Below are 72,089 nucleotides of genomic sequence, written 5' to 3' on the forward strand. Positions count from 1 at the left end.
CTGGTTGGATCTTCCCCAATGGTAGAGCTGGAAGTCTCCTAAGCATTAGAGTTGATATGCAGAGGGAGAAGAATGCTTTTAATTAAGAAAGCTATTAGTCATGGTTCCAAGGGGACAGAGAGAGATGGAGAAAACAGCAAGATGCCTGTTAGTCACATTGGCCCTGGAGGAGAAGACCAAGGTGAGCTGTAGGCCAAAGCTGGAGGAGTTGTTTTCTTTATCCATGAGGCACAGGTAGACTTGCTTCTGAGCTTAAGTGTGATTCAGCATGGGGAAAAAAAGCATCCTTGTTTCTTCATAAGGCAAGCTTGGCTTCTGGAGGGACTGTAGTCTATAAAGGCTGGGATGGACTGGGATGGGTCGCAGAAATGCATTAAGTAATGTGAACATTGACTCTAGGCCAGTGCAATATGTGTATTATATTGCTTCATTTATATCCACAGGCTGATGGGCCTGAGGCTGTTTGTGGTACACTTAATTTATCCCATTTGACTCTATCATAATCCTACCATGAAGTAGGTATTATTATCCAAGGTTTATGGATAAGACAAGTCAGACATAGAGAGGCTAAGTGACTTGCTTAAGTGGCTCCATTAATAAGTGGTTGGACCAGGATTAACCTCAAAGGTCATCTTTTTTATTTTTTTTAATGTTTATTTACTTTGAGAGAGAGAGTATATGCATGTGCATGTACATGGGAACATGGGAACAGCAGAAAGAGGGAGAGAGAGAATCCCAAACAGGTTCCATGGTGCCAGTGCAGAGCCTGACACAGGGCTCAAACTTACAAACCAGGAGATCATGAGCTGAGCCAAAATCAAGAGTTAGACATTTAACCAGTTGAGCCACCCAGGTGCTCAAAGGCATCTTCTTAGCCACTTCTCCAACACTGCCTACTGGGGACACTTATTAACATTTCATATGACACATCTGGGTTTTTGTGGAGGCTGAGTTACCCTCTTTAGGCAAAAGTCATGAAGGACAACCATATCCTCACAAGGCCTTTTGTCTTTTATGGAGGAATTTTAGGCTATAATGACAATGCCCTTACCCAGGGGGAAGTTTCTTGCATTTTCTAGGGAGAATACAAAGGACAAGATAGGGATGTCTCTGGAAATAGAAAGATTGTCTAGTTCCAAGGAAGGAGGACATCACTGAGTAACAGCAATGATGCTTCCCTGTGGAACTCCAGAGAACTTTACACTTTCCAGAGCATTTCCTCTCATATCCATTCATTTGAAAGTTCACAGAAGACTCTGAAGCAAAAGCTTATATGCCCATTTTGCATATGGGGAATGAGACCCAGAGAGCTTCAAAGATTTGAAGTGAAATAATCATGCTAAACATCTGGTTTCCTGACACCCATGTCATGATTCTTTTCTCTCTACTAGGTGGTCCCTTGTGCACTGGTTGAATAGTTGTCTTTATCTAATGGGGCTGACATTATGATTGAGCCAGCCAGAAGACTAGACATTAGTGTGTTGCCTGAAGAGAGGCAGACATTCAAGTGAAGGACATGATCCAGGGCTCATTACCAGCCACAGGGTGGCACCCACCAGACTTGAATCTATGCATTTCATAGACCATGTAGGCTGATCCTGTATTAAAGTTTCCCAAAGACTGTTACATGGAAAACTAGTTTCACCAGATGTTCCATGAGAAATAGAGTTCTTTGGTCAAGTAATACATATTGTAGTCGTCTTTTAATTAGAGTAGAAATGTGTATTAAAAGTTCTATAATGTCTTTAAGCAAAGAAATCCATTGAACTCTACTCAAGATCTCCAAATTCATTTGAACACAAAACCTTTTTTTAAGGTCATAGTTATTAGCAGCCCATGAAACTGCCAAGAACAACTAGTTTGCATTAATTACTGAATTCATGGTTTGATTTGATATCATGTAGACAAAGATTTAGGAGGTTTTTATGGTTTTTATTCCAGCCTTAAAACTAACATATATATCAGGTGTAAAAGGCAATGTCTTTATAACTAGGCCTTGGTGCTAGTCATTTCATAACTCAGTGACCCAGGGTTAGATTGTGCCCATGCAAGCATGCTAAAGTTCATAAATTAAAAATGAAATCTCATTATAATATTAATACACCTTTTTAATATTCGGTATTTTCACTGGTAATTCATGATGAATAAATGTCAGGGAAAGCTCTGAGTCTGTCTGCTGTTGCATAATGGCATACATGGTTTGAGAGACTTTCTACCCATTGTAGGTCTTTGATAGGAGCAACGCTGACTTTTTATGCAAGTTGTTTATCATCTTCCTACCTATGGATTGCCCCAGACATTTGACATTCATGATGGATGTTTCCTGAGACCTTTATGACACCCCTAATTGGCAAATACCACTAAATAATTTCCCTCATAAAGCCTTTTTATTTTGCTCCAAACTGTCATGTGTGTGGAGTGCTTCACTTTTTGTTCTCATTCCTCACCAGGGCTGTTTCATACTTGGTAGGTGACAACAAGAGGTCGTGGCCAGACTTCTGGACTAGCTACTGATCTACCCTCAGTGACAGTTTTGCTAAGAGGTTTAGATTTGTGTTTCAGATAAATGGTGAATACTTGCATTTTGTGGGCCACTGGAATTGCTTATGAATAGCCAAAACTGTCAATGTAGAGTCGGCCGATGCCAAACATCCCTTGTTCTTTGCCTCCACCCTGTGCTCCTTCCCTGTGTCTGGAGGCAGCCAGACACACTGACCTGGGGGAGGGAGGAAATGCTTGGGGTTCTGGAAATTCGAGCTCATCTTTACCACTGCTAAAGAGTCACCATAGCAGGGTTTGTGTGAACTCCAAGGCCATGGATATCTCAGCAGCTGCTGGAATGGATTGCTGTGCTCTGATGAAAAGCCTCAGTGAGCTCTTGGGGTTGGCAAAAAAATGAGCTTTTCTGAGCTAAGAAAAGAGGGTTGTACTTGAAGCTGCAGCTCTCTCCTTCTCTTTTCGTAGCCCTGTGATTTCAAATGGTAATCAAAGGTCACCTTTCCCATGATTTGTGTAGTTTAACTTTGGGATCAGAGTCTTTGAAAAAGCTATTTTTATTTTTTTATTATTAAAAGTAAAAAGACAAGAAGATTTTTTTCAAACTTAGAAGCTCTCACTAGCTAAATTCCACAGATATATGTGACTCATTGAAGGATGGTTCACTCCACACAAATTAAGAGAATCAAGCAAGAGGAGAAGTGCCCAGAGGTCAGTTTGGGGGCATTGAAACTACCCCTAGTATTGACCGTGTGAAATAGTTGGGGGAAAAAATGAAACCCCTGAAGGTTGGTCCCCCATTTTGCTTACATGAGAAGCACGATGGTATTTAAACACATGGATCTTGGGAGCTCTGCTCTGCAGTTTTCATCGGGGTGGATGACATCATCTAACATAAGAGCAGAGTCTCAAAAATGTGGAGTACATCTAGAATGGAAGCATCATTGAGTTTTGCTTAGGACTTCAGTCTGACCACCCACTGTGGGTCTGAGGGCTACAGGGTGCCTGTGACCATCAAAGACACCTTGAGGTTGACTGAGGAGGTGGGACAAGTGTTACTCCTGTCAAAGTCTACTTGAGCTTCCTACTATGTACTGTCATAAGCTTTGGAGTGAAATTCCTCTGAGGCTGCCAGAACCACGGATCCCATGAAGCCTCCACAGTCAAACGTTTTCAACAAGTCCCCAGGCCCACAGAGAAAGCTCAACCAATGCTATTGATAGACTGGAGTAATATGTTTCTCATGAAAACTTGGGAGTTGGCCTACTTGCTGATGTGATGTCACATTGTCCCTGCCAGTAGTTTGGAGGCTGAAAATCTCTTTTGTTTTCCATGCTCAAAGCCTGTTCATGGAATTACAGGCATGCTAGCTATCTCTCTCGGGGAGTGAAGGAATGGGGTGTTGAGAGGGGCTCTGATCAGTCCTGCAAGGCAGGAAGTTCTCTGTCTAGAAAGAAGTTGGGTGATGGGTGTTTTCACGGTCACCTTGTGGGAACGTAAAATATGGATCGGCCCACCGCCCTGCAAGGCAGGAAGGCCTGGAGAGGTGGGGAAGCTTACCTTCTTGACTTCGTATTTAATGGCGAGTTTGATCCGGCTCAGACTTGGACGGTGGTGGTCGGACCAGACTTGGAAGTTCACATCACCATTTAAAATCGCTTCCACCTCTTCTGTGTCTCGGCATAGGTCCAGCACGCCCACCACAAAATCCTTGCATTGCATAGATAACTTCCTGTAATCATTCTAACAGAATAAAGAGAAATCAGGGGTGTGTCACACTGAGCCCCGCAGATCGGCTTGCCCAGCACAGCAGTGTCCACCCAGTGTTAGCTTACAGAGAGCACTGGGGCCAGGGTGTGCTGTGTCCAGAAGGCACAGCAACCCAGAGGGCATCTCTACACTGGGATTTGTCAGGGTGTGCTGCATGGGCCGCCTACGTCTGAGTCACCTTTGGTGCATGCTGAAACTGCAGATTTCCGGGTCCTGTCACCGACTGACTGGCTGGTCAGAATTCCTGCAGAGGCCCAGGAATCTGTCTTTTAACCTCGCGCTCTCAAGTGATTCTGATGGCTGCTGAAGCCCATCCTGGGCTCTTTCCAAGCAGCAGTTCTTTGTCCTCAGTTCTGGGAGAGGGGTGATAAATGAACTTAATTTTAAGGCTGGAAATAACACTTTGCTCATTTAGCTCCAATGTATAATGGTAACTGTTCTACACAGGAAGTATATGGGAAAGATATGGCTGATAGGCTAAAATTGGAAAAAAATGTACACAGGTGAGCTTTCTTTTTATGGCCTGGAAAACCTGCTAGTGAACTGTAAATTTAAATATCAAATGTAATTTAAATCTAACAGGATCCTTTCTTACTACAAATCCTTTTATGTGGCAAACACGGCTCCTTAAATTACTTGCCTGTTGAATAAACATTTTTAGAGCTTCATCTTTGTTTTGTTCAGTCTTTTTTTTTTTTTTTTTTAATGAGCTGCCTCTGGAGTTCCTTGTACTCTTCCCTAGGTGTACCTTTTAGAATTCTCTTCGAGAGGCTGCAATTCCTTTCCTAGTGATATGCCAACCTCGCTCTCCCCAAAACAGATTGCTTCAATTCCACATAATGATCCAAAATGTCGGACAAAAAAATGTTTCTTGTCACCCTCATGTCACTACTCCCCCAAATATTTTTCTCTAGAGGTTTCCTTGTTCGTTTGTTAGTTGAAACAAGTCTATTCAGAGGGGACACAAGAGCCAGATGTCACTTTTAGTGTTGATCAATGTCAGCAGTCCAGACTGGTAAATAGTAGTTGGCCAACAGGAATTCAGGTTTGCTTTTCCAGAATTTGGATTCCTGAGTAAATAGGTAGGAGTCTGGCAAGCTGTAGAAGCTTAGCCGTTTTTCTGAATTAATGATTCTTGTCTCCTTCCAGCACTGCTGCGTCAAAATGTCACTGAGCATTAGAGAAAGAAGGCAGTAAATGTTTGTTTGCTGGGAGAAGGATCAAGAAAATGTTTTCTGATAGGAGGTGCCACCCTTCATTTTTATATATAATTTAAAGAGAAGAAGGGAATTCTGGGTAGGAAAATGACTGCTCGGCTCAGGGAGATTGTCATGGAGATAAATGCAGGGAAGATGCTAGGAGTATTCTAGGTTTCGGTATCTGGCACAGAGCTGGGTAGTGTTATGAAGAGCTGTGTTCTGTGTGCCTCATCCTTAGCACCCCTCCCTCCCTCACTCCCTTCCTTCCCTCTCTCACTACTGAGGGCCTACCACGTACCAGGCAATGAAAACTTGGCAATGAACAAGGCATATGTGGTCTCTGAGTAGTGTGTGGGTAGAGGAGCCTAGGTATCCACTCTCTGGATTGCATAACAGTAATGCTAAGTAAAACTTGCTCAGAGCTTATTCCAGCTAGGATATTCTGAGAGCCCTGATGAGCCAGAGGTGGGAAACTCCAGGGACTGGGCTCAGCAAAAGGGACCTATTCAACTCTGGTGGTCCTGCTACCACAACTCAGGTTCCCTAAGTCTCTGGCTCCCACTCCATCACCGTTATTGTCTCTTTCTTGAAAAGAAGCAGTATCTGACTACTGTTGCCTGTTCCTGGTAAGACAGACACTTCCCTATTAGTTGGACATGACCTCATATTCTTGGTAGAAACTCCTGCCTAGAACTGAGTGCATGGAGAGACACAGAAAAGAAGTGGAAAGGGCTTGACCCAGCCCATGGCCCAAGCTCCCAATGCTAGGAATACCAGGCTGTATTGCCCCAGAGCCTCTGTACGTTTCTGGGCTCCGTGCAGTTCAGAATACCAGGTACCGTTTTATTTGAGACTTTTACTTCCCTGGGTTCTTTCAGCTAGCCTGGCCATAAAAAGGGGAGACACACCAGACACAGCAGCCAAAGCGCGTGGTTTGCTTTTTGCCTCCTGCATTAGACACTGAGGCTGGAAGGCAACAAACCCGGTGTGTGCAGATGGCTGGAAGAGTCAGGGAGAACCTGGGCCTGCTAGGAGGACAGAGATGACATGGGTACGCACAGCTGCAGATGGTGGGGGGTGGTTATGGCCAGGCCCAGGCTTATCAGAGAGAACTGTAGGTGAACATCTCTGGGGAATTATGATGAATGTAATTATTGGGCCAACACAGAGCTCAGTGAGCCTTCCAAGTCACACTTTCCAACTTTAGTTGGGGGTAGATGAGACACTCACCCAGGACCTCACAGGTGCCCTTTTAAAAATGTTTTCATTTCTACACATTAAAGTCTGTCAGTCCCACTGGGTGACAGATGTTCTTCTTACATCATCTCACTCAATCCTTATAAAAATGTCATGATGGAAGGACTATCAGCATTTCCAGCTTAAAAAGAGGAAACTGAGACCCGGAGGGAGAAACTAACAGGTTGAATCCACTTTCCCTTCTGTTAGTAACTCACTCATCTCTGGATCACTCTTACCTCCCTTGAAGATTTTAGCTTCTGTCTCACTGCCCTCTTCCAACATTACTGGTCTTGTTATTCTTGGTGGTTCTAATATCCAGAAAGATGGCCCTCCCGTTACTCTGCTCTCTCATTTCCTTGATAGTATCTTTCCCAATGACCCCAGCATCTTTCCTTAACTCTTAACCCAGCCGTTCATTCTCTTATTAATTATTCCCCACAACTTCAGCTCCTTCATGACTCCACCTTCAAGTTTCCCCGTTTCTGACCACCCCCTCCTATGGGTCAAGCTCACTCCCTCTGGTACCCCAACCCCAGCAATCCTTTGATTCCACCATACCTACAAGCCATTGAGTATACCTCCCTCTCACCGATTTTCATTCTCTTTAGATGTCTGTCTCCCTCCTTGCAGTGCTTATATTTCACGGGCATTTGTTAAGATCATCCCTGTACATATATCATCAGCTCTCTTGCCCTCCTCTTATTTCATCCTTCCCATTGAACAAAACCCGGTCTTGAGTCTAACTCTCCACTGCCCTGTTCCTACCTCTGAATAGTAAACGTGGCTGGAGAACACACAACTGCACTGATCACACATGCTATAGAGTACCTCCAACCTCAAGTAGTACTTGATGCCTCTGGGCTGTTTATCCTCTCTCTCTCCTAACAAGAATTTCATACCTTCTCTTTCCTCAGTCTTCTGACACCTCACCACTTCCTCCTAACTCTTAAATGAGGACGTTGTTTCCTGTTTTGCTTGGGAAATAGAAGTTATCAGAAGAGAAGCACCACATGCTGACACCATCACATATTCTGCCTTCATGCATCTATACTCATAGACTGTTTTTCCTCCTCTTTCTGTGGATGAAGTGTTCTTGTTCCTAAATAAGGCCAACTCGTCCACTTTGGTGCTGGATGTCAGCCCCTTACACCTACTCCTGCAATCTTCTTTTCTTTCTCCTGTGTTGTCAATTTCTCCCTCTCCCTACTGGCTCAGTGTACAAACATGGAACTATTCTCTTCTCTTAAAAAAGAATTTCTTTTGACCCCACTTTCCTGTCCAATTACCACTACAATTTTCTGTTCCCTTTTATAGCAAAACTCTCAGTAGAGTTGTCTACACTCATTGTTTCCAAATGTCCTCCAGGCATTTTTTCTTATTTCATTCAATGAGACTTTCACACTCACATCCACTTTCTCCACTGAGATGGTTTTTATCAAGGTCACAAGTGACTTTTAGGTTGCCAAATCCATTGGTTGATTCTCAATCCTCACATTATATAACCTATCAAGAGCTTTGACATAGATGATTACTTCCTCCTCTCTGATACACATTTTTCACTTGGCTTCCAGCCTAACATTGTCTTCTGCGTTTTTTCTTCCTGAATGACTATGTTTGTATTCTTTCTAGAATTATTCTCATCTCCCTGATGTCTTAGTTTTGAAATGCCCAAAGATGTGCCCCGTCCTTTGAATTCTCCTTTTATTTATTTAAACTCATTGCCTTAGTGATCTTATATAAGAGCATTAGATACCATCATTTGCTGATGATTCCAAAAGTTATATCCTTAGCACATCCTTCTCCTGAACTTGACTCATACATCCAATTGCTAAGTTGATATTTCCACTTAGATGCCAAATCGCCTTTTCAAACGTAACAAAACTAACTCTGAATCTAGTCTTCTCCACCTCAGTTTCTCCCATTCTTTCACTTGTTCAGGTCAAAAAAAAAAAAAAAAAAGAATCTGTCCTGGTCGGCTATAGTGTGTTCTCCATACATCAGTTGGAGGGAAACTTAGAAAAAATAGTCAGATCATGGTACTACCCTGTTCAAACCCTCCAACAGCTTCTCATCCCCTCAAAGTAAAAGTGGAGTCATTATGTTGTCCTATAAGGACATACATTTCTAGCCTCTCCATTCTCCTCCTGATTTTATTTCTTGTGTTCTCTCCTTCCCTTAGTGTACTTCAGCCACTCTGATCTCCTTGCTGTTCTCTCAGCACATTTGGCCTGGACCAGACCTTTATACTGGCTTTTTTTTTTTTTTTTTTTTTTGGCTTGGAATGCTCTTTCCCTAGGTATCTAAATGAATAACTTTTGCAACCTATTCAAGTCTTTGCTCAAATGTCACTTTCCCAGAAGCCTTCCTTGACTATCTTTTAAAAAATTGTAGCCCTTCTCCATTTGCTATCACCCTTTCCTGCTTATGACCATATGACCTATTATATATTTTATCTATTTATTTATTTATTGTCTATGTCCTCCCCTAGATTGTAAGCTTCTTGAGGTTAGGAAACATTGCCGCTTTATTCACTAATATATAATTAGCGTCTAGAACATTTTTTGGAACATAATAGGTGTTCAATAAATTTTGAGTCAATCAGCGCAGTTTACTTGTCTAACATAGCTACTATGTGATTGAGCCAAGATTCAAAACAAGTAGGTCTGACCCAGATCCTGTTGTCTTCCCTCTCACCTTGTTGCCTCTTGGTGAATAGGATATTCTCTCTTTAGCACACTTTAAAAACCAGAAGCTTAATTGGGGCTCTCAACTAACTTGGGGCAATAAAGGGTGGGCTGGGATATGGAAATTTGAACACCCAACAGATTCTGTCATATAGTAAGTGGATGCACAGGTTTTAAAGTCAGGAGAATCTGGAGTTTGAAGTCCTATTTTACTACTTGTTAGTTGTGGGAAATGGAACAAGCCATTCCACTTTTCTGCATGTCAGTTTTTAATCTGTAACGGTATACACACCATGTAATCATTGGGAGAATCAATACCAAAACAACGTAAAATGCTTAGTATAGTTAACAATAAATAACACAAATTACAAAATATATAAAAACCGAAATAAATAAAAATTTATATTAAAAATAAAGCCTGTAATGGCAATTTAAAACTTTTTATAGTTGACACACAATGTTATGTTATTTTCAAGTCTATAACATAGTGATTCAACATGTCTATGTTTAGGCAGTTTTTATTATTGTTACCACTTTGTTTTGGCCATTGATTTTACAGTCTTGACCTCTTGGTGTTTGTGATTTTTAAATGCTGGAGGAGAGCAAGACTGGCTCATAGGGAGGAAAATGTAAAACACTGGAGAAATCCTTGATTCCTCCCTCCCTCTCCTTCCAGTTCTAATCTGTATATCAAAAATATACTCTGAATATGTTCACTTTTCTTTATCTCTGGTGATCACATCAATCCTGTCCTGGTTAGCACCTCCAGTCACCATACCTAGGTTACCAGTGTTGAACTTGATTAAATCTGTAGTGTTGTCAGTCTCCAAATTAATCTGAATGAATTTGTTCCACTTGATGAAATCAGGGTAGTGGGTAGTGTCAGCATCATGCATCACCAGATAATAGATTTCTCGTGTGCCCGCATAGATCTTTCTTATTTTCCACAACTTACATCAGGACTAATCTGATGAACATTAATGTGATTCTTGGTGTCATAGTCAGATGGAAGTTCACTGTAGTCTTGTCATTGCTGATGACTTCCATTAAACCAGCATTGTGGTTTATATCAATGTGGACCTTGCCATCCATGTCAATGAACTGCTATATGCAAATCTTCTTTACTTACTATTAGGGCATACTCAAATCTGTGTTTAAAGAAAGTAACAAGGGGGAGCCATTCTTAGCTTGTGGGCACTGGTGAATGGACAAAGAATAAGCGTCCCAGTTTGTCCAGATACAATGCTCTTTGGGACCATGAGCTGTGGCTGTGCTAAGCCTGGAATCAAGAGGCCATAGAGTTTTGCATTTTCCAGAATGTCATATAAATGGAATCATTTATAGCCTTTTGAGACTGGCTTCTTTTACTCAGCTTAATGCCTTTGAGATCCATCCACATTGTTGCATGTATCAGTAATTCATTTCTTTTTATTTGACATTTGCTGTGTGCTTGTGTCAGTTTATTTATACTTTCACTCAATGAAGGACATGTGGTTGCTCCCAGTTTTTGGCAACTATGAATAACTCTTCTATAAACATTTATGTACAAATTCTTGTGTGAAGGTAACTTTTTAGTTTTTTAGGGTAAATATCTAGGGGTAGGATTGCTGGCTATATGGCAAGAATATGTTTAACTTTGTAAGAGACTGCCAGTTAGTTTTTGGAATGGATATTATTTTATATTACCACCAACAAATTATGAAAGTTCCAGTTCATCCATAGTCTCGCCAGCATTTGTTATGGCCAACTTATTTTCTGTGTAGTGGTATCTCATTTTAGTTTTGATTCACATCCCCTAATGGCTCATGATGTCAAGCATCTTTTTATGTGCTCATTTGTCATTTTTGTATCTTTTTGATGAAGTGTCTGTTCACATCCTTTGTCCATTTTTTTTAAATTGAGTTTATTTTCTTCTTGGGTTTTGAGAATTCTTATGTGTATTCTGGATATAATTCTTTTATAAGAGATAAGGTTTGTAAATATTTTCTCACTGTCTGTGGCTTGTAGTTTCATTCTCTTACTATCATCTTTCAAAGAACAGAAGTTTTAAATTTATCATTTTTTTCTTTTATGATTATGCTTCTGGTGTTACAGCTAAACAATCTTTTCTTAACACAAAGTCACAAATGTGTTCTCTTCTGTCTTGCTCTTACAGTTTTATAGTTTAGATTTTATATTTAGGTCTATGAACCATTTTGTTTTAACTTTTATATAAAGTGTAAGGTTTAGGTCAAGGTTCCTTTTATTGCACATACGTATTTATTTGTTCCAGGTGCATTTGTTAAAATATTCTTTCTCCGCTGAGTTGCTTTTACTCAGTTGTCAAGATTGTTGACCGTATTTGTGTGGGTTTATTTCTGTGCTCTCTGTTCTGTTTCCTTGATCGAATATCTATTATTTCACTAGTATTTGGTGTTTTTATTTTTGTAGCTTTAAATCTTAAGATGAGGTACTTTGAGTCTTTCAAGTTTGTTATTCTTTTTCAAGTTGTTTTGTTTTTTCCTCATTCCTTTCCTTTTCATATGCATTTTTGAATAAGCTTGTTCACATCTACGACAAATTCTGCTGTGCTTTTTACTGGAATTGTGTTAACTCTATAGATCAGTTTGAGGAACACTCACATCTTAACTACATTGAGTCCTTTAAACTATGAACATGTTCTACCTCTACAGTATTTAGACTTTCCTTGATTTCTTTCCTTAGTGTTTTATGCCTTTTAACATACAGATCCTACATTTGTTTTGTAAAATTTGTATCTAAGTATTTCCTTTTTTTAGCTATATGAAATATATTTTTTTAAATGCTGAGTTTCTGAGGTGCCTGGGTGGCTCAATTGGTTGAGCATCCAACTTTGGCTCAGGTTATCATCTCATGGTTTGTGGGTTCATGCCCTGCATTGGGCTCTGTGCTGACACCTCAGAGCCTGGAGCCTGTTTCAGATTCTGTGTCTCCCTCTTTCTCTGCCTATCCCCTGCTCGTGCTCTGCCTCTCTCCCCCTCTCTCCCTCCCTCCCTCCCTCCCTCTCTCTCTCTCTCTCTCTCTCTCAAATAAACATTTAAAAAATAATAAAAAATTAAAAGGCTTAGTTTCTAATTGTTCATTACCATGTATAGAAGTATGATTGATTTTTTTCTGTGTTGAGCTTATATTTTGTGACTTGGATAAACTTACTGGTGGTTTGTAGATTGCCTATAATGTTTACATAGATCAGCATGTTATCTGTGAATATGGATTGTTTACTCTTGAATGAACACTTAGATGCATTTATTATTATAAATACTAAAATAGTCACATGCTTTTATATTGGTTTAACGATTTATAAAGTATTATGTCTCAACAAAATATTGCCAACAGATTTTTGCTGGCTTTCAACCTCAAATTACTGGCTCAAAAGTTTTTCCTTGGTTAATGTATTGAACAGTTTTTAGAGTATTCATCATGTATTTCTTGTGCTCTCTTTAACACGGATATTACTAGAGATTCTTTGATTTTCAACTGTCCAGAATTTCTTCTCTTTTATTATGGTTCATAAATGTCACGAGCTCACTTATTATTGGGATGAATCTCAGTCTCTAACACAGAGGACGAACCAAAGCCATCTAACATGGTATGTTGATGCTTGAATTTTTAGTGCTAAAGCTATTGTTTTGACAACACCACAATTTATACTACACAACAACACAAATTACTACTTTTCTTAACTTTGGTTAAAAAGCCCAACTCTAAAACTTTTTCAAAGCTACTGACAAATGAAAAGAGAAAAAGAGAAGCTCATTATGCTGATCGGTCAAAAGTTAAGTGAATTTCTCAGACTGATGTTGTGGAGACACCCACATAGTACAGGATAATTAACACTTATTCCTCAGAGGAGACCTTAGAAATTAGATTAAACAACGGTGTGGGCCTCAAATCTACTCCCCCTTCTCCTCTGTTCAGGGACACAGTTATGGGAGAGGAATGTTCATTGAAAGCTTCAACTGAAATACAGTTGGACGTAAATCAACATTTGTGTGCATGCTGGGAGGTTTTCTGCGTTTGATATTTAGGCAGAGTTTGTTTAAAAAAGTATTATATTAGCAGTTTACAATAAAAGAGTTCTAAACGTTTTAGTATTTCATTAAGTGGTAATAATTACTCTTTAAAGATGGTGAAAATATTATTCCACTAAGAGAAAGACTGAGAATTGACCATCACATTTAACAACTTGGAGGTCATTGGTCACATTGATGGGAGCAGTTTTGGGAGAGTAGAGGGTGTAACTGGTGAGGATTAAAGATTGGGAAGAGAGAGAATTTAGGCCAGTAATATAGACAGCTCTTCTGAGGAATTTTATTGCAAAGGAAGGCAGAGAACTGGCAAACTAGCTGATGTGAGAAGTAGGGTCAAGAGAAGCTTTCTTTTTGCCCACCTCTTGCTTCCCTTCCTCCCGATTTCCCTCCCTCCCTCCTTCCCTCCCCACTTCCTTCCTTCCTTCTCCTGATGGGAGAAACCATAATATTTTGCATATTGTTAGGAACTTTTCAGTGGATAATTATACTGAGCATTGTATATCATATTAGTAGATCATTGTATTAATCCAGTAGCTCAAAAGCATATATGACAGAAGATTAGATATTCATATATAAGTGAAGAAATAGATTTAGATAGAATCACATATGGTTTATCTATAGTAGGAGGGAAGGTCAAGCATGTGGGTGAGCATGCCATTAGGTAGATGAATTGGTGGTGGGAATCTGTAGACATTTTCTTTCTATTGTATCACTTTTTTTTTTCAGTGAAATGGGAACTAAAAATTAACAGCTGAGAGTAAGAATTGGGGAAGAGGTGATAGAAGTTTGAGAAGAGGTCTAAATAGGTTTTAGGAAAATTTAAGAGTGAATAAATTCAGGAAACAGGATATAATTACGGGAGGACCAAAAAGAGTTTATTTGAGGTTCATGGTCAGAAATTTAAAATGAAGCCAGCTATTGTGGTTGGTTTTTTCTAACCACATTAACCTCCCTGGGTACTGGCATGGAATAGGTAGAATACAGCAGATCAGGAGAGGGGCAGAGGAGTGGAGGGGTGTGTGTGTGTGTGTGTGTGTGTGTGTGTGTGTGTGTGTGTGAGAGAGAGAGAGAGAGAGAGAGAGAGAGAGAGAGAGAGAGGGAGAGAGAGAGACTGTAATTATAGTCCATGGAATTGAGGCTATTATGAAGGGAGACAGGACTTTCAGGGGAGAGGAAAGTGGAAAGGTTAGGAAATTAGATGCAACTACACGTTGTCTACAAGATACCGCTTTAAATATAAAGTTGACAGTTTCTTATAAAACTAAACATAATCTTACCATATGATCCATCAGTTGTACTCCCTGGTATTTACCCAAGGGGGTTGAAAACTGTGTTTACACAAAAAGTTGTACATAGATGCTTATGTTTATAGATGCTTTATTCATAGTTGCCAAAATTGAGAAGTAACCAGGATGCCCTTCAGTGGGTGAATGGATAAATAAATGGTGGTACATCCAGGCAATGGAATATTACTGAACACTTAAAGGAACTGAGTTACCAAGCCATGAAAATACATGTTGGAAGCTTGAATGCATGTTGTTAAGTGAAAAAACCAATCTGAAAAAGATGCAGATTGTATGATTTCAACTATATGACAGCCTGGAAAAGGCAAAACTATGGAAATAGTAATAAGATCAGTGGTTGTCAGGGGATGGGGACAGGAGAGTGGAGAGGGTTAAATAGGTATAGCACAGAGGATTTTTAGGACAGTGAAGCTACTTTGTATGATACTGTAATGGCAATGTGTGTCATTCTACATTTGCCCAAACACTTAAGATGCACAACAGCCAGCATGAACCATAATATAAAATACGGACTTTGGGTGATAATGATGTGTCAGTGTAGGCTCATCAGTTGTAACAAATATACCAGTGGGGGATATTGCTAATGGGGGAAGCTACACACTTAGAGGGGCAGGGGATATACAGTAACTCTCTGTATTGTCTCCTCAATATTGCTGGGAACCTAAAACTGCTATAAAAGTAGTTATTAAAAAAAGATTAGTGGGTTGGAGGCCATGGGGCAGGCAAAAGATTGATAGAGTTGGGATTTTAGAGGCAGAAGGAGAAGTTTGAGTGAGTGGTCAGAGAATGTGAGTACGATGCTGAGATTATGGATAGTTTGCGTTTATTCATCAGGACAGATTCAGGCTCAGATGGGCTCATGGTGACGACATTCAGACTGCTGGAGGACAGAGTGATCCACTGTTGTAGGCAGCAGTGATGAGGGGTAATGGGTAATATAATCTGATGAAATATGGTTCAAAGCTGAATATTCTTGGGGAGGAGAGAAGGAAGAAGGTCTGGAAGTAGTAAGGAGCGGCAAGAGAGATATGCCCACTCCACTTCTCCAGGCCCAGGGGTGTGGGGACCATGGGAGCAAAACCTCGCTAGGGTTACAGGGGAAATATGTCCCTAAGGAGCACACCCTTTCAAAGAGGGAGATGTGATGCATCTCTGAGTAGAGGGGGCAGTGTGATGGGGGATGTTGCTAAGGAGAAACTATGACTTCCAGAGGGTGAAGTGGGGGCTGTCTGGAGATGAAGGGTATGTGGGATCTGAGGACAGAGTAAGGGATAGAAGGAGCCTTGTGGAGAATCGAGTACAGGTTCTGAGGGGGTGACCTCAGAGATGGCAGTAACAAAAGGAAGGATTACAACACTTACACTGTGAGGATTCAGTGAGGCAAGGTTAAACATTTGGCACGGTGCTGGCCACACAGGTTTCACTCAGTACCTTTTAGCTGAGAAGGATTCAAAGCCACCTCCTGCCCCTAGCACTCCCTTCTGCACATCCCCTCACTCATTTGATGGATGAGAAAACTGAATGTTAAGATTTAACACACATGGCTGAATTCTCATTAATTGTAGCTGGAATCACTGAAATAATTAATGGATGTGAGATGCGGGGTAAGAACCTGAGCCTGGTGCTCATTATTGCAGATGAACATTGAAAAGCTTCAACCCATGTTGTAGCTTTCATGCATACACTTAATTGTTTCATTAACCTTCACCATATCAATAAGCTCATGCTCCAAAGGATCATAAAAGACAAATATTCTTCAGCATTTAATCTCCATTTAGGAATGCAGATCCAAGGAAGGTGGTTTAAGTCTAGTACATGACTCAGATAGCAGCATTTCTCACCTTGACTGTCCCAGGGGGATTTAGACAGCCCCCAGGTCCTCAAATCCAGGGTTGTGCCCTGAGGGTGGAGTGGGGCGGGGCTGGCCTCCTGCTCCAGTGACCCACTCAAAGGCCCGACTCTAACTCTGCCACTGGTCACCCACTGCCTCCTTGAATTTATTATTTGCTTCTGTGAGGAGGCCTTCCTTTATCCATCCCATACTTACTCCCTGCATTTCCAGGTGGGTTTTCCGTGTCCTTCACGATTTGGGGAAGTTGTTTGTGTGGGAGCCATTGGTGATCTCAGAACTTTTCAGCACAGGCCTGGCAGTGTTTGCATGAAAAGACTGACTGGGAGGTCACTGTTTGCATTCCAGAATCAGAGTGTCTGGGTTCTGATCCCAGCTTTGCCGCATGCTGCCTGTGTGATTTTGAGTGTATTCTTAATCTCTCTATGTGTAACGGGGGTTGGTATTTGGTGTAATGGGGATAATAATGCTATTTGCTTTGTAGGGTTGCTGCAAGGTGTAAATTAAATAAGATAATTTTTATAGGTTGCTTAGCACAATGTGTGACAGGTATTAACCAGTATGATGATACTTGTGCCTTGTAGGTTAGTGGAGAGCATGGAAAAGTGCCTTTTCTAGTAAAGTTGACACATTTTATGATTGGATTCAATCCCACAGCTTCACGCTGTGTCGGTCCTCAGGTGGAACAGGCAGCCAGCAGGACCAAGGTGCAGACATGAAGTAGAGTCCCTGATCATTCACAGTGGGTACTAAGCCTGATTCCTCAGGTGACCGCACTGCCTTTCTTAGGCAGTGTTGACAGTGCCTCTGGTGGTACTTTGGTTTCCAACCCGATTTTTGGTTTACTTAATTGGCAGGTACTGACATCATTAGGGGCTCCTCAACCCATCACCATGACATTGTGAGGTCCCAAAAGTAACGGATAGTTCTGCTTGTTGATTTTATAATAAGTCCCCTCTGATGGAGTCGGAGGCCTGCCTAAGAAGAGTGGCTGATGAGCAATTCAAGTATTTTATTCACTAATTCAGCAAGTATATTTGAGCACCCACTGTGTGCCAGGCACTGGGGATACAGACCTAAACAAAACAACAGTCCTTACTCTTGAGGAATGACATGTAACCATGTATGAACCACAAGGTGACTAAAAGTGCTACCCTTCAGGAGAGGCAGAGTATAAACTGAGACCTGGGGATGTGTAAAGTGAGGCATGACCAGGCGGGAGTGGGGAGGAGAGGTAACAGGGAAAGGACACTCCAGGAAGAGCGACTGGCAAGTACAGAGGCCAGAGGGGAGAGAACATGTGGACTGTGTGTGGACTGGGATGGGTATTAGCTACTCTTGCCATAGCATAGGTATGTGCATACATTATGCACATTATCCACTGTTTTCTCTAACTTCTCATCATTAAATAAGCATGAACATGGTTGGGTATCCAAAGAATTCCTGCACACTCTCTGCACATCCTTATTCAGATTAAAGATGCTACTTGGTTCTCTCTCATGGAACCCCTAGCAGTGCCTCTGCTCAGCTTTCTGCTTTTTATACTGGAACCACAGGGAACTGAGACTGGAAGACAGGTGTGCCCATGTGAGACTTGTTCCATCCCCACACCTCCCAGCCACCTCTGCACCCCTCCCTCCCTTTCTCCTCTCCCAGGCCTTCACCTGCACACACACACCACTCTATCAACCGTCCATCAGTCAGCGATTCCAGTGATTTGTGTTTGGTGTGATTGCTCCAAACTGTGAGTCAGGACAATGCTCAGGATGTGTGGGTTGAAAGAGAAAGAGGGACCCTGGTGGTTCCACTTACACAGAAACAGCCCTCTGTCCCTTGCCTTCCTGTCCTGCTCACATGGGGCTGGCCTAAGCATGACTGGTTGGTCTTTGTACCCAGTAGAGTAGGACTTGGGACCTCACAATGTCATGGTGATGGGTTGAGGAGCCCCTAATGATGTTTCCCCCATGATATTTCTGGTCTTATGACTCCCAGCAGGATGTCACCCACCCCTGTTCTGTAACGGGTTCTCCTGTCTTCATGGTGAGAAGTTCTGGGAATGGATGGGAAGCAGAGGGTTTGCAGTTTCCCCCTGCATTGGCCGGAAGACCTCGTAGCTCCTTCCTCAGATATGCAGAGAAACAGCATGGTAGGGTGAGGACCCATTGCTTGTGTCAGGTGAATTCCAAAGGGGGCAGCAAGGTGACCGCTCTTCATGGGGCACTGGCTTTTAGCAATTGTGTTTTTGGGGTCTGTTTGCCCCAAACTGTACTATACTATCTATTGTCATACAGTATAGCTGTGGAGTGGTGCTGAATGGACAACTCCCTGTTCTTGGATCTTTACTAAGCCTTAGTCCACAAGCACACTTGAGTCACTTTGGTCTATGGATTGGCTCAGGGAAGAATGCGCATACTCATTAATTTATTCAAAAAAATGAACAGAAGTCTATGCATGCTGACCTCTGTGCTAGGGCCCTGGGGATACAATGAAGAGCAAGGCAGGCATGGCTGCTGCCTTCATGGAGCCAACAGACCAGAGGAAAAGGTAGACAGTGGAGGTCCTGCAGTGAAGTGTGATGAGGATCTCACCTTTTTGTGCAAACTAGACCTGAGTTTCTGTACATTGAGTCTCATTGTAATTCCTGGGAAAATATTTCCTTACAAATAAACCCAGCTGGTAAGCAGTAAAAACAATATGAGTCTGTTATCTCAAAAACTTGTGCACTTTCCAGTGATTCATCCTCACAGAGATGTTCCATCCAGTTCAGCACGTGCTTCCTGAGCCCTCCGTATTCTAGAAGCTGTACCCAGCACTAGAGATGCAAGGAGGAGTGAGATGCAGTCACTGCCCACCCATGGGAGGGACAACACATAACCCAGTCATTTCAGTATTAGGCTGCAATGCTGGTCATTTCATTCCACAGATATTGAGTACCCACCCTGTGCCAGGCAATGGTCTAGATTGTTGAGATTCAGCATAAGCAAAACAGAACCTGTGCCCTTGAGGAGCTTGTATTTTTTTCTGGGGGCATGGGGACTGTAGATTGCTGTTTTACACAGATGGTGTGGCAGGAACTCCCTGAGGAGGTGCTTTTGGATAGACAATTGAAGTTGGTGAAGGAGGCAGCTATGAAGATGTACAAGGAAAGTGTTCCAGACAGATGGTTACCAGTGCAAAAAAGGAGAAGTGTGCAAAGTCAGAAGAGGAGGGGATCTGGTATTTTTGAGGTACAGCAAAGAAGCCCATTCCTGGGGCAAAGTGGGTGAGCAGGACGAAAGGAAGAGATGGGTCTGGAGGAACAGCTAGGGGACATATGGCCAAAGGCCTAATAGCACTTGTCAGGACTGTGGCTTTTACTCTATTAAGGTGGAGAGTCCTTGGAGGGTTTCAAGAAGCAGAGTTAACATGATCTGATAAATGCTTGAAGAGTATCACTCTGGCTGCTAGGATGGGATAAACTTAAGGGGCAAGAGCAGAAGCATGAAGACCAACGAAGAGGCTGTTGTGGTTACCTGGGAGAGAGATGAGGGTGGCCTGGACCACCTCATTTACCAGAAAGGTAAATGGTCAAACTGGTGATAAATATAGATAGAATTCTGGATATCTTTACAATATAGAGCCAAGAGGATTTACTGATGAGTTGGGTATGAAAAGACACAAACAGAGGAGAGATAGGGCGAATGAGGTTTTTGGTCCAAGCAAATAGAAAGATAGTTACCATCTTTGAGATGAATACTGTGTTAGATAAGCTCATTGTTTCACAGATATTTCTCCCTCCTTCCCCACCTCCGTAAGACCAGTATACTACCATCAGCACTGATGTCTGCTTAGTATGGGACTTGCTTTAGCCCATGAAACTGATGGTGTGTGACTTCTAAACCTGGGTTGTAAGAGGCATCATGTATATTCCCTTGGCCCTGTGGGAAGTGTGACTTCCACCAAGGGAAGAATGTGTCACTACCTGTCTGTCCTGGACCCCAGAATGAGATGTGCTGAGGAGCCTTCTCCCCTTACCCTTAGACTTGTGAATGTTACAATAAACACTGACATGTAGACAACTGATGGTTTGGGGTAGTTTGTTACACAACGATATTGTGGCAATAATGGACCGATAAAGGGATAGATGTAGGCTTACTGCTTTGGGACATCAACATCAAAGACAGGTTTTTTAGCGCTGTCTGGGTATTCAGGGAAGTTGTCTCGGAGGAAATAAGTCATAGCTGAATCTTGAAGGATAAATCAGAATTACTCAGTTCAATAGGTAGAGAAAGGGCATTCCATGTTGGGACAGAACATAAACAAAGCCATGCTATACAAGAGAAACAAAGCCATGCTATACAAATATATAGGGAACTATTCAAGTAGAGGTAGAGGGTGGCAGAAGATGATGAGTCTGGTGAAGTAAAGAGGAGCTGGGACATGGAGTGTTTTGTATTTCCTGATAAGGAGCTTGGACTTTATTCCATAGGCAGTGGGCAGCCATCAACCCTTTTTAGGAGGGAGAATGGCATGGTCTGGTTTGCACGTCAGTGGGATCCTTCTGGCCCTGTGTGAAGGATAGCCTCGGTGTTGGGGAGTATTGTGGCCTGGAGATAGGATCGTGGTTGGAGCTGCTTCAGTGTACAGTGGTAAGGATGTAGGGATGGAAATGGATTGGGGAAACATTTAAGTATTAATACTAACAGGACCTAAAGGACGGAGAGAAAACGAGAGTTCCATGTGAAGCATGCTTGGGACGTAAAACACTGGAAAGGGATTCTCTTTACATGTTAACATCTGGTGGGATAAAGGATGATTTTTCTTTTCTTTTTATGCACACATTCGTCTTCTACATTAATTGTGTATTACCAGTATAATCAGAAAAAAATTTTTGAGTGTGTTCTGGTGTTTAAATTTGTCTAATATTCTTTGGATGACGTTTGCTGAGCCCTTAAGCCTGAGTGTTGGCAAGGTGGTATCCAGCCTTGGTGCTATCTTGGCCATGGCGGTAGTCTTCTCTACTTGATAGCGAATGACTTTGTTTCTTTTTTTAATATGAAAGTAAAATAAGATCCAAAAAGAAGTTCAGAGCAAATGTGACCTGCGCATGTTATTGGCATCAACTGTATATTGTGGAAACATTTCAGAGAAGCACGAATGTTGAATTGGCATCACCAGATAACATACCCTTCCAGAGGATTATGTCATGACTCACCTGATTATAGATTCAGAATAGTACATGTTCATGGGACTCATTTTCAAGAGTAATTATAGCACAGTGTGTGTATAGAAGTAATTTTTAAAAATTTGCTTGTGATTGCTGAACTGCTATTGATTAAGAGGGGCTAATAACTACATGGCAAAGTAGCAATTAAAAAAACTGCAGAACTACACTATATGTTAACTAGCTTGGATTTAAATTAAAAAAATAAAATAAATAAAGGGGCACCTCGGTGCCTCAGTGGGTTAAGCGTCCGACTCTTGGTTTTGGCTCAGGCCACAATCTCACGGTTTCATGGGTTTGAGCCCTGTATCGGGCTGTGTGCTCACAGTGCCGAGCCTGCTGGGGCTTCTCTCTCTTTCCCTCTCTCTACCCCTCCCCCACTCGTGCTGTCTCTGGCTCTCTCAAAATAAATAAACTTAAAAAAATAAAAATACATATGTCCATACATACATACTGTAGAGTTCTGCTCATAAAATGAAAAGTAAAACCAAGTTAGGCAAATTAGTACTTATAACTTCTCCAATTGGAGGAGCACACCCCGTTCTTTTCACTGTGGTGCCTCTTTGCCGTGTGTTCCTAAGCCTGGACTGTGCTCTCTTTGCTTCCTCTAAGATCCCTTCCCACCCTGTCAAGACCAGCTTGAACGTAACCCCAGGATGACTCTTCTGATATCCTTGGGGAGATCCACTATCTCATGCTCGGGCCCCCACTGCATTTTCTTCCTGGAGCCCAGCAGCCCTGACAAAGTGTTCTTTGTATTTTTGACATTTTCATACTTAGCAAATCAATTTTTTTCATTTGTGTATTCCAGCTCAGGGCATGCCACATTATAAGAATTAATAAATGCTGTATAAAATGACCTATACCTATAGTCTGATTTGAGAGTTTTATTTATAGAAGAAACCTGAGGAGCAAGAAAGGGCTAGTGTGTTGCTACCAAGGAATTGACCTAGGAGCAGCGACGGAGGGCATACTGGGCCCTTTAGGTGGTCTTGGAGCCAAAGCTGACTGTTATAGGCTCATTATCTTGTGCACAGACATCTGCAGTGACTTTCTAAAAGTCCCAGAAGACATAGGAAAAAGATGAGTAAGTGATTGCATTTAAATAAGTTCAAATCTAATCAGGAAAATCATATTCTAGTTTTTTTTTTTTTCTTTAAACTGATTTATCCAATGAATGACTGAATAACTCTCGGAAGTAGGACCTATATCCACTTAGTAAATATGAAAAAAGAAGACCGAGGTTTCGATGTGATTCCATTTATCTGCACAGATGCCACTGTCACCTCTGATGATTCCCAGGTTTTTATCTCCAACCCCAACCTATATTCTAAGGAGCTGATTTACATGTTCAGCTCCCAGGTGTCATCTCCTCTGGTTTTCTCAGACACTTCAAACTGCATGTCCCAAACTGAACATATGGGTTTTCCATGTAACAACCAAAACTGATCTTCTGCTTTCTCTTTCAGGAAGTAGAATCCCTATCCACTCGGCCTCCTGAGCTAAAAACCCTGGGAACATCTTTGTCTTTGCCAATCCGTTACCAAGATCTATGGATTATGATACAGAGTATCTCTTATGTCTGCCACCCATATTCATCATGATCCTCATTCAAGTCCTTGTAATTTAGCGTCTGGACTTTTGAACTAGCTTCCTGATTAGTCTCTTTACCAATAGTTCTTTCTTCTACCCAAATGCCAGTCCATCATCCCCTTGGCTGAAAAGCTGCAGGATAAAGTCCCGGCATCTTTATTATCCTACCTCATATACTTCACTAACATTAGCCCCATTTTAGAAGCCTGCTCTCCCCTGGTGACACCTGTCCACCAAGTAGTACACTAAGCCTTCCATGCTCCTGTACACACTCGTTCCTCTGCCTTTATGCTTCTCTTTCTCTCCTCCATTTGCCAAACTCCTACTCACCCTCCAAGAACCACTTCAAAATACCATCTCTTCTGGAAAGCCTTGTCTCACAGTCCATTTGTTGCACTCTGTGTTGTGTGTGTGTTTTCACAGCATTTTGCTCCCGTTCTACTACCTTGTGATTATCCTTTAACTAATCCTGTCTCTCCTGTTGCTTTAGGACAGAGTCTGGATCTCATCCACATTTTTAGTCCTACTTCTTAGTACAGTGTCTGGCATGCAGAAGGAAGACCCCTCTTTGTGGATAAATCATTCAGCCACTCTCAGTTGTTTACTCATCTGTAAAATGGGAACACCAATCTCTTGTTAAATCTCCACTTCGTTGTTGTTTATGAAAATGCTCTGTAGAAATGAGAAACAGAAAGGGCTAGAGAACTGGGGACTCATTAAGGGGTTATAAGCACCTGGCTTTGTAAATGGGGAAGATGGGCTGCCAAACAGTGAAATGACTGAGCCTGAGCTGTTTATATAAACAGCAGTTTATAGCCCTAGGTCTCCTCACTCAATGCCCTTCCCTTCTACCTTTCTGCTCTGGAGCCTTACTGGTCAAGGCTCCATCCTAGCATCGCGCTGAAGGAGCTTCTTTTATGATGCCATATCGCCTGTTGACATTTCCCATGTTCTGGGGAGAATGTTACCACAAGTCTCAAGGTGTTTGGTTCCCCTGAGTAATATCCAAAACTATGACCGTCATGAGAACATACCTCAAATACTTGCTTTAGGTGAAGAAAAGACCCAACTCTATGTTTGAAAGCTGGTTTCCAAATTTGTAACCTTAGAGGAGATTATCGCTTAGGGAAATAAACTCTTGCTCCTAATTTTGTCAGCCAAATTAAAACATTTTTCTTCTTCCTCCACATTTCCTGGAGGTCATCTCCGTGTTTGTGTTAAAATATCCATTTTAAGCACATAAAACATCAAGTTTCTGATGTGTTATGGAGGGTTTGGGGTGAATCCTTTGGAGTATAAACTTTTAGCAAAATTAATCATCACCAGAGAAGAGAAATTGTCATCAGATAGATCCTTGGGCTACTGTTTTCACAGACTACGTAGGAGAAACTGGAGGGAGCTGTCAACTCAACAGGCAAAGCCCTGGTCTTCCTCATGCAAAAGGCCAGTTGCTTCATGTTTCTGTTGCCAAGAATGCAAGCATGAGCTCTGAACCCCCAGTTTCAAGCAGCTGTATTATTAGCAAATGTGGAGTGTGTTGTATTTCCAGTATATGTATGTGTGTGTGTGTGTGTATGTGTGTGTATGTGAGAAAGAGAGAGAGAGGAAAACAGTGCTTAACATTTCACTATGGCCCTTATTAATTTTCAAAGCATTTATCCGTCAGTAATTAGCAAGCCTGCTCTGGAGCCCAGAAAACCAGGGCATTAGTATTAATTTCACACTGAAGGTAGGAGAGACAAAGTGATCATAATAATATGAAAGATAGTTTTGCCAGCAAGCATTTGGGGAGCCCTTTTCTGTGTGAGAATTGATAGTATTTAGAAAGTTTCTAGCTTCAGTCATCCTCACATTGCTGTAATTTTAGGACCAGGTATACAACTTTCGTTTTCTTAGTTTTCCTGGGTCTTCTGCTGTACTGCTTCTCCTGTGACCAGAGCCAGTACTTACCAGCTCCTCCAGTCCCCTCGGGGTCAGCAAAAGAGTGCAGGTGGTGCCATACCACCCGATCTGTCTCATTGACAACTGATGGAAAAGTGTGTTTGCTCAGGCAATACATGTTTTGGAAGGAAGCCTGTGCTAGGATTTATTTATTGCAGAATCTCCTATCCCTGCACCGTGTTTGGGTACATAACACTTACAGTAGGTGCTGATCACATAATTTATAAATGGGAAAGGAGGAGAGATACTTAGTTTATCAATGCCCAATGAAATTTCTGAATGATAGAGACTTTTTTTCCTTTTTGTAATCAAATGCAGTTCTGCCAGTTTTCTTGATTGGTATTAGGTGGAAGTCTGCCTTGGATCCAGAAGCCACAGTGGCATTTGCCAGCTTCTTATAATTCATGGACTTGGCATGCAGCAGAATGTGCTACCTCAAAATAGGCAACTTTGGCTTAAAGATTATTTTGAGCTGAAGACAATGAAGAAGAAGCAGATACAAGAAAAGCCCTCCGCCCTTCCCCTATTTGACTAGAAGCAGGACATAAATTTGTAAAGGGCTTCCCCTTTCCTCTCTGTAGCAAGAAGGACAGAAGATAATCATAGGAGACAATTCTAGACCCCCATCAGCCCAGAGACAGCGGCCAGAGGAATCTACATAACAAACCTTGCCGAAACTAGCCCTCATCTACCATTAGTCTCTCCGTTAGTCTTCCTGAGATTTAATGCCCCAGAAGCTCAAAGTCCTTTTCCTTTGCCTTGTCACGTCTCTAAAAATGTATTCTTCTTTTGTGGAGGTGCCATCTAAGCCCAGCTCCTACTCGCACCCCCTGAGTTACTCATCTCTGACTTCTCTCATCTGTTTATGGGGTTCACCTGTCAATAAATTCCTATTTGTTTTTCTCTTGTCAATCTGACTTTTGTCTGTGTCATTTACAGGACTCCAGGGGGGCAGTATCCAAGGGGAGAATCAGCTTAATGGAAAAAGAAAAGAACCATGACTTTTACCACTGTACAACCTAAAAACAAAACACTAAAATCATCCATATCCTGAAAAAAAAAAGCAGCCTTTTAAGAAAATTTAAAATGAGCTGACTGTAACTTCTGGCTGTTTATTTTAAAAACATTATGGCTTAGGGGTGCCTGGGTGGTTCAGTTGGTTGAGTGTCCCACTTTGGCTAAAGTCACGATCTTGTGGCTCAGGTCAGGATCTCCTGGCTCAGGTCACCATCTCACGGTTTGTGAGTTTGAGCCCTGTATCCGGCTCACTGCTGTCAGTGCAGAGCCCGCTTCAGATCCTCCGTCCCCTTCCCTCTCTGACCTTCTCCTGCTTGTGCTCTTTCTTTCTCAAAAATAAATAAACATTGAAAGAAAAGAAACTTATGGTGTAAATCTGTGTATCTGGGGTTTGACGAGCAAAGGGGTAGTCATGTGGACCGGCAGCCACCTTCTTGCTGCTTCATTTGACATTAAGTTTCTCTGGTTGATATTTGCAGATAGGTGTCTTGGAGTCTGCCAAATGGAATCAAATCTTGGTGACTGACTGGAATGAGGTGAGGAATGTTGCCGTCAGGAAGGTGAGAGCATTTCTTCCTTACACCAAAATGAATTCCCGATGGAATGAATAGTGGAATACACAAAAGTGAAACTGTAGCAACACTGGAGAAAACACGGGTGCATTTTCCTGATGATCTGTGAGTAAGGAGACCTTTGCGAGCATGACGTGAACCTGAGAAATCCCAACCAAAAGAATGACAGAGAGGAGCCTATAGAATTTGAACAACATTGCCGTTCAGAAAGAATACCCTCAGAGATCTGAAAAGACAACCAGCTGAAAAAACTTGCAACATGCAGCCTAGAGAAAGGTCTGATTTCTTTCTTTCTTTTCTTTTTTTTTTTTTAATTTTTAATGTTTGTTTATTTTTGAGAGAGACAGAGAGCAATGCGGGGAGGGGCAGAGAGAAAGAGGGAGACACAGAATCCGAAGCAGGCTCCAGGCTCTAAGCTGTCAGTACAGAGCCTGACGCAGGGCTCGAACCCACAAACTGCCAGATCGTGACGTGAGCTGAAGTTGGGCACTCAACTGACTGAGCCATCCAGGTGCCCCTGATTTCTTTTTCATACAAATAATTTTATTTGTATGAAACTAAATATTAAATGAGGAATGAACCAAGAAACCAACAATGAACAGGAACCAACAATTCATGGTAAAAGAAACACAGATGAACAATAAAGAAAATGTTTAATTTTAGTCAAAAAATTCAAAGTAAAAGAGCATTGAGTGGCCATTTCTTACCTGTAAAACCCACAGGAAGTGTGATAATGCTCACTGTGGGCAAGAGAAGTACAAAAGATACTCTCATAGCCCATCGGTGACATGTATAATTTGGGACCGCCCTTTGGGAGACCAGTCGTCGGTCTGAAGCATGATTTTAAATGTCTGTGTTCTTGGACCCGGCAATTCCATGTGAAGGAGTTTAGCTTGCAGTTATGCACACAGAAGTACACAAAGCTGCAAGGATGCTCATTGCAGCATTGTGTACTGAAATAAAAGCTGGAAATAACCTAAAGGACCACCCAGAAGGGAGTGTTAGAGAAATTACACTGTGTCTATTTCTTAGAGCACTTCTATTATAGCTCTTGGGGAGGAAGGGGTAGACTTGTAGATGCCAATATGGAGCGACATCTCTGCAGATTTTATTATTAAGTGAAAAAAAGCAAGCCGGGAACTGAATGTGGAGAATGTCGCAATATATTTAAGGCAAAACTCAAATGAATACATATATATTTATACCTACATATGAATACATGCCTGTGTACGAATAAAATGTTTATGCCCAGATATAAAAGACATTTTTCATAAGGCTGAGTCTGGGAGTCGAGATTGGGGCGAGGGAGAGTGTTAAGGAAGGGGGGGGGGCTCACTTCTCCTTGTATACTGTTGGGTGCTATCTGAATTACTATTATTATTTTTTACATCATACATTCCTTTGATAAAAACTTGAGAAGTAGATGGGTGATTTCTTCATTTGTCCCTTATTCCTGTATACCTCTCACCATATAGGGAACCTCAAGGGGAAACCAAATTCTGGACTGCTCCAGGCTAAGCTGTTGCATCTGACAAGGAACTTTTCAACCAGTTTTGGATGCAGCAGCAGCAGCAGCAGCAGCAGCAAGGCAGGACCAACACACGTTATTCTCATCGTTCGGTGCTGGTCCTCACTGTGGCTTAATTTAGCGGAAACACATTAAGCCTATCTGGGTCATGTTGCCGAAGCCATTTGGAAAACCAATCTGTGATCTTTGTCCTCTTAGTATTGATTTTTAATTCCAGCTCTTGTTGATCATTAGAAAATACAGACAATGGCCTTCTCCTTTCTTCCTAATAGCCCTTCAGGTCACTCATTCACATTTTCTAGGCTTCTCCCATCTCTGTTCTACCACTTAATCCTTTAACCCTAATGTGCAATTTCTAGGGGTCTCTTAAGCGTCTTTCATAGAACTTCAACAAAAATGGTGAAAACTCCACTGGCAGCTGACTGTGAGGCTGCCCTGGTCCTGCCTGGCCCACCCGCTGGCTGGGCTGGGCTGGTTAGTGGATGGATGTGAACTCACAAACCTTCTCACCAAGCCAGTCCTGCAGAACCATCTGGAGTATCAAGGATTTCAGGATTTGTCTTCTGATTCTGCTCAGGGCTGCCAGCTGGTGGGTGTTTACAAGAAGGAGCCTCTCACAAAACGAGGGTGCCCCATTCTCCCTCATGAATGGACTGTCACAGCCCCTGGGAGCAGTGGGTTCTGTTTTAGAGAAAATGACTGAAGGTGACATTGTGGAAACTGAGTCTTGGTGCAGACATTACCAGGTAGCCAGTGAAGAAGAGCAGAATGTGCCACCCCAAAAATGACTTGTAGAAGTTCAGGACATGCCACCCCAAAATATGCCCTTTTGGTATATTGATTATTTTGAGCTGTAGGTTCCTGAAAAACAGCAAATGAGGGGGAGGGTCTCTGCAAGTGCCCCCTTATCTGCCTGAAATAGATCCTCCAAAAGGAACTCAATTGTTATGAATCCCCTCCATGGGAGCCTCATCAACCAGGGAAGGTGGAGTCATCATAGGAGAAGAGGCCCCCCACACCCAGACAGACTCAGTCACAAATTCTCACATCTCCCATCTCTTCTTCTGAGGGCCCATTCATCTTACCTAAAAATCATTTACCCTCTTCTGAGAGGTGCACATCCGCCTCCCCTTTCCTGATCAAGACTGTATTTAATTCTGAATTCTAAGCCACCTCAGAGGGTTACTCATTTTTCCCTGGGTGTTTCCCTTGTATACATCAGATATACTTGCTGCTGAACTTCCATTTTCCTCTTGTTAATCTTTCTTTTCCTACAAGGGTCTCAACTGTGCACTCAGAAGGGTGGAGGGAAAATTATTTTCCTCCTCTACACAGGTCTGTCTGTCTCCTTGGCCAGGACTGGATATCCTTCATCATGTGGCCTTTCCTCAGTCCCTGAGGCCCACCCTTCCCTTATACTGGACCACAGAAGTTGTTCCATGGTGGGGACTCAGTGAATTAATTGTCAGAGATTGACTTTTATTGATCAGAATGTCATGAAGATTATTTTAAGTGAAAAAAAATCTGAACAGACCAGCAGCTAGACTTCTTTTACTTTAAAAAAACAAACAAACAAACAAACTTCGTAGCAGCACGTTCCCAAAATGTAACTGCCACAAATCCTGTGGGTCAGGGTGGGGGGTGGGTAACAGCTAAAAAGGAGACTGTCTGCTTGCACCCAGATGAGAACATCACAAACACTCACGCTTTCCATTTTTTTCCCTCAAAAGCTCATGTGTATCCTAAACGTCCTCTTTTTCCTTAGAAACTCTTTCCCCTCACTTTTTTTTTTCTGCTAAGGTGGTATATAAACCCCCATCTTAACTGTTCAAGGAGCCATTTCTTGTCTGCACTTCTATATGTCTATGAATAAACTCTGTCTTTTCTTTTAATCTGCCTTTTCTTAGTTAATTTACAGGCTCCATGCAGTACAACCTAAGGAGAAGTTTTACTCCCAACACAGGACACCAAAATTTTCCAGGAACTGTTATTTATCAAGTGTTGACATTACGTGGGGGGCAAGGCCAAAGTTACAATATTCCGTAAGAAAGCCAGGATTCCAAATTGTTTATGGCAAGACTTTGTCACCATCGCACACAACAAATCTATGCACAGAAAACAAAAAAAGGATCTCCATATGTGGTAATAGGTCATAAAGCAAAGTCTTAGTAATGAAACTCTGGAGGAGTGGGTAGAGGAAGAGTTAGACAGGACGCTGGGATGGAACAGAAGGTCCAGAACCTGACACACATGTATGTGGGAATTGATGTGTGCTGGTGGCACACAGTGGGTGGAAAGTTGGGTTCCTGAATAGATGATGAGGGGGAACCAGCTCCCTAGAAGGACAAAGGCAAAAATGCAATGCTCCACACAAAAGCAACCTCCAGTTGGACTGAAGACTTAAAAGTGAACGGTGGATCCGTGAAGGTAATAGAAGAAAAAAGAGATGTAATGTCAGAGAATATCTTTGTGACCTTGCGTGGGGAAAAGTTTTTTTTACTCAGAGTAAACACACAAATTATTTCAAAAATAAGGGTTCCTCTTCAAAACAGGGTGCCATAGACAGATTTAATAGACGAGTGATAGACAGGGAGGAGATATTTGCAGTGTCTGAAATAGACACTGGGCTAGTATTTAGAACAGATGAGGAACTCTGGAAAGAAGATTTAAAAATACTCCAAACAGAAATCCTGTTAAAAAGCGGATGAGGGAACGAGAGGGAGAGGCAGTTCACCGAGAGGAGAAATGCACATGGCTCATCAATTATGTGAAGGAAGGTTCAACCTCATTAACTACTGAAGAGATGCAAATTACAATAACTGCATTTCTCACACCGGCAAACGTGAGAAAGCGGGATAATACCTAGAGCTGGCAGCACGTGGCAGGCCACAGCCCCCAAGGGCAGGCCTTCTGGGGAGCAGTCGGCTGTGCTGAGTGGCGTTAACCCTGGGTATTCCTTCCTGGGTGTGTCATAGGAACACTTAAATAGGACCGCATGCAGCCATGGGGGTGTGTTTTGCAGCATCATTTGTGGTGACAGAGCGGTTTAGGTGTCCATCACTGTGACAATGAGGAAGTGGAAGGCTGCAGATAGTCAGCGGACAGAGGCAGGGCGCTAGCTTGACACGGATAGGCCGTAAAAACCATGGTGTTAAGGGAAACAGAAGACGGGTCATAATTTTGTACTGTAATCCCTTTTATGTAACTAACAATCACCCAACAATATATTTTTCCATACCCCCACTGGAATGTAAGCTCCAGGAGGGCAGAGAAATTAGGGTTTCGATGGTCTCTAAGTGTTCCCAATCTCTAGGACTCTGCACATGGTAGGTGCAAAAGAGATAGTTCTTGAGTGAACAACACATAAATACATATGTATGTTCATAATTAATATAAATACATTCAAGTGGGTGATTTTTGGGGGTGGGGGAGAATGGGAATGAGGATAAAGTGTATGTGAGAAACAAAAAATGATGATAATGTTTTATCATCTGACTCATAGTTCTATTCATGTTTTTTTTTTTTTTTTTTTGTGCCTGGGTGTCGGGGGAGCACTAGGAGAAAAAATACCAAAATATGAATTATTCTTAGATGGTGGGAATTAACACTGACCTTTTTGTTCCCACTGTTTTTCTAGATTTTCTAAAAATCTGTAATCAATGTATTTTATGTTCATCATTCCCAAACCCAACACTTGAAAATGTCTTTGAGAGGGGCAGTGCCCCAATACCAAGGTTCCCCCTTTGCTTCTGCCAGCAACCTCCCACTTCCCTCCAATACAAGACATAACACACTTTTACAGAATTCTAGTATCTCTGCCTCTGCTTTTACCTTGACCAGTAGAAAGCATTAGCAATCTCTCCCTTTTCTTCAAGACTAACCTCCTAGTTTTAGGACTGTGTTTGGCTTCCTAAAATAACTGACCTCTGGCCTTCTATCCTGCCCTGTTCTGAGGGTTTGTTTTGGTTCCTTTCTCACTCTTCCCCAGTTTATCCCAACTTGGTAGTCTACCCCACTATATTGGGTTGAATAGCGTCTCCCCCAAATTAACATCCTCCCTGAAACTTCAGAATGGGACCTTATTTGGAGATAAGGTGTTGCAGGTGTAATTAGATAAGATGAAGTCCTACTGGAGTACAGTGGGCCCTTAATCCCAAATGACTGGTCCGTATAAGCCTGTTCTCATAAGAACAGGATAAAAGACAGAAACAAACAGAAGATCACTATGTGACAACAGAGCAGAGATTCAAGTGATTTGTCAACAAGACAAGGATCTCCAAGGAAACAAGAAAGAGGCAAGGAAGGATCTTACCCTAGATCCTTCAGAGTAAACATGGCCCTGGTAACAACTTGATTTTCGACTTCTGGCCTCTAGCATTGTGAGGGAATCACTTCTGTGTTTTATTTTTTTTTTAATTTTTTTAAAAGTTTATTTATTTTTGAGACAGCATGAACAGGGGAGGGGCAGAGAGAGAGGGAGACACAGAATCTGAAACAGGTTCCAGGCTCTGAGCTGTCAGCACAGAGCCCGACGCGGGGCTTGAACTCATGGACCGTGAGATCATGACCTGAACCGAAGTTGGACGCTTAACCGACTGAGCCACCCAGGCGCCCCATCACTTCTGTGTTTTAAGTGCTAACATTCATGGTACTTTGTCACAGCAGTGCTAAGCCTAATATATCCCCCTATACTCAACTGGGTGTTCATAGGGAGGATTTTCAGTGCCAAGAAAAGCCTTGCCTGCCCCTAGTATCCTCCTTCTCTGGTTTTCTCAGCATCCAAAAACTTGGAGGAAGAAGAGAGAGAGAGATCTACTTCCTACTTTTATTTATGCTAATACTAGTTCCAGCTGAAAAAACTGTAAGATAAGATTTAGCTATTTTCCTCTAATGAAATGTTTATGTGGTCATTGCAGCCAACAGAAAAAGATATCTTCAGAATCTGGAAGATGCACTGGAAAGATTAAAATCCAGTACAATTCTCTTTTTTTTCTTTAAAAAATTTTTTTAATGTTTATTTATTTTTGAGACATAGAGAGCATGGGTGGGGAGGGACAGAGAGAGAGGGAGACACAGAATCTGAAGGAGGCTCCAGGCTCTGAGCTGTTAGCTCAGAGCCTGATGCGGGGCTCACACTCACAGACGGTGAGATCATGACCTGAGCCGAAGTCAGATGCTTAACTAACTGAGCGACCCAGGCTCCCCTCAGTAGAATTCTTTTTCTTCTGGGGATATCACTTCTGAACGCACTTTCCAATACCTCTGCTCTAGCAATGAGCAGTTTGGCCTGGGCCACACCCTTCTCTACCTCCAGATACACGGATAGAAAATGGGAATCCTTATTGCTCTCCTGCCCTGCTGCTACTCCATGGGACTTCTGTCTTGGAGGAGAAGATGAGGAGCCTGCACTTCTCTGCCTCCTCTCTCTGTGTCTCTGCACTGTGAGAGCTCCTTGCTGGGAAGCACGGAGAGTCCCCAGGGACAGAAGAAGCAGGGTCCTTGCACCTCACGGACAAACAAGCTGTCCTGGAGATGGTCACCTTTTCTGACTGTGCCATTGCTCCAACTGTGCTGAGTCCCCGGCAGATTGAGATGTGTTCGTTCGTTCTTTTTTTTTTTTTTTTAATATTTTTATTTATTTCTGAGAGAGAGCACGAGTGGGGGAGGGGCATAGAGAGAGGGAGACAGAGAATCCAAAGCAGGTTCCAGGCTCTGAGCTGTCAGCACAGAGCCCGATGCGGGGCTTGAACTTGTGAACTGCAAGATCGTGACCTGAGCTGAAGTCCGATGTTTAACTGAGTGAACCATCCAGCTGCCCTGAGATGTGTTGGTTCTTTTGCTCTCATGTGCCATTCACCCCCTTTCTGGGAGGCCCCCCTTTCCAACAGCACTTGTCCAACTCCTCCAAGCCTTGTCCCCTCCAGTCCATTTTCTACAGCAGGCACAGTGGGTGTTTCCAAAGTGCACATATGAGTCACTCACTCATTTCCTGAAACCTTTTGGTGGCTCTTCATTTACCCGAAAATGAAGCCCAACTTATTAGGTGGTAAGGCCATGGGTGAGGTGGTGTTCTTCAGTGCCTCTGTCACCTGCCAACTCTCCCTTTTCCTCCCTATAATGTGGAGCGACTTAACAGTTCTCTACATAGGGCCTCTTTCCCCTATCTGTACCGAACTATTTCATGTGCAGTTTTTATGCCTAGCGTCATCTTTCCCATTCCCTGCTGGCCGTGTAGGTCTCCCATAGCCTCAGGTTCCATTTAAACATGTCTCCTTAGAGAAATCTTTAAACACACATGGTCAGCTGTCCCACTAAGTCAAGTTTTAAAACCTCCCTTAAAAAAAATAAAATAAAACCTCCCTTTTACTGCTTAGCACTCAGCATGATTTGTAAAGCCCCGTTTATCTGTATGATTGTATGAAGAATGCCTATCCCCTCCCCTGGATTATCAGGTCCTGAGAGCAGGAACTGTGTTTATCTTATTCATCATCATCCCAGCACCCAGCCTAGAGCCTGGTTCATACTACAGGCTTAATAAATGTGTGTTGCAGGAATGCTGGATTTTCAGATAGCTCTGTAACGAGGTCCACCCAGTCGCGATATTCTCTGGGCCTACAGACCATACTCGCATCCTGTCCTCCTGACATGTTTTCCACACTTAATCCATGAAACTGCTCCTAGTAAAATACATGCCTGCGTGTTGATGGGGTGTGCAGCATACTTGATTAATGATGTCCTATGATGATTAATTTATATAGCATTATAACTTTTTTTCAGAGAAAAATCCTTCATTTCTATTTGATTTAATTTGTGCTGCTACTCATCGACTAATATTCTCTAGAACTGTCTCCATTTTGTCCATATCTCTGATACTTTACGCTGATAGTTGCACTTGCAGAGGAAATGATATTTTCCCCATTTTTTTTTTTGTATGTGTAGTGATGAATCTTTTCTACGGAGATATTTTTCAAAAAATAATCTCTGTCTGTATTTGGCAGGAGCTCTGCCTACCCATTTCCTTCCTCCCCCTCCCCTGCTGCTCTATCTTTCCTGCCCATGCCATTTCTTTCCACAGCAATATTTTAGCAGCGCTTGAGGCTTATGCACTTTCAGTGGTCTGCATTTTTCCAACTGGAAATATTCTCTTGGCCTGTTTTTAACCAGGGAGTTCACAGGTAGTAGTTTTTCTCATTCCAGAAAGATCTTCAGGGGTTGGGGGAAGGAAGCTTAGCAGAGATCAGGAAGACCCTCTGAATAGATGAGGTGCTGAAACTTAAGTTACGTTTATTGGGAGCAAAGTTGTGCCGGGAATCCAGTGGGCTCATCTCCACTGAGCTCTGGGTGGTAGGAATTATGTATGTATTCTGGGTCGGTTGGGTTCCCTGCAGAGTTTTATATTGTTCATCTAATTTAATCCTCATCGGCACCCTGGGAGGCCATTGTCATTAATTCACTCACCACTCATTTATTTATTTACAGAGATTAGGGTAAGAGCCAGTGTTTGGGTGGGGGAAAACAGGCATTCCATTTCAGACATGTTACAGCTCTAATACCCCAGTTTTCAAAGTAAGAAAAGGAATTTGTAATAGAGGCCTAAGATTGCACAGTTACCAGGAGATGGCACTGGGATTAGAAGCTGGGTCAGTCTGATTAGACAGCCAAGTTCTTGGATCTCCATTCCACAGGCTTGAGGAAATGAAGCATGGCTGCACTGGGTGCTCAGCAGAGCCTGTTCCCTGCTCTTGTCCTCATCAAGCAAAGTGGCCTCCTTAACCCGCCTGAATTTTTGTCACCCAACGTACACTATCCCTATAATTTAGAGGCTGATACTCTTGGCATAAACCCTAGGAGAGGACAATCACATAACTTCAGGCAATCGCTGTGACCCAATGAAAAATTGTCATGAAAGGATACATTAATTAGCTCACTTCCTATGATGACTCATTAACAAATGCCCTGGTGAAAGTGTTCCTCCAAATGCTTAGGTAGGAAAATAGAAAAAGAGCTAGTGTGGGCAGAAGTCATGTCTGTCCCTTCTCCTGAGATCAGCCAGTCCCCCGGATCTTGCTCTCAGACATGGAAGCTGATGATTCTGGCCCCAGTGTGGACCTGTGGACTGGCATGTATGCCCTATTCTCACCATACCTGCATATGCTCAGGTGGGGCGGTGGTCCCATGACAGTTCATCGTGTGACATTTGTGATCCTTTTCTTCTTACATTCTCTATCACTAGATGCTCAAGCAGAGGGCTTGGGTGACACAGGCTGATCCCTGAGGGTACTGGGGATTTATATATAAGTGAGTGCTTTAAGGAGTTTTCTGCCAGATTCTCTTTAAAAAAAAACACCACAAAAAACAAAAAACCAACAACTTGCTTTTAAGATGTGCAGCCTTGACGGCTTAAAAAATATTTTCCTGAAGGAAAAGGAAACAATTTTCAAGTCATTTGCTGCATGTTAAATAGGCATTTGTTTATACTACCAGCCTGGCTTTCAAACTTCAAGGAAATCTATTTTCCCAGAGTGTTGGCCTATAAAATTTAAAAATCCTAAAAATATTCAAAGCATGACAAACAGGTGCAAAATGCAGATTCCACTGGATGCTGGGGCAACCCACGTATTCAACTTTTCAGTACTGCCTCAGGCCCTGGGTGGGCCTTCACTCAAGCTTTCTGGCTTCTTGGCTCCCTGGCTCCATATGGCCTGAATTCAGGTGTACTTTGAGCTCTCCCTACCACAATAAAAAGACACTACTCCTCCTCTCCCCTCCTCTTTTCTCTTCCATTTTGATAAGTTTGCAAGCAGATTACAAACTGTCATCTCAACACCTTTACCTTACACAATGGGACCTCACTACAGATCATAGCAGGTGGCAAATTGGTCTGATTTATCATTATTTGCATTTTTAATTTGTGGTATTTTAGGCCCAGAGAGTTTTTTTATGGGTCTTAAAATGGCAACACAAACATCGATACATAATTCATCATCTACTTTTCATAATACCTGTGGTTAACAACCCATTGACATCAACACTTGAAGCAAGATGAAGCTACAAGCTTTAGCTGTCTTGCCCCCCCTACTTTTCTCATCTCTGGTCTATAAGAATAAATTGCTGATGGAAGCACAATCAGCAGCCTCCATACTGATGTGTCAACATGAAAAGCCTGCTTAGTTGTAGCTTTGTTATTATTCAGAATGACCAAGTCTTAAGTAATGAAGGTAAAGTGTTTGGGCCTCCACAGTCCCTTGACTTGGGAACATGGGGTACTTTTAAATTTAAGCAAAAGGTCAAAGAGCAGGAGGGATACCCCAATCCTCACCCTGTTTTCTCTTTCCTTCCAAATCCCTAAATCTCTTTCCACAGTTTTCCCCACCCCTTCCTGCTCCCACTGGGCACTGCTGTTGGCCTAACTCTGGGATGGAAGAGAGATTAGCACCTCTAATCCTTTTGAAACATCAGCTTTATAGATAAGCCATATGCATATACAGGATGCCCTGGAATTTGGGAAGATACCAGTGAAATAAAGAGGATCTTCAGCAGATTTACCAGAAGGATGATCAGTGAATATAGCCAAACAGACTAATTCAAGAGAAATGTGAAGACCTTGTTGTGTTCTTGGTGGCAGAGACTGTAACTCAATGGGGATAGAGAAATTCCTAATTTTTTCCATGCTATTCCAGGTGCCTCTACATAGAGCCTGTTCCATCAGGATAAAACATCACACGCCAGTCTTCCCATGCCAGTCTTCCCTTTCCTTGTCTCCTACTATATAGATAAACCAGTTAATCAGAATGTCATTGGTGCCCTCCAGGAGTTTAGTGGTTCCTGGCACCATATAATGCAGCATATGATTGGTCTTATGTTATTTAATGTGTGTTGGTTTGATCCGCTTACCCACCCTGTACCCTTCTGTAGAGCTTTCCCATTTACTCTGTCTATCAAATTGCTCTATTAGATTCATACATGTAGGAAGAGTTTAAATCACAGATAAAAGTAATCACATGCTTCATCAGTTGAAATGATTATCCTTTGAGGATTTCCTTCATTCCCTTCATCAAGTATTTCTGGAATGGTTACGAGATTACTGAGCACCATACATGGCATTAGGAAGGTCTCATTGAATTTTCGCATCTTTTTAGACCCCAGAAGATTAGAGATGCATGAGAAAAATCTTTGAGGAGATATGTAATTTCCACAACAAAAATAATGGTTTGCTAGCAGGCATCTGACTCTAGCCACAATTTACTGGAGACCTTGACATTGGCTGTACTTCTTGCTAATGACTAGACTCTATTCTGGTGATAAATTACAATGACTTCAAAAATAATAGACTGGGCAACTGATTGAGGTATCCATGCATGAGTCTGGTCAGGAGGAGCCATTCCCAGAGTGAGTGTCTTAGAGGATCTGGAGGATGACATATGACACCTCCTGTCGGAACCCGGTATCTTTTTGTTCAGCTGATGATACTGGGTCATCAGCATAACACGTGGCTACAGTCAGCTGTGTGTCGTCCCTTTAAAGTAGGACAGACTCCTAAAGAGTGTATTTTAGAACCACACTTGCTCTTTATTCTTTTATTACAAATTGACTTGTCTTTTGCTAAGCTGCTCTCTTCTCTGAGAAGATTTATAATGTCAGGAATGCACATACAAGGATAGTTGAATAAGTAATAAAGTTCTAAAGGAACGCTTATGTTAATTTATAATGCGCCATTTGTCGACAATGTGAAAGACATTATTTCAAACAAAGGTAACTAGAGGGATGTTAATAGCCAGCAAATGTATTTATGCTAACTCTTATTCTGAGTAAGTCACTGCATTGTGGAATGGATTTGTCATCATGTTAGTAGTGTTCTTAATTGTCTCTAATTTTCCTAATTTACTTTTTAAATCAAAATATGCTTTCCACAAACTTCCACTTTTAGATATTATATATACTAAAATATGCTAGACTTTTAGTCTTTGTAAAGGAAACAAATGGCTCGGATGGAATTCCAAATGTTAGTCTAGCATCGTCTTATTTAGTAAGGCTGGCATGTTCCCAAATTCCAGAGAAGTAGAGGATTGTGCAATTAGCCACATAACCTGATCCAAAATTTTTTCCTTGAATTGTTTTTTTTTTTCTTGGCCAGAAATATCTAAATTAATTGGGTTGGCCATTTCTTTTACAAGGCCTGTGAAGATTCACTCTAGCTGAGGGAATAAGCTGAGGGAATAAGCAAAATCCCACCAAGCTTCCTTGGGATATCATTGGTCTTATTACTGGTGGGTGGAGTTTATGGTACAGAAACAAGGAAAGAACAGGCAAGACCTACGTTCTTGGGAGCTTCTTTGGGTAATTTCTCCATCTCCATCCACCAATTTTTTTAGCTGAGGCTATGGACAATGCAGGAATCGGGAAGTTGCTCTGCTTCAGTAGATCAGTCCAAGATAGGGGGAACAGATGGGGTAAAATTAATTATAGGACTCTTCATCTATTCACAGTCTGTGGTACCCTGCAGCTTTTTGTGAGCCTGGCTCTTCTGTCTGTGGCTGTGGGTGATCTATTCCTTCAGAGAGGCCTCTGTGGTCTCACGCATACACAACTAAATTGTCCCTATCTTTAGTCCCAGGGCCTCACACTCCAGGTCCTCTAATTCATCTACCAGTGAACTAAATTTCCAGAACTTAGCTTCATCATTTTAGCCCCCTTATTGCAAGTTTCAGTGGCTCTCCCATGTCCTACAGGATAGCATCTGACACACAGAACCCTCTGAGATCTGCCCCCAGCTCATCTCTTCAGCACGCCTCCTGTGTGCCCCTCCAGGAAGTCTTTATTCTGGTCACATGCAGCTTCTCAGAAGCCCCCTGACTGTTCTCGGCCATTCTGGATATCACCTTCACTTGCCTCCTCCAAATTTCCACCTCTCTCTTCCCACTGATCTAATTCCTCCTGCTCTGCAAGGCCCAGCCCCATTCTGTTGCCTCCTTTGAGATCTCCCTGAACACTGTGTGGTCCATGGGGCTTCCCTTGCTGTGAATTGGTACCCATCCTCGGCCACCTATTTGTGTCCCTCCAGGGACAGCTCTTACAGCGACACCTTATTTGGACAATGCACTTTTCTCCTGCAGGTTAACCTCTTTTCCCAGCTCCATGGTCAGCCATGCATGTGACACCTTTTTGTATGTTCCATGGCATCATAGGCTCTGATAAGATGGCTCAGGATGAGAAATTATGAACCTAGTTGTAGCTCCTACCCTTCCAGGCATACCTTCTGCAGCCAAGAATTTCTTCATCATTCAAAGACAAATGAACCCTGAGAATCCCAATGCATGAACAATTCCCAGAAAGGCTAAGAGCTAGCTCTGGAATGCCTAGATGAGAACAGCGGCTTTGCTACTTACTAGCTGTATGATATCTCTCTACCTGTGTACCCTCACATAAAATGGGGATTATAATGGTATCCAAATTAATGGTTGTTGAGGGGACTAAACAGCATCATATAGGTAAGGCAGTTAATGCTTGGCACACAATAAGTGCCCACGAAATATTCTAAGTATTATTAAATAGTGTCCAAAGATTTAGGTCCCAGTCTTCTCTTTAACAGAGAGTGTCAGTTGACAATTACCGCACAGGATCCCTCCACCACTCAACAGTGGACTTTGGAGATGGGTCTCCCCTGGGCTAGCCTGGTAGTCTAGGTGTTCTCAGGAGGTGGGGGAGGGGGGGGTGCATCGATAGAGTTTTGCCCTGGGCCTGTCTACTGAGGTGACAAGTCCAATATTACAGAGATGGTTTTATTTTCATTTCCATGCACCTTTTCCTGAGCCCCTTGACAGAACAATAGTAATAGCTTGCTACAGTGAGAACGGCTGCAGGCAAGCCTTTCTAGCACTGGCTGTGAGACCAAACACAGATCAATGCAGTCCAGGATGGACAAGACAAAACCTTTCAGGTGACACAATCAAGAAGTCCAAGACCTGGACTAGGAAACATGCAAGGTGTCCTAGACACTCCAGAGCTCCCTGGGGGCAGAGCTGAATGAAGCATTTACAGGGCATTTACAGGACGACCGCAGTATCCTCCTGCCTGTGTGCTGCTTGTCTTGTATAGACTTGGGCTTACGTCAACCTCTATTTTACATGTATATGGTTTCAAATATCCCACCTAAGGGGCTGCTTTTCCTTCAGGCCTGCATCTGACCAGGTCGAGGAGGTCCCCTTCCACCCCGGGCGCCAGCCAGACCCCAGGGCCCTCACCCTGCGGGAGACCGGAAGACAACTCATTTGACTACTGGACACACCTGGAAGAGCCCTCTGGGCAATCTGTCTGTAGAGTGGTGAGTGGGAGAGTTACCTTGAATTCAGTCTCAATGTTGGCTAGCCTGGCCAGTTCGTTGCTCAGCTCCAGCGCGGTGAGCACGGGGTCTTCGCTGGACAGAGACAGGTAAGCAGCGCTCGCCAGCCCCTTGTAGGCGTTCATGCGGGAGCGCGAGTGGCTGAAGGAGTCCTTCCGCTGCTTCTCGGTGCACTCGTTGCACTTGCAGAAGTAGTCGTGCGGCCGCTCGATACGGGCGCCCTTGAGCAGGAGGATGTGCACGATCTCATACTCCTGGCAGTGCGCCGCTAGGATGATGGGCGTGATGTCGTGCGAGAAGCGCGTGCCGTCCTCGTCATAGGCGTAGAAGTCGTCGTCGCGCAGCTCCTGCTCCAGGGGGCTGAGCGTCAGGCGCTGGCCCTGCGCGAAGGCCGGGTGGTTGAGGATGGCCTCCACGATGCGCACGTAGCCCTTGCTGATGGCGAGCAGCAGCGCGTCCCCCACCCGCGCCAGGTTCTCCTTCTTGAGCAGCAACTCCGTGACCTCCAGGTGCTCGTTGCCCACGGCCAGCTGCAGCGCGTTTTGCCCCATGTAGTCCACGCAGTTGAAGTTGAGGGTCTTGGACTCCTCCAGCATTTTCCTGACCACGGGGATGTTGCCATACTCGGCTGAGTCCAGGAAGCGCTCCTCCTCGGGCGTCAGGCTGGTGCCCTTCTCGTTGAACATGTAGGCGGGACCCCGGATGGCCTGGCGGCGGCCCTTCTCCCTCAGTGTTGTGTGCCGGCGCTGCATGTTTTTGAAGGTGCTGCTCCCCAGCCTGTGGGGGAACAAGGCAGAGATGCTTGGTTACTCTCCCAGGGCCCTGCGGGGTCCCCAGGGGCAGAACAAACAAAAATTGTTGAGATAAAAAAGAATCTCATGATCGGGATTTTACGACAAATCATTTTCCTCTTACTGAGATTAAGACAGATTGGCTAACCTAACTATTCCTATTCATAGAGAGGAATATTGATGTAGTTATCCAGCGTCTGTGACCCTTGGATGGAGGAATGATGGCAAACTGAAATGTGGGTTTAGGTTGGTGTGTAATGAGAGCTAGAGGGGGAGGGTGTGGGGTAGTGATGTGGTTGAAACAGGCCAAAGACTGTGGATTTTATTTCCATTTGTGCAAAGTTTAGTACCGCACCTAACGTCTCTGGGCTTTAGTATATTGCTTCTCTGTGATTTCACCTATACAATGTGGGTAGCTTTTTGTGTGCCATAAGGTCCATAGGAGGATTAAATGAGGTAACATGTATTAGAAAATAGTCAGTGTTGGTTTTATTCTGTACCCTCCTTCCTGTTGCCTTGCCCAGTTCACCAAGCCGTCTGCTGTAGAGATGGCCACTTTGGGTACTGCTGCCTTGATTTCAGGTGCATTTCCCCATTGAGCTCCCTCACTGTGACAAAACCATGCAAGCATGGCCACACGCCTCTGTTTTCTGCATTCAGTGTATGCCTACACCATATGGAGTCTGTGTTTTCTTTCTGATACCAGTGCAGCCTAAGCAGATACTAAAGGACAAGATGTGATAGGGAGCAGGCCTAGACTCATTGTCACTTACTGGTGGCTTCTGAAGTGGCTCCCCTGAGGAAATTCAGCTGTAGCTTCTTAAGATCAAACCTGGATTTTTGTATGGATGGAAGAACAGGTCGGCTTAGATGGTGGGTTTATTCCTAATTTGCTCTTTGCTATTGTGGCATAGTGTAGATGTTAATGCTAATACTACTAGTAATAACAGCTAACATTTATTAAGCACCTATTACATGCTACTAAATATACTAAGAAGTTAATAACCTCACATATATTACTTGTATAATTCTTGCATTTATCCCATGAGGTAGATGCTATGACTGTCCTCATTTCAGGTGATGATGCTGACACAAGTAGGGCTGAGAGACAGGCTTGGAAGTCAGAGGACCTAGAGTAGGAGTCTTGGCTTCACCTTTGGCCAACCTTGTGACTTTGTGCAAATTACCCGATCTTTAATTCCCCAGGGTTTCAAAAAAGGGCAGATAGCTATAGGGTAATTTGAGCTTGAGTCAGATATGCCGGCTTCAGCTAGCATTGAGACTTTGAGTGGATCCCTGGCTCAAGATACTTTAACTGTCACGCAGGATTTGGGCCAGATGTTCCCTAACTCTCTATGAACGTGAGCATCTGATTCTCCAATTGGCCCTCTTCTTATTTTCTATTCTTTTTTTTTTTCTAGTCTACCCCTCACTCACATTATTCAAGTGATAGTAGAACGGCATACATTTCAATAAGATGGTATCTATTCTAAAGAGTAAGTGCTTGGGGATTTATTTTGAACCATTTTCCACGTTTCCCTGGGTCTGTTTGTTAGGGGTCATGTTTCCATGCATTAAGAATATTCAGTATTTAATTTAAGCCATTTGTAAAAAATAAAAGTTCCAGAGGAAGGCCTTTAAATTAAATCTTGTGTTTTGAGATTTAAAAAAAAAATGTTCCATTCAGTGTGGGGAAATAGGTTCTACTTACATAAATGTGTTAGAAAAAGGCTTAGGGCGGAAAGCTGCCACCACGGGGCAAAAGCACCCAGGTTAGGTAACGAGATAAAGTAATGGGACCACGGGTAACTTGTTGTTATCACCTGTAGGACATCGTTTCCATCTGACTCCATTATATACTTCTGTCACAAACTCCCCTCGCTCCCAGATCCTTTGCTTCTTACACACACAAGTTAATGATTACTATCTGATTGCTTTCTCCACGTTCACGTGTTTAAGATCTTGTTTTCTTCACATTCACCACGTGGGTAAATACCTTGTGGTCTCAAAAACCGTGGAGATGAAACTCCCCATTCAGGGCTCTTGGGTTCTCCCAGACATTAGCCTCTCTCATATTCAATTTGGCACACGCTCTTTTGCTGGACAAGAGAGAACTCCAGACTCATAGTCTGCGACAGACAACTCAGTCTTGTGATTTTTATTTTTTTAAAAATTTTTTTTCCAACATTTTTGTTTATTTTTGGGACAGAGAGAGACAGAGCATGAACGGGGGAGGGGCAGAGAGAGAGGGAGACACAGAATCGGAAACAGGCTCCAGGCTCCGAGCCATCAGCGCAGAGCCTGACGCGGGGCTCGAACTCCCGGACCGCGAGATCGTGACCTGGCTGAAGTCGGACGCTTAACCGACTGCGCCACCCAGGCGCCCCTTGTGATTTTTAAATTTTGCGTCTCCATTTAGTTTTCTGCTAATTTTACCTTTTGACCTGCTCAAACCCTTTTGGTTTTAGCTGCTTCCTGGGGCCCTTTGTGGTATAAAGCAAAGACTTGGAGGTCAGAGCTTATGCTCTAATCTTGCCTAGGGCTGAGTCATACGCTTTTTGGGAGAAGCTGCTAAACTATTCAGTGGAGTAGCTTTTTCATCTGCAAAAAGTAAAAGGAATAATTATGGGTAACTCCTTCAAAAGGTAACTGTGGGTGATAAATCCTGATAGAGAGTTCTGTGCTCCTTTAGGAAGAGATCAGAACTGCCATCCACTTTTCTAAAGTGCATTTTGATAAAAGATGGCTGGAGAAAAGGTTCTCGGGATTCAAGTTCACGATCTCCTCTGAGCCCATTTCTCTCAACAATGCCATCATTCCAGGGAGAGAGGCTGCTTATTGATGCCAAAGCAGACTGTAGATTGGGAGTCCAATAGTGACCTTTAGAGGAGAGAGGGACTTACAATAGGAAGCAGGCTTTATTATTACAGGTTTTCCAGAGGGAGGAGAAGTGACTGAGTTGAAAGCTAAGCAGCCACCTCATTTGTATCCCCAAAGAGCCTTGTTTCAGAGGATGTCATGAAATCAGTTTCAAGGTCTGTCATCTGGGTACACATACTCAGGTGGGAACTGAGCCTACAAAAGACTAATAATCTTTTTTTAAAGGTGATTTATTTATTTTGGAAGGAAGAGAGAAGGAGCAGGGGAGGGGCAAAGAGAGAGCACACAGAGAATCTCAAGCAGGCTCTGTGGTGTCAGTGCAGAGCCTGATGCAGGGCTTGGTCCCATGAACCATGAGATCATGACCTGAGATGGTATCAAGTGTTGGACACTTAACCGACTGAGCTGCCCAGGTGCCCTTAGATTAATTACCTTTCTGACAGAATTACTCAATCTGCCCTCTGATGAGACGTATACCCTGCTCAGGAGCGCCTCTCTGGATTTAGACATTACAACTCAACCTGAGAAAAGGCAGTTTCCACTCAGGAACATCTGAGTGGTGTGTCAGTGATGAGATGGCGGCTGTCCTAGAAGGAACCAGGGCTTGAGCTTGATTCTATGTTACTTTTCCATTAGAGGTCTGCTCAAGAGGGAGAATAGGTCAGACTCCAAGGTCATAGGTACACAACCAATCTACAGAAGCAAGCCATGGAGAGATTAATTCAAAGGAAATATAATAATAACTACTGAACCAAGTCAGAGCAGAGAAACATTTTACAAGAAACATGTAAGTACCCAATCTAAATTCAGAGTCCATATAAATATCGTAGACACTGCAGGTTAAAAACGTAAAGGTTGTTAAAGCATCATTTGATAATTTCCCTCATTAGACAAACAAACAAACATGAAAACAAGGTATGAGCATTCTTGTTTTTTAGGTGAAGCAAAAAGACTAAACCTTAGGACAAATAATTTCACAGAGTAGAGCATCATATAAATCTTGATGTTTCTACAAACATCTTTTATCTATGGACAAATCCTGATGTTTCTAGAAACCTCTTTTATCCATGAACAAATATATGTGTGTGACTAGTATTCGTCAGAATGTCAAATGTCTTCACCATTAGACATGTGTTTTTCTGAATGACCTTGAAAGAAGACACCCAGATATAGTAAGAAATAAACAAGCCTCTCTTTCCCAGCTTTTAAAACCTCAGCTTTGAGATACATTTGGATGCTCACAAAATTGTCAATTCTGCTATTTTCCTATGAGAATTTGTCATTGATGAGACCTTATGGGCCTTCAAGTCATGTATGCATACAAGCATGTAATGGGGCATCCTACTCACTGAGATTGCTTCTAACATAAAAGCGTTTCACAGCAGACCCTAGAGCCACATGAATTGGTTCAGATATTGATGGGGGCCTATTTCTTACTTCAGTGGGGACTTTTTATTAGTGCTGACTCCCTCTTCCCTTAAATCATGCTTTTTAAACATGTATTTTATTTTTTTTAAGCTTTGTTAAAGTATGATTGGCAAAACTGAGAAATACTTAAAGTATATATTGTGGTGATTTGCTCTAAGTATACATCATGGAAGGAATCCTACCATCTAGTTAATTAACACATTCACCATCTCACATGTATCTATTTGGTGAGAACATGAATTTCTCTCTTAGAAGATTGTGTCTATGTAATACAGTGTTATCTACCATTATAGTCACTGTATGGTACACTAGAGCTTCATCTTATAGCTGAAGGTTTTAATATGCTCTTGTACCAACCTGTCCCTATTTGCCCAATTTAAGCATTTTTATACCTCTAAATATATTTAGCCCTTATATCCTTACTATTTAATTTTGACATTGTGGACAGTCAGTCTGTAGCCATACATTTCGTACGGGTTGGGAAGAATCCACAAAAGATATGTCAGAAAGACAAAGCCATTTGGTTCACAGTAGCTGGTGGCCAGAACTCACACTCATGAATCAGCTGTGTTGCTCTGCTGGAGAGTGGGGATATTGTCACAGTTTCAGGACCAGTAATGAGCAAAATGATCTTCTTAATCTTCTTAAAATCCAATTAGCATTTGATTGCCCTTACTCTAATATTTTTCTTAAAAATGAACTTTGAATGCAAATGCCCTTTTATTTGCATATATTACTGAGATAATGACTGATCAAACTCATCAAACACCTCAATTAAGATACTGTGTTTTTCATCTTTCATAAATGCATACATTGACATTTGATGTCATTGAGAAGAAGAGTTTCAGTGGAAACAAAACCATATTTGAGAGGAGGACTGATTATCAAACTCCCTCTTGATCCCTTGGTTGCTATTTTTATCAAACTGCTTTTACAGATGCATCAGCTAGTCTGAGGAAAGCCAGATGTCAGTGATCCATGAAAAGTATGAATTCTGCACCCTAAATCCACTGCAAATAAGCATGACCATTAAGCATTTTGGAGACAGGAATTGTGATTAATTACTGATGAAGAAAAGGGCTCTTAATCAAAATGTCTTTTTGGAGATATTTGTTGTCTTTTTTTATAAAATTGCTACATGCACCATAGGGCTCCATGGAAATCACCCAAGCCTGAAACTAATTCAGTCTGTAACATTCCACAACTAAAGGTAGAGCCAAACAAAATCCATGAGTTAGGTCAGTCACCCAGGAAAACCCAGCTCTGGTCTGTGCATTCTCTCCCAAGTGTACATAGTCTGAGTTTTAGTCCAGGGCAACAGTAATGAAATATTCAAGTGATTTGGAATGTTCTCCAAAATCTCAGTTCTCTTACCAAAGTAAGAGAAGAATAAAATCTATCCTCCGTGCACCTCAGCCACAGTGAAGATGTAGTAATGTACATCAAATGTCCTGGATAGTAGGAAGCCTTATGCAAATGTTAGATGACTATAAATTGGCTTACATTTTACTCTACACTGATATAGTCAGCTTAGCTATTTTTCTAAATGACTGTATAATAGTGATAGTTAACATATATTACAGATTTGCCATGTTGCAGACATTCTGTTAAGTGCTTTATGCGAATTATTGTTTTAAATTCACACAAATCATATGATAAGCTTAGCTGTTTGCCTCAATGACTAATCATAATGATTAACATTTATTACACATTAACCATATTGCAGGCACTATGCTGAGTACTTTACATGTATTATCATTTTAAATTCTCATTAACTACTACATAATACAGTTGATAGTGTTATTCCCATTTCACAGATGGTGAAATGAGGCTCAGATAAATTAACTGCTTTTGTTAAGCCTATGTAACTTGTGAGTGGTAGACCCACTATTAGGAGTCTGATCTCTTTGGTTTCAAAGCTAATGCTTGGGTCTGGTATGCCACTGCCATCCATCTTCTTCCTCCATTTTTTCCCAAATGTCTTTAGACTGTAAAATTTTCCACTAGAGTGCAGGATACTTGAGGGCAGGGGAATTTCTTATTTATACGGCATATGTACCTGGTACCCAGTACACGTGATGCCTGGCGTATGGTACATGGTTGGATAACTTAATTCTTAAATACTTGAATTTGGGTTGGTTATTAAAGAAGAGCAACAAAATAGAAGGGTTAATGTTTACCAGTGTCTTAACTTCTTTTAAATATAGGAACCATGTGATCCTATTGCTATTATTTCCTATTTGTGCCGACAAGTTTTAAAATTAGGTATGAGTTCCAAAGCCAAATTAGTTTCCATTTCCACTGTAAATAATGGTCCCTAGGTTGCTAGATGAGACCATTAATATCAGAGGGTGTATTAATTCTCTTGGGTGACTGGGGCAAAAAAAACGGAGACATTCCCACTTCTTCAGGATACTTCTGAAAAATTTTATGTATTTCCAGAGGCATCCAATTAATTTCTAAGTATCACCTTCCTTGTTCTGTTGAAGCTGAGGTGAGATAGTACATATAAATGATAGTGCCTAGTAAGTGCTGTAGTAACATTGGACACTATTAATTGTCTTAGTTTAATATAATCATAAAAATTGTGGATCTATAGCATTCAAGTTCTCACCTAAGCTAGTGACAGCAATTTGCTTGTAAAATACACCCATTTTGAATAAAAGAAAATATATCTATCTAGTTACCCATGAATATACATGAGTTTATATATCTTACTCTTCAGGTTCTATGGAATAGCCAAGTATCCTTCTGCCACTCATTATAATACATTATCCCGAGATATACTTTCCAAACAATTCTGCTAGTGTGATATATATTTTTTCCATTGCATCTTGGATTGAAAAATATTATATAGATTCCTTAATGTTAACAAATGATTCTATCAGCAATTTATTTTTCAACAAATAGTGTCATCTAGAGAAGAGATTATTCTCCATATTTTCAAACTACCTTCTATAGTATCCATACAAATATAATTAGTGGTTTGTGTGTGCTTCTTTTATTCTTTTTAAAAAAAATCCTTATTTGTCTATTTGGAACTGGGGAAACTGGATGTCTGTATCTCATTGTGTATATCTCCAGATAGAGCTGAAACAGTAAGTTCTTATAGTTACATGCCTTTCCCCCAAAGATTTGTCTTGGTATAAAATAGATCCATGTAACCTTTTAACTATGTCATTGACTTTTGTGACAGAAGAGCTTGAAATGATCATCTACTACTAAGAAAATAAGACAGGCCCTTAAATCGTGAAATGACAATACTGAAAAAAGTAACATGCTGAATATTTTGGAGGGGGGGAATGGTGATTGCCTTTCCTGAGCAAGAGATCCTGTCAGTTCTCATCCAGGATACCACATGTATCTGAAATTAGCCTCAGTGAGGCTCCACATAGCTCTCATTTTTTTTCTGGGTTAATTGCTGCCTGAAGGAGTTAGCTAGTCTGTATGCCCCTAAGCTTCGAGCAAGTGTTTTGGAAAGAAATGTTTATGAAATTATAATTGTCACATAGAAACTTGGTAAATTGTTAAATAATTAAACCAATGTCATTGTTTAACAAATCTTAGAGAGTGAGTTTGTATCATGTTCATAATGAATATTCTGGATTTAATGTGTATTCATTCATAAATCTGATGTGTGTCCAGTGATTCAGAAATAGGACCCACCAGCAGGTGGCATTCTGAGGCAAAAATTCACTGAGTGCCACCAGACAGGGTCAATCATTATTGCCTCTTTCAAATCTACCCTGAATTCATTAAGCCTTTAAATTACAATTAATAGCAATAGCATCTTGATTAAGTCTATTCAGTCATACTTAAGTGAATTTACAACTTCACATGTAAAGGAGGAGTTTCTGTGTTTCAGAGTTTCAAAGCTTGTGTCAAAGCACTGCCTGGATTACATTTCTTTTATTAAGAGCATATTCGTTATGTTGAAACGGACATCTAAAGGTCATTATTTTTCACAAATAAAAGGAAAGAAAAAGAACAACCTCTTTCTTCCCACCTGTAGTTCTTTAATGGTGGCTACTTATTAGAAGATAGCCTTCTTCCTCTTCCTACCCCTATATTTATGTTAAGATAAATACAATCACAAAAAAATTGGCAAATTAAAAAGCTGTCAGTAGTGAAGTAGGAGGAGAACAGACAACACATATACTCTCTTCCAGGAATAAAACAAAACAAAACAACAACCCTGCACTCTAGTACAGAAGGACTGGGTTACCAATATGAGTTGTCTATTTTAAATGGATTTATAAACTTAGACTTCCAATGAAAACTAAAAAAAAAAATTCCTCTACCAACCCAACAAATAAGAAAGATTTCAGATCCAGGTTCATATCTAAAAATCCAAGCAATGCACAGGAGGGAGAGGGCTAATAAATAAAAGTTGAATTCTATATTTCAGCAAGAAAACAATCTCTGTTGGAAAAATCGATATGAAAGAATCATCATAGTCGCTTACATTGAGGGAGAAATAAGCAGGCTGGTCTCTGGTCTCTAGATGACCGGAATCCGGTGATGAGTCGCGGGAATCTGGCTCCCCATGGGTGGTAGCTGAGGGGATGCCGCTCTCCGTGGTGCTGAAGTGTAAAGCTGGTCAAGTCCGTGGAGTTGCGAAGATGTGAAAGCGCGCTTCGCTGTCCTTTGTGCTGCAATGGTAAAAACTCCCCTTCCGAGGCAGACTTGCCTTACCGTTCTTTTCCTAATCTGGGGGAAATTTCCCAGGGAACATGACGGAGAAGGATCCGTGTGTGAGACTGGCATGTGGCGTGGTGATGGGTTGGTATAGTTCCCACCCCTTCTCGCAGACAGTAGCTTTGAAAGGGAGGTAGCAACTCTGTCTTCCTACCATAGATCCTCACGATTTCTACCTGCCCCCTCTCATGCCCCAGAACAGTGCATAACACGCACGCACACACACACACACACACACACACACCTCAATTATGTAAGGCAGCAGGTTCTGGCTCCTGAGGCAGAATATTCATCTGTTTAAATAAATGAAAAATGTGGAATGAATTGGTTTCCTACCTGTTGTGTCTGTGTGTGTTTACACAGGAAGGGAGTTGAAAAGAAAACTAACACCCGGAGAACCTGAAGAATGACAGAAGTAGTTTTTTTTTTTTTTTAAAATAAGCTTTAAGAAGACTTTGTCTTCTCTGACTGATGCATGTTCTATCTATATCCTTTTGTTTCATGATCTGTTAACCTTATCTAGGATCAGGAAGAGGTCAGTGATATAGATCAAGTCTGATATTAACAACAGGACTTTAAAAGGATTAACTTTCGTTTGTAACTTTCCATTTATTGAAAGGAAATTCCTAATGCAAAAATCCATTTCCTCACAGTCCCCACTCCCACCAATTGCCTTGTTAACAAATGGTCTGTGATTCTTAAACACTAAGGTATTTTGATGGCTTCATGGGAGAGAAACCTACTTAACTGAAATATTGCCTGTGTGTGAGAAACCAGGATTAATTCCAGGATCTCCCTCTGTCACTGAACAATAAATCAGAGTGCTTATTCTTTGAAACCAATTCATGGATTAACAACAGTCTGTAAAGACTGTCTCTGTGTGTAAATGTGATACTTAGGGTTAAACAATTGGCTTATAATGTATTTTGCAAAATGGTATTCTATGTTTATATGCAAATCAGGTTGCATTAGTTTATTAATATGCTACTAGCATTTTCTCTGGAAGCAACATGATGTGTGGGGGAAGACCCTGGCATTTTGATTCACTTATTAACTGTGTGACTTTGGACATAATACATAACCTAATTGAACCTCTGTCTTCTCATACATAAATGGTGGGTAATAATGGGGGTAATAATACTTTTTTCCAAATGCGTGGTGATTATTAATTGAAATGACATGTACAAAGCACCCAGAAGGGTTATTTAACATTTAAGAGGTGAATAATAAGTTAGAATGTTTTTACCCCTTATAACTAGACAAGTTAAAGTAATTCTTTAGTTACAACTCTCTAAAAAGCTTGACAACAAACTAATTTTATTCCTGTAAGCCTGTATACAGGTTTTCCAATATAAGTGACTGTGCTTTATTGGATAAAATACCTTTTTAAAAAGAAATTGTCTTAAAATGAAAACTTTTTCTTTTAAAAATTTTAGTTTTCAAGAAAATAATTTTAGTTTTAACTAGAATCAGGAACAAATACACTGAATTCTCTTGATTAAAATGTTAATGAATTAAGAGCTATTTAATATCACAAAGAAGTGTAGAGCAAAATATATGAAACCAATAAAAGTGTCTTACACAGTCACAAAGTTAGTAGATTAGCTATGACACTGGTAATATCTTTTTGATTGGGATCTTCATCATCATGATTAGCAAAACAGTATAGAATAAAATACTCTTAATTATAAATACTTTCTTAAGACTACTGGGTTGTGGCTTTTAGTTGATAATGCTGGAGATGAAGTCTTATTATATTGTTTTAAATAAATAACCAAAAGAGTGTTTTCATGAAATTCTGACATGAACTATGTTCTTGTTTGCACTCATGGTGAGCTCATTAAAAAACAAGTCATATCGGGGCGCCTGGGTGGCGCAGTTGGTTGAGCGTCCGACTTCAGCCAGGTCACGATCTCGTGGTCCATGAGTTCGAGCCCCGCGTCAGGCTCTGGGCTGATGGCTCAGAGCCTGGAGCCTGTTTCCGATTCTGTGTCTCCCTCTCTCTCTGCCCCTCCCCCGTTCATGCTCTGTCTCTCTCTGTCCCAAAAAAAATAAACGTTGAAAAAAAATTAAAAAAAAAACAAGTCATATTTTTAAAAGTGTGACAATGAAAGTGCAGTAGTTATATATATGGAGGAAATGAGCTAATTATTTTATAGATATATTGAGTGAAGACAGGTCATAATCAGGCAGTTAGCTCTTCAAAAGTGATAGGTTAAGGTGGTATTTGTGAAGAATCCAGCTTTCAGTGTCCACATTATTAGAGTGCTTTATCACTTCCAGAGGATCATGGTCATACACAACATTTCATTCAGTGGGTTAGTACTTGTAATCTAAGAGTGTTACATACATATCAAAATATTTTCAGTGTGTAAACCACAGAAGTAATTAGGTTCTCTCTGTCATTGATGAAAGTTTAGAAGACTATATAGGTGTCTAAGTTTCATGTGTAAGGTCTTAAGCTTTGTTTTCTCCTAGCTCAGAGTAGAGTTTATACAATTCTAGTCAAACTTCTTGTATTTTAATTCCAAATCCTCCAATTCCCAAGTAGTCCCTCAGTTTTATCACCTGTAAAATGAAAGTAATAACAGTCTCTCACTTGTAGAATTACAGTGAAGATAAAATGAGACAACTCACATAAAGTTCTTACAGCAGTGTCAGGCATATAGTCAGAGCTCAGTATACATCAGCTTTCATTATTGCTTAACAGCTCACTCTATGTCTGAACAGTGAACATATTATTGATACATGGTTCTCAGACTTTGTGTGCTCTGTTGTCACCTCACCAGCCTGTTGAAAATATAAAAATACAATTTTCTGGTGCTCGAGAGAATTTGCCTTTTTTCTTCCAGAACTTCTGGCCATTCTGTTGTGGGAAGTTCATAAGTCATACTATGAGGAAACACTGCTCTTGTCCATTGGAAGAGTGATTTGTTTTAGAAACTGCAGTCATAAGTATGAAAGTCTGCTTCAAATGACTGAACCCTTTGGGACACTTACTCTCTTTTTTCTCTCATGCTAATTTGTTTGGTTACTGGACAGACCTGGCTCCTTCTCCCAGGTAGAAGCAACAATATAGTAATCAGATTTATTCTTACATTTTTGATTTAAGAAAGTGATACAAATAAGTCCTACAGGAAAAAAAAATCTGGTTGAAATTTCAAGAAGCCTCTATGTTAAGCTTGTACTCAAAAAAGAGTAGAAATCTCTTTCATCTTGGCTGATGGAAATATCACTGCAAAGCTTCTCCAGAGTGGGCACAGATCTGAGAAAAATCTTGTGCTCTAGACTGTTCTCAAGCCATGAAAAATTGTGACTTTATTCATGAACAGGTGGGGAGCGACTAGAAATGGCGCTGTGTCTTAAAGTGATGCTACGAGTAATGCTAATTTAATCCTCTTCATTTTATGCATTTTGTGGAAAATTGTTGATCTTCTAATTTGGGCTGTAAACTTGTGGATTTCAGTGGTTGTGAGTTTACAGGCTTTATGTCAGCTATAATTGGCCAGTAACTTATGAAAAGTTGTTTTTTTGTTTGTTTGTTTGTTTGTTTAATCAGTGAGAAAATGGGTGCCTAGGTGGTTCATTTGGTTAAGCGTCTGACTCTTTATTTCAGCTCGGGTCATGATCTCATGGTTTGTGAGATAGAGCCTCGCATCAGGCTACACACTGAGTGTAGAGCCTGCCTAAGATCCTCTCTTTCTCCCTATGCTCCTTCCTCCCCCTAAAACATAAGCAGAAAGTAATATGAAATAAATAATTATTTATACACACTGATTCCCTTTCAAGGAAGGACTTGCACAGGGATGATAGTCATCTGACAGACCCCAGCTTTCATATCCTTCAGGGTCTGCCTCAACTGAAAAGAGCCATCTTACCTGAGGTAACACCTTTTCTTGGGCAGCCTTTATCTGGTGACTGAACAAGGTAGGGGTATATAAAGCCATTTTAGAGACGCTATTGTAAGGAACTCCATAGCTCACTGCCTTATTGGCCAGATTATCATAGTTGGTTTCTTCCTCTGTCCAATCCTACCTACTCTCTCTTCCTTTCATAAATGTTGCTCCCTAATAAGTATCTTTCATCTCAAACTCTGTCTCAGTTTCTGTTTCCAGGGAATTGAACCTGCGTTAATTGGTAGTAGATGTGGTTTCAGAAAGTAGGTGATTATGTGGGGTTTGAAGCTGAATTACCATCTAGCTGGTAATGCAGACCTCTTCACAGCTCTTGGAACAAGGTGATGGTCTACATCCTGAAATTTCAGTGGTATTGAATTGGGAAGTTGTATTTGTGGAAGAGGATACATTGCATGGGTGATATATCATGCATTTGAAACTTACAGGAGAAATACTAATGTCAAGCAGAGGCTATAGTTAAATGCCATTGGTACCCAAAAGAAAGATAATGAGTAGCTGAGGTTGTGTAATTGGCAGTTGAAATGTAAAATCCAGAGGATCTCCTCGTTGTGTACAAAGGAGCTCTTATCAACTCTAGTGGGAAGATAGAGAAAGTCAAGGTCTAAGCCTAGGAATTAATATTTGGAGGACTGAATTTAGAGATGACTAAATGCTGAACCAAAATAAGTCTATCATGCCAAGCACTTTGGTTGGAAAAATCCAAGACTCTGATGGAATGAGAACATCTACATGGGTGTCTCTCAAGATTTTGACCCCCTGTATACTTCTGAACCTTTTGAGGCTATATACACAGTCCATTTATCTCCATTAAGAGTTAGCACCACCCCCCCCCCCCCCGCCCCCATCTGAGACTGGAAGATTTTATATAGACCTCTCACCCATGAAGTATCATGTATCTGTCTCAGGACCCATACCATTTTCTCTGCTGACCACAACACCTATAACTAAGTTAAGTTGTACACAGGATGTGAATTGACTTTATTATCTAGAGACCAATAATATAGCGGAGGATGTTCTGAGCCTGGTAAGGCAGGAGAGGGACAGTGCACCAAAGGAGCTGCAAGAAATAGCCAACATGTACTGGCAGGAGTCAGGGAGGTAAGTGTGGGCCTGGATTCTGAGGATGCTTGATCAGGGGGCCTGAAATAAAAATTGCATATTGAACAGTTAACTGACCTGGAAATGTTCTCTTGAATTACTGCGTTTATTATTTTGGTGAGGATCCCAGTAAGTGGTGTGAACTTACTACTCGGGTGGCCCCTGAAAATCTGAAAGAGAACAATGGCTCACATACACAAAGTTGAAATGAAAGAATTTTCATGGCAGAGGACAGAAGGAAGGGAATGAAATGCTTATGGATGTGGGGATTCTGGGATCAGTAATTTTGGCTAGAAGGCCCATGAGACGATTATGTTCATGGGCCCTAGAGGATACATCTTTTACCAAAGTCATAAGAAATGCACTGATTAGAAGAACACCAGTATCATCTAAATTTTCAGTGTAGTTCTTCTTTGTAGGCCAGGGCTGGCAGTAGCATATTCTGGCGGTGGCATGGTCCATTATGGGCTTCGTTCACTGATCGAGGTGGGCATGATAGAACCCTGAAATAATGGAGGCCAAGTGGCAGGACTTTAACATCTGAAACCAGGCTGTTGCAGTGCTGTCAGGACTAGCAAGAATGGAGGGTCAATCAAGAGCCCACAGTCTAATGGAAATGGTTAATAGAAAATAGCATCTCTAAGGACAAAATAGATGGGTAACTGACTAAGATACTATTCAGTTTATGGCTGCAGAAAAATTAAGAAACGATGACTAATAGGCCCTGGATGTCTTACTTCAATAAAAAGTAAAGATCCCCAAAGCATATTACTTAATGATATGAGCCATTCTGAAAAGGCTGCATACTGTATGATTATAACTATATGATACTCTTGAAAAGACAAAAGTATGGAGACAATAAAAGTATCAGTGATTGCCAAGGGTTGGCAGGGAGGGAGAGATGAATAGAACACAGAATATCTTAAGGGCAGTAAAACTTTTTTGTGTGATATTAGAATGTGGATACATGTCAATTATATATTTGTTGAAATCCATAGAATGTGTAACACCAAGAGTGAACTCTAATATAAGCTATGGACTTTGAGTGATAATGATGTGTCAATGTAGGTTCATCATTTGTAATAAATATACCATTCTGACAGGATGGTGATAGTGGGGAAAGCTGTGCATATGTGGGGCAGGGGTCATATGGAAACTCTCTGTACTTTCTGCTCAGCTTTGCCTTGAAACTAAAACTGCTTTAAAAAATATAGTCTTCATAAAACAAATAATGATTCCTTGCTCAGCTTCTGGATGATCCTGTTTTCAGTTCTGGAAACCATTATTAAAGTGGTGGGCAAATTCCTAGGAGAAAGAAGATCTAGGTTGTTTACATGGTAATTATTCATCTAGCCCTTCTCCAAAGGGTCCTGCCATCATTTACTTGAACAACTTGACACTAGGGAAAAGAATAAAGGCAGTACCCATCTTGAGATCTGTTGAACACAGGGTCTGAGTTGATATTAATATCCAGGGACTCAATGTGTCATCATGGTCCCCTTGTTAGAGTAGTGGTATGAAATGACCAGGTAATAAATGGGGTGTTGGCCAGCATGTCCACAAACCCACCTGATGGCCATTTCCTTAGTTCCAGGATATTAAATGGCTTTGAAATGCTTGACAGTTGTTGCAGTCTCCACATTGGGTTTTAGTCTTCTGTGGTAAGCATTATCACAGCAAGGAAAACAAAGTGGAAGGCTTTTGAAACTATCCCTCACACTCCCTAGACAGCCAAGATAGTAAAGTGAAAAACAGTATGACATCCAGGAGAAGGAAAATAGTGAAGATTAATGGTACCTTTTGGGATTTAAAGGGTTCACAGGTTATAGTCCCCAAGGTATTTCTATTTAATTGGTCATTCTATACTTGCAGAAGCCAGTGTCCCCAGGGTGATAGAGTAGTTCAAGTTGAAGCAAATAGTAGCCCCAGTCACAGACACTATACTAGATGTAGTATTTTGTTGGAGTAGATTAATAGACCTCAAATATGTTGTAATTGTTTTGGAAAATATGTTATTTTCTATCCCAGATCATAAATGAGGATCAGATATTTGCATGGAATACACAGTTTTGCTTGAGGACTTATGTTAACTGGCCTACTCATTGTCCTAATATAGAGCAAAGAGATCTGGACTGTCTGAACATACTGCAGAACATCATATTAATTTATTAAATTGTTGATGATATTATGTTGATTGGACCCAATGAGCAAGAGATTGCCAGCATGCTGGAGGTCCTGGTAAGACACATGTACTCCAGAAGATAGGAGGTGAAACCTGTGAAGATTTATGGTTTTTCTGCATCTATAATTTTTTAGGTATCCAGGAATTAAGAGCGTGCCAGTACATCACCTCCAAAGTAAAAGACCAGTCATTATGTCTTGTAATCTCTTACTCAAAGAAGGAAGAACAGTGACTGGTAGGCCTCTTTGGGTACTGGAGTCAGCAAATTGTACATCTCAGGGTTCTGCTCCAGCCTGTGTTGTAGGAAGCATGAAAGATCACCATCTTTGAGTGGAACCCAGAGCAGGAAAAAAGTCTATAGTAGGATCAGTTTGTAGTGCAAGCAGCACTGCTCTTGGGCCACACAATCTGGCAGACCAATAATCTTAGGGATTATCACTGGTGGGAAAACATGTCATGTATAGTTTGTGTTAAGCCTCAGTGAAAGAATCATAAAGTGGGCCTTTGGTATTCTGGAGCATGGTCTTACCATTTGCAGTAGAGAATTATATACCTTTTGAAAAACAACTTCTGGCATGTTACTGGGTCCTGGAAGAGATGGAACATTGAACCATGAGAAGCTAGGTGACTGTATGTCCAGAGTGGTCCTTCATGAGATAGGTTCTTTCACATTGACAATTCATAAGGATAGCTGGGTCCAGGAACAATCCATAGAAAAATGGATGTGGTATATCTAGGACTGAGTAATAGGGGGACATGAACATGAACATGTAGTTCAGATCCTCATGGCATCCACCACTCTGGTACCAGGATCATTTATTCCCCTTACATGGAGATGTTAATATAAATAGGAGAAAAAGCCTGAATTCAATATAGATGAGTTAGCTTAGTATTTGTGTACATATCAGAAATGGATGGTAGCTATACCAGAATCTCATTTAAAGATGGTCTTGAAAGGTAAGGTAAATCTTCTCAGTGCTCAGAGGATTGGTAGACCTTTTTCATAGAAAAAGAACTAGCCTGAGGTTAAATATATACAACATTATGGATAGTGATGCATGGATTGGTCAGCTGATCAGGGACCTGGAAGAAGAAAGAATGGAAGATGGTTGACAAGAAAGTCTGGGTTAGAGACATATGGATGGATATATGATATGAATTGTGAAGATCACTGTACCAGTGTTCAAAAGCTAGCATTTACCATGAAAGTGATACTTAACAACCAAGGAAGAAAAAATTACCTATCCAGCTGACGCAGCCAGTCTCTGTCATCACCCACTGCAGTGCTGGGACAACAGGCACCTGAAAGACGGTAACAAAGATGACAGATATGCAGGACTCCAGCAGCCTGGACTTCCATTTACAAAGGCTTGACAATCTGGGGTTGCTGTTGAATATCCATTATGTCTGCAACAGAGAACAATGTTAATACGAGGCCATTACTCAAGAAGACCAAGTAGCCTGTAGGTAGCAGGTTGACTACATTGGACTCATTTCATCCTGAAAGGGTTATTTGTTTATTTTCATTTGTCTTACAAGAATGGACATGTATTCTAGGTGAGTTTGCCTTTCTTGTCAATGTAGTCTCAGCCTGCACTACTATCCAAGAGCTTATAGAGCATTTGATTCATTGGCATGGAAACTTGTGTAAGGTTGCCTCAGACCAGGGGACCCACTTTATAGAAAAACAGGTTCAGGAGTGAATCTATGACCATGAGATTCACTGGCCATATCACATTCTACTCCACTCAAAAATTGCTTGTCTAACAGATCATTGGAAACCCAGAGGCAATCCTCTACACAGTTGGGATGCCATCTTCTAGAATACTCTATATGCATTGAATCAATCACCTTTATCTGCTGTATCCCAGTAGGAAGAATACATGGACACAGTAATCAGGAGGTGGAAATAGTACTGACTCTACTTAACCGTCACTCTCAGTGACCCACTGAGAGTCATGTTTTTCCTTTCCCCATAATTATAGGTTCTTCTGGGTTATAGATCCTGCTCTCCAAAGTGCATATACTGTCTGAAGGGGATACAAAAATGTCCCATTGAATTATAAGCTTCATTTGTCACTTGTCACTTCGTTTGTCAACTTCCTTATGTTCAATGATCAAAAATAAGATGAGTCACTGTCTTGGCGAGGTAGTTGATCATTTGGAGGAAATGGGGCTGCTATTACACAATGGAGGCAGGAAGGAATATAGTAGAACTCAATTGATTCACTTGGATATATCTTAATAATCCCTTGCCCAATTGTGACTGTAAATGGGCTGGTATAGTGACCCCAGCCAAAGAGCATGGTGACAAGGCTCAGATCTTTAGGGCTGAAGGTCTGGGTAACACTAATGAGTAAGTAGACAGATCAGCAGTGGTGGTAGCTAATGGTTAATGAAATCTAAAAAGGATAGTGGGAGAAAAAGATAGTATAATTTGGGACTCTGAGACCGACTTCTGCTTTAGGCACTGTAGTTATCTCACTAACATCTCTCTCCTAAGCTTCTTTTGTGAAGAGGGGCACACCAGACACCTGGAGGAGCTTCTCTTCCATCCTTTATAAAGGAGAAGGAGACTAAAGTAGAAAAAGAGGTGGGGAGCACCTGAGTGGCTCAGTTTGTTAAGCCTCTGACTCTTGATCTTTTCTTTTTATAATATTTTTTGTAGTATTTATTTATTTTGAGGGAGAGAGAGCGAGCGAGCAGGGGAGGGGCAGAGAGAGAGGGAGACACAGAATCCGAAGCAGGCTCCAGGCTCTGAGCTGTCAGCACAGCCGGATGTGGGGCTCGAACTCACAAACCGTGAGATTAACCGACTGAACCACCCAGGCGCCTCTGACTCTTGATCTTGACTCGGGTCATGATCTCACAGTTCGTGAGTTCGATCCCTGCATCAGGCTTTGCACTGAGAATGCAGGGGCTGCTTGGGATTATCTCTTCCTCCCCCTCAATCTGACACTCTCTCTCTCTCTCTCTCTCTCTCTCTCTCTCTCTCTCTCTCTCTGTCTCTCTTTCTATCTCTCAAAATAAATAAATAAAACATTAAAATAAAAAGAGGTGGATGTGCCATCCTGCTTCACCTCAAAGAAGGACTTGCTGCATAGCTGAGGGTATTGCAATCTGCAGGCATATTTCAATTTCTTCATAGTCTACCTCAGTTTTAGAGACCTACCTTGCCTGAGCTCACATCCTTATTGGGGAATCCTGTGTCTGGTGACTAATTGAGGGGGGAATATACCAGCCAATATAGCATGCCACAGGACCATACTCACTTCACAGCACCCTGCCAGTTTGGCCAAAGTTTGATCAAGCCTGCATTTTCCTCTGTCCATTTCTACTTCCTTTCAGAAGTGTTGGTTACACATAAATATCTTGTACCCCAAACTCTCTGTCTGATCTGTTTCTGGAGAAGTCAGCCTGTGACAGATGACTTACAGGAATATTTAAAATACAAAACAAATTAGAGATAGGCAAAAAAGAATAGAATAATATTAAGGATACGGACATAAACTACTTGATTTAAGCTAACATGCAGATATTTCTTTTGAGTTATCTCTGCAGACTATAGACAGGCTCCAGATTTTCTAGAAGCCAGAGTGAAATAGAAACAAGCCAGGTAACTAGTGGAAACCATGTGTTCAAAGTAAGAACAAAAATTACTCATCCTAAGAGCAGATGAATTTTTTTCTAAGAAAGGACACTGTGTAATGAAATGAACAACCTTAACAATTACAGTTGTGCTGCATGGTTAACTAGATAGCGTATCGCCATTTGTTACGTTTATTTCAAATGGAATTATAATCAATCACATTATCCTAAGCAGGTTTATTGTTTGTCATCCACAATCTGCAGGCTCTGGATCATTGGGCATGTATTAGTCATTGGAACCAATTATCCAGGGGTATTTGGTTAAGATGGGTTTACTGGAGATGGAGTATGCAGAACCACAATGACTAATGGTGCCCCACACACGATTGTGGTTTATTTCATCATCCTCTGTACCAGGATGTTTTTCCTTGAGCTGATTTTTTTCTCCTTTTGATTCTTCCCCCAAATGGTGGTGCTACCCAGTACAGAAGAGGACACTGGCAAGTAGGAGAAGGGAGGAAAGAAGAGGGGAAGAAGGAGAAGAAATAAGGGGAATAGGAATTCCCTAGAGAATCCTAGAGAACTCTTTTCTGAGTATCTGAATCATGAGTCAGCAAGGTATCTGATTTGGAGCCTTTAATTTTCTAGGAAATTTAATACAGATACATGATTGGTTTCCTTATGGGAAAGTGATCTTGTTTCATTGGATTAATTCTGAGAATAAATCATTCCTTCAAGAGTCAAAATATTTGTTTTATGGCAACTATCATATATTGGGGCTATATTTGGATTTTGCTAGATTAGGATGTATAGATGATTATTGTAATGGATCTCTTAAGGTATAATATAGAATGTTACATTTATTAAAGTTCATATTTCTAAAAAAATTACATTAAAATGTAACACCTAGAGATGGCATATATTATTATTATTTTGGGGGTGCTGGTTAAAACACAAATTTATTTTCTGATAATTCTGCTGATAAAGTCTCACTGGTCTAAAATCAACGTATTAGCAAGGTTGTATTCCTTTCTGGAGCTTGTAAGGAAGACTCCCTTTCTTTGACTTTTCCAGCTTTTATAGACCACATGCACGCCTTGGTTTATGACCCCCTTCCTCCATCTCCAATGGCAGCAATAGCTGAGCAGGTCCTCCGACCCTGCCTCTATCATCATATCCCTTCCTCTGACCACAGCCTGGGGACAGGTTCTCTGTTGTAAAGGTTCATGATATTGGATTAGACTCATCTGGATAATTCAGCCTAATCTCAGAGATGAATGTATTATTGAATATAAATTTTATGCCCCAGATTTGAATTTCAGAGCATTATTTGTTCTTTTGAGTATGTCATACAGTCTAGATTTTATGTTATGATTGGTAGGTATACATATATCTAAAATTCCAAGACCTATAAAAAGTGTTTTTAAATCAATATTTAATGAAGCTTACTAACTTTTAAAATAAAGCAAATCACTTTCTTAAAAAATACAGCACATGAGGGGCGCCTGGGTGGCTCAGTCAGTTGAGCGGCCAACTTCGGCTCAGGTCATGATCTCGCGGTCCATGAGTTCAAGCCCCGCGTCGGGCTCTGTGCTGACAGCTCAGAGCCTGGAGCCTGTTTCAGATTCTGTGTCTCCCTCTCTCTGACCCTCCCCCGTTCATGCTCTGTCTCTCTCTGTCTCAAAAATAAATAAACGTTAAAAAAAATTAAAAAAAATACAGCACTTGAGAAATTATGAAGGATAAAAAAGAAATTTTTACTTCCTCTGAGAAGTATCTATGCTTCTCAGAAACAGAAGAAAGGAAGAAGTTTCTTCTCAGGAAGAAATTTTTGCTTCCTCTGAGGAGAGTATCTAGAAACTCCTGCATTCATTGTATATGACTTATAATTTTTTTAATTCATTTTTAATGTTTTAAGGTAACATTTAAATATGTTTTGTTCATTTGTTTTCAGTTATGTTTGATCTCAATATCAGTTTCTTGGATGTTTCTGATTTCTGCAGGACTAATTATATTTTTAAAATCTTTCTAATTGCATCCCCACATTACTAATTTCCTCAATCCTGCTTCATGCCAAACACATATACAATAAATATCTTACTGATCCAGATTATTTTCAGGACACATGATTGACCTATAAAAAGATTGTATTACAGTCTGTCTTTAAATCCATATATACCTTTTAAAATTTACTTAGAGGAATTTGGCTACTAGAGTATGAATAAGTTACATGATATCTTCTGAGCGTTCATTTTAATGACAATATAAAGAATTTGTCTTAATTTTTTCAGTGAGTACTGTGCGACCCCTTTGTCCTCAGGGCAACACTTGCCCCTCTTCCATCTCTGTTCTATTTTGCAAGAAAGCTAAACTCTGTAGGATGCATGTCCTAGGCCCTCCATTAACTGACTTCCATCTGAATTTGGCCAATTGGAACCACTGATGGGAGATTGGAGGGCAGAAAGAAAGGAAGCATTTCTCTCTCTCTCTCTCTCTCTCTCTCTCTCTCTCTCTCTGTCTCTCTGTCTCTCTGTCTCTCTTAGGCAGCAAGTGCAGCTTCTGGAGTCTTCAGATCTCACTGGACAGGCAGTCATGATTGCTGCATTTGCTTGGTGGCCCAGGGCCCAGGGCTTCAGGAACATTTCTTTCTCTCTTTGATACTTTAGCCCAGAGCTGGTGGTGGTTTCCTGTGGTTGTCAGTCTCTGAGCTTGTTTGCCTCCTCAGCTGTCCATCACTCATAAAACGAATTCTGTGTCTCAAATTCCCTCTATTTTGGAAAATAGGAACTTTTATTTTATTTTTTAAAGTTTATTTATTTTGAGAGAGAGAGAGAGAGAGAGAGAGAGAGAGAAAATGAGAATGAGAATGAGCAGGGGAGGGGCAGAGAGAGAAAATAGCAAGCAGTCTCTGTGATGTTAACGCAGAGCCAGACATGGGGCTCAAACTCAAGAACCCTGAGATCATGACCTGAGCTGAAATCCAGAGTTGGATGCTTAATTGATTCAGTGCCCAGGCACCCTGGAAAATAGGGCCTTTTAAAATAAAGGGTTTGGGGACAACTGGCTAGTCATTTGGGAAAAAATACTTTCATATCTCATACAAATTGCCAGATCAAATTCCAAGTAGATCAGAGATCTAAATGTACAAAAAAAATGGCTGATTTATCTCTTGACCTGAGCATGAAGAAACTTTCAAACTATAATCCAAAATCCAGAAACAACAGAAGAAAAGATGGCTAATATAAATCATATAAAAAATAAAAAAAATTTTTTTACATGGCAGACCACTATATGCAAAGTCAAAACACCAGTAAAAAATCAGGAGACTTAGTGATGCTAAGTGAAATAAACCATACAGAGAAAGACATATACCATATGTTTTCACTCTTATGTGGATCCTGAGAAACTTAACAGAAACCCATGGGGGAGGGGAAGGAAAAAAAAAGAGGTTAGAGTGGGAGAGAGCCAAAGCATAAGAGACTCTTAAAAACTGAGAACAAACTGAGGGTTGATGGGGGGGTGGGAGGGAGGGGAGCGTGGGTGATGGGTGTTGAGGAGGGCACCTTTTGGGATGAGCACTGGGTGTTGTATGGAAACCAATTTGACAATAAATTTCATATTAAAAAAAAAGAAACGAAAAAGAAAGCAGGTACTGAGCATTTGGCAAAGTACAGAAGAGGACATAAGACAAAGATCATTTATGTGGACCCCCCCACCCCAGCCCCATCCCTTTCCCCAAAACTCCCTTCTCTACCTTGAAGGTTCATTCCAATACCAACTCCTTCTTGAGCCTTTTCTGGATTCTCCAACCACAGGAATCGCTTTCCTGTTAGCATCATTCAACATTTTGGTGATGGGCATTGAAGAGGGCATCTTTTGGGATGAGCACTGGGTGTCGTATGGAAACCAATTTGACAATAAATTTCATATATTAAAAAAAAAGGGAAAAAAAAAGAAAAATCAGGAGACTTATATGATGGTCACAAGGCTAATTTCTATAACGCATAAGAATTTTTGGGGCCCCTGGGTGGCTCAGTCAGTTAACCCATCTGATTCTGTCCTCACAGAGCAGAGCCTGCTTGGGATTCTCTCTTTTCCCCCCTCAAAATAAATAAATAAGTCAAAAACAAAATTCTTAAAAATCAATAAAAAATTGCAAAATATGACATAATGAATAAAAACTCAAAAGAATTCACAAAAAATATAAAATGGGCTTTAATTGCAAAAAAAAAAAGATAATTCGTCTTCACTTATAATAAAATGTCAAGGAGAACTTTATTGAGAGACCATTTCTCGTCTATCAGATTGATAGAAAGTCCAAAACCTAGGAACACATCTGTCAAGGCTATGGAAATTCAGATACTTTTACACATTTATGCTGCAACTGCAAAATGATAACAACCCCTTTGTAGGGGATTTGATGATATTTAACAAAAATTATATATGCATTTACCTTTTGAACCAGAAGTTCCATCTCTAGAAATTTGCCTACAAATATGAAATAGCATATGTGCAAGGTCTTCATTCAGGAATAAGTTACAATAACAAAACATTACAGTCATTCTAAATGATGACTCAAAGGAGAGCGATTGAATTAAATATAGTGCTCCATACAGTTGTATGAAGTGTAGCCAAAGAAGAAGAATAAAGAAGCTGTCCATAAGTCCAGGATACAGTGGTGTGCATATCTACATATCATGTAAAAAAGAAGGGGAACTTGCTTATTCTTGCAAAGTGAAATGGGATATATCAACCAGAAATTAATGAAAATATTTACTTACAAGGTATGTAGAGATAGTGTGGAGGATATAGGGGTGAATGTGAGATTTCTTTTAGTAGAAAATTTTTTATATAGTTTTAATTTTCAACTATGTAAATATCTGAAAAGTTAAAAAATTAACAAAAACATGAAACAACAGGCAATAAATTTGATTACAAACAGAAGAATAACCCAACTTCATGTCAAATTGATAATAATCACACAGAGGAAAAAAAAGTAACTCTGGGCTTATAGAGCTATGACTATACATCCTAAATAGAACATATTATAAAGTCAAAGAGAACTTCAAAGAATGATTAATATTTGCTTAGCAGCTTTGTTCTTGGTAATGGTTTGGGTGGTATAATTTTGAAACTGTTTTGTTTGCATAATAGGATACAGCAAATGAGTAAATATATTGATGTTTTTGGGAAGCAGAGCTTTTACATTCCTAGGTGAGGACAAAGGATATAGATAGGGTTGGATTTCAGTGAGAGGCCTCAATACAAGCTTATTATGTATGTATATAGATTGATAGATACCATGGCCACACATAGACACTTCCTATCTCTGTTCACTGAAAGAGCTTTAAGCAAATCCACTTCAGTAGCAGTGAGTGCACTTAGCTCCTAGGTCTGGATTTCTAAATACTAATGATGCTTCTTAGAGAAATGGCTATGTCTAGGCCCAGAGCAGGGAATTTACAAGGTAAGCCTGAAAAATCTCATGTCAAAAAGCAAGTAAGTGCACAAAGACTAATGGGTTCATTAAAAAGAAAAGTACAAAAGCTGGCTTGGTACAAGTTACACATTAAAAAGAATGATGACCATTGATTATAACATGTTGAGTAAAAACTGAATTCATGAGTTCATAGTGATGAGAAGAGGGGGGAGACATCGAGAGAGATAGAAGAAAGCTCTTTTTATAAAAGAATAGTGGCCAATAAATGTAGATGCACTAACACAATTAGAAAATCCACATTTCACATCATCTAATCTGTTATTAAGTATCAATTACCAGTTATTCCAAATAGAATGATCCATGACTGATGAAATCATTGGGTTAAAGATTTTTGGGGAACAGGATATTTACATGGTCTCAAAGTATCACCCTAGAGATATTTGAGCTAAAGGAAAATATGTTCTTATAATGCTCATATTTGATGCTGTACACCTTAACCAAGTAATCATACCTGGTATATCTTCAAGTGGGATAATCTAACATTATGTATCTCCTGAAGTAATGCAGGAAGAAGTAAAAAACATCATCTAGGTAGTATATTTGCTAAAAAAATATTTAATGTAAATCTTAGGTCAATTTTGGTAAGTTGTGTTTTTTAGGGAATTTGTCCATTTCATCTAAGTGGTTCAGTTTGTTGGCATAAAACTGTAATATTTTCTCATTATCCTCTTAAGATCAGTAACTTTCTCAGTGGTGTCACCTCTTTTATAGGTAATTTGTGTCCTTTTTTTTTTGATCATTCTTGGTGTTTATCAGTTTAATTATTTTTTAGAGGAATTTTCTCTCTTGTTTGTCTGGTTTCAGTTTTATCAATTTCTATCTATGTTTATTATTTCCTCCATTCTGTTTACTCTGGGTTTGACTTGTACTTTAGGTCACTGACTGAAGACCTTTCTTATTTTCTGAAGTAAGTGTTCAAAGTTACAAAGTTTCCTTCAAGCAGTGCTTAGCTATATCCCACAAATTTTGAGATGCTGTGTTTTCAAGAACATTCAGTTTAATTTCAGTTTTTTTTCTTATAATTACATCTGTGATCTATGGATTACTTAGATGTGTTGCTTAATTTCCAAATATTGGGTTTTTTCTAAGTATCTTATTGTTATATTCTAATATCTTTTCGCTAATTTAATACCAGTGCAGAGTACACTTTTTGTAAGACTTTTTTTAAAAAAAAAATTTTTTTTCAACGTTTTTATTTATTTTTGGGACAGAGAGAGACAGAGCATGAACGGGGGAGGGGCAGAGAGAGAGGGAGACACAGAATCGGAAACAGGCTCCAGGCTCTGAGCCATCAGCCCAGAGCCTGACGCGGGGCTCGAACTCCCGGACCGCGAGATCGTGACCTGGCTGAAGTTGGACGCTTAACCGACTGCGCCACCCAGGCGCCCCTAGACTTTTTTTTTAATATGAAATTTATTGTCAAATTGGTGTCCATACAACACCCAGTGCTCATCCCAACAGGTGCCCTCCTCAATACCCATCACCCACCCACCCTCCCCTCCCCCCCATCAACCCTCAGTTTGTTCTCAGTTTTTGAGTCTCTTATGCTTTGGCTCTCTCCCTCTCTAACCTCTTTTTTTTTTCTTCCCCTCCCCCATGGACTTCTGTTAAGTTTCTCAGGATCCACATAAGAGTGAAACCATATGGTATCTGTCTTTCTCTGTATGACTTATTTCACTTAGCATAACACTCTCCAGTTCCATCCATGTTGCTACAAAAGGCCAGATTTCATTCTTTCTCATTGCCACGTAGTATTGCATTGTGTATATAAACCACAATTTCTTTATCCATTCATCAGTTGATGGACATTTAGGCTGTTTCCATAATTTGGCTATTGTTGAAAGTGCTGCTATCAACATTGGGGTACAAGTGCCCCTATGCATCAGTACTCCTGTATCCCTTGGGTAAATTCCTAGCAGTGCTATTGCTGGGTCATAGGGGAGATGTATTTTTAATTTTTTGAGGAACCTCCACACTGTTTTCCAGAGCGGCTGCACCAGTTTACATTCCCACCAACAGTGCAAGAGGGTTCCCGTTTCTCCACATCCTCGCCAGCATCTATAGTCTCCTGATTGGTTCATTTTAGCCACTCTGACTGGCGTGAGGTGGCATATGACTGTGGTTTTGATTTGTATTTCCCTGATGAGGAGTGACGTTGAGCACCTTGTCATGTGCCTGTTGGCCATCTGGATGTTGTCTTTAGAAAAGTGTCTATTCATGTTTTCTGCCCATTTCCTCACTGGATTTTTTGTTTTTTTGGGTGTGGAGTTTGGTGAGTTCTTTATAGATTTTGGATACTAGCCCTTTGACCGATATGTCATTTGCGAATATCTTTTCCCATTCCGTTGGTTACCTTTTAGTTTTATTGATTGTTTCCTTTGCTGTGCAGAAGCTTTTTATCTTCATGAGGTTCCAATACATCATTTTTGCTTTTAATTCCCTTGCCTTTGGGGATGTGTCAAGTAAGAAATTGCTGCAGTTGATCAGAGAGGTTTTTTTCCTGCTTTCTCCTCTAGAGTTTTGATGGTTTCCTGTCTCACATTCAGGTCCTTTAACCATTTTGAGTTTGTTTTTGCGTATGGTGTAAGAAAGTGGTGTAGTTTCATTCTTCTGCATGTTTCTGTCCACTTCTCCCAGCACCATTTGTTAAAGAGACTGCCTTTTTTCCATTGGATATTCTTTCCTGCTTTGTCAAAGGTTAGTTGGCCATACTTTTGTGGGTCTAGTTCTGAGGTTTCTATTTTATTCCATTGGTCTATGTGTCTGTTTTTGTGCGAATACCATGCTGTCTTGATGATTACAGCTTTTTAGTAGAGGCTAAAGTCTGGGATTGTGATGCCTCCCGCTTTGATCTTCTTCTTCAATATTCCTTTGGCTATTTGGGGCCTTTTGTAGTTCCATACAAATTTTAGGATTGCTTGTTCTAGCTTCAAGAAGAATGCTGGCGCAATTTTGATTGGGATTGCATTGAATGTGTAGTTAGCTTTGGGTGGTATTGACATTTTAACAATATTTATTCTTCCAATCCATGAGCATGAAATGTTTTTGCATTTCTTTATATCTTCTTCAATTTCCTTCATAAGCTTTCTATAGTTTTCAGCATACAGATCTTTTACATCTTTGGTTAGGTTTATTCCTAGGTATTTTATGCTTCTTGCAGCAATTGTGAATGGGATCAGTTTCTTTATTTGTCTTTCTGTTTCTTCATTATTAATGTATAAGAATGCAACTGATTTCTGTACATTGATTTTGTATCCTGCGACTTTGCTGAATTCATGTATCAGTTCTAGCAGACTTTTGGTGGAGTTTATTGGATTTTCCATGTATAATATCAAGTCATCTGTAAAAAGTGAAAGCTTAACTTCATCTTTGACAATTTTGATGCCTTTGATTTCCTTTTGTTGTCTGATTGCTGATGCTAGCACTTCCAACACTATGTTAAACAACAGCGGTGAGAGTGGACATCCCTGTCATGTTCCTGATCTCAGGGGGAAAGCTCTCAGTTTTTCCCCATTGAGGATGATATTAGCTGTGGGCTTTTTTGAGGGTTTTTATTAAGAAAGGATGCTGAATTTTGTCAAATGCTTTTTCTGCATCGATTGACAGGATCATATGGTTCTTATCTTTTCTTTTGTTAATATGATGTTTCACATTGATTGATTTGCGAATGTTGAACCAGCCCTGCAGCCCAGGAATGAATCCCACTTGATCATGGTGAATAATTCTTCTTACATGCTGTTGAATTTGATTTGCTAGTATCTTATTGAGAATTTTTGCATCCAAATTCATCATGGATATTGGCCTGTAGTTCTCTTTTTTTGCTGGGTCTCTGTCTGGTTTAGGAATTAAAGTCATGCTGGCTTCATAGAATGAATCTGGAAGTTTTCCTTCCCTTTCTATTTTTTGGAATAGCTTGAGAAGGATAGGCATTATCTCTGCTTTACATGTCTGGTAGTATTCCCCTGGGAAGCCATCTGGTCCTGGACTCCTTTTTGTTGGGATATTTTCAATAACTGATTCAATTTCTTCACTTGTTATGGGTCTGTTCAAGTTTTCTATTTCTTCCTGTTTGAGTTTTGGAAGTGTGTGGGTGCTTAGGAGTTTGTCCGTTTCTTCCAGGTTGTCCAGTTTGTTGGCATATAATTTTTCATAGTATTCCCTGATAATTGCTTGTATTTCTGAGGGATTGGTTGTAATAATTCCATTTTCATTCATGATTTTATC

At 41.0% G+C, this 72,089-nt stretch overlaps 1 protein-coding gene and 1 pseudogene across 1 annotated transcript; both read right to left on the reverse strand.

The window, feature by feature from the left end:
• Positions 1-10,101: 10,101 nt before the first annotated feature.
• LOC122479530 lies at positions 10,102-28,530 on the reverse strand (annotated as a pseudogene).
• Positions 28,531-41,638: 13,108 nt separating this feature from the next.
• Positions 41,639-43,205, reverse strand: TRPC7 (transient receptor potential cation channel subfamily C member 7). The gene is made up of 2 exons (XM_043573384.1): positions 43,075-43,205; positions 41,639-42,584 (listed from the first exon to the last, which is right to left on the reverse strand). The coding sequence occupies exons 1-2, from the start codon at positions 43,203-43,205 to the stop codon at positions 41,717-41,719; spliced, it is 999 nt and encodes a 332-aa protein (XP_043429319.1). The 3' UTR covers positions 41,639-41,716.
• Between the last annotated feature and the right edge of the window lie 28,884 nt (positions 43,206-72,089).

This window comes from Prionailurus bengalensis, chromosome A1 (genome assembly GCF_016509475.1).
Source record: "Prionailurus bengalensis isolate Pbe53 chromosome A1, Fcat_Pben_1.1_paternal_pri, whole genome shotgun sequence".
NCBI classification, from domain to species: domain Eukaryota; kingdom Metazoa; phylum Chordata; class Mammalia; order Carnivora; family Felidae; genus Prionailurus; species Prionailurus bengalensis.

Excerpts from the sequence above, each read along its gene's own strand:
- TRPC7 (XM_043573384.1), bottom strand. The coding sequence starts at position 43,205 with ATGCTTGCATGGTTTTGTCACAGTGAGGGAGCTCAATGGGGAAATGCA. Across the intron at positions 42,585-43,074 it reads GCAAGGCAACAGGAAGGAGG|CATCTCTGCCTTGTTCCCCC; the intron begins GTACAGAATAAA and ends AGAGTAACCAAG.